General features: G+C 45.8%; 2 long non-coding RNA genes across 4 annotated transcripts; both read left to right on the plus strand.

The window, feature by feature from the left end:
- The first annotated feature begins 28,323 nt into the window (after positions 1-28,323).
- LOC139830469 (uncharacterized) lies at positions 28,324-32,928 on the plus strand. Of its 2 annotated transcripts, XR_011742460.1 has the most exons (4): positions 28,324-29,266; positions 29,495-29,571; positions 30,698-30,809; positions 32,459-32,928. It is a non-coding gene; the product is annotated as an uncharacterized lncRNA (long non-coding RNA). The 2 variants fall into 2 exon arrangements; XR_011742461.1 differs by lacking the exons at positions 30,698-30,809; positions 32,459-32,928 and adding an exon at positions 30,456-30,530.
- A 3,520-nt stretch (positions 32,929-36,448) lies between these two features.
- LOC127302465 (uncharacterized) lies at positions 36,449-40,840 on the plus strand. Of its 2 annotated transcripts, XR_007852895.2 has the most exons (4): positions 36,450-37,391; positions 37,620-37,696; positions 38,823-38,934; positions 40,585-40,840. It is a non-coding gene; the product is annotated as an uncharacterized lncRNA (long non-coding RNA). The 2 variants fall into 2 exon arrangements; XR_007852896.2 differs by lacking the exons at positions 38,823-38,934; positions 40,585-40,840 and adding an exon at positions 38,581-38,655 and having other exon boundaries at positions 36,449-37,391.
- Positions 40,841-72,089: the final 31,249 nt, after the last annotated feature.

The following is a 72,089-nucleotide window of genomic DNA, read 5'->3' on the forward strand; positions in this document are numbered from 1 at the left end:
CTGCAATACTTGTTTTACTGTTTTCTGCAAACAATCATCTTCCACACAATACGGTTAATCCTTTGTTACAGCAAGCCGGTGAGATTGACAACCTCACTGTTTCGTTGGGGCAAAGTACTTTGGTTGTGTTGTGCAGGTTCCACGTTGGCGCCGGAATCCCTGGTGTTGCGCCGCATTACATTCCGCCACCATCAACCTTCAACGTGCTTCTTGACTCCTACTGGTTCGATTAAACCTTGGTTTCTTACTGAGGGAAAACTTACTGCTGTGCGCATCGCACCTTCCTCTTGGGGTTCCCAACGAACGTGTCAATTATACGCGCATCAAGACTGTTTTCTGGCGCCGTTGCCGGGGAGATCAAGACACGCTGCAAGGGGAGTCTCCACTTCCCAATCTCTTTACTTTGTTTTTGTCTTGCTTTATTTTATTTACTACTTTGTTTGCTGCATTATATCAAAACACAAAAAAATTAGTTGCTAGCTTTACTTTATTTACTGTCTTGCACTCTATATCAAAAACACAAAAAAATTTAGTTTACTTGCATTTATTTTATCTAGTTTGCTTTATTTACTACTGCTAAAATGGCCACCCCTGAAAATACTAAGTTGTGTGACTTCACAACCACAAATAATAATGATTTCCTATGCACACCTATTGCTCCACCTGCTACTACAGCAGAATTCTTTGAAATTAAACATGCTTTACTAAATCTTGTTATGCGAGAGCAATTTTCTGGTGTTAGTCCTGATGATGCTGCTGCCCATCTCAATAACTTTGTTGAATTGTGTGAAATGCAAAAATATAAGGATGTAGATGGTGACATTATAAAATTAAAATTGTTTCCTTTCTCATTAAGAGGAAGAGCTAAAGATTGGTTGCTATCTCTGCCTAAGAATAGTATTGATTCCTGGACTAAATGCAAGGATGCTTTTATTGGTAGATATTATCCCCCTGCTAAAATTATATCTTTGAGAAGTAGCATAATGAATTTTAAACAATTGGATAATGAACATGTTGCTCAAGCTTGGGAAAGAATGAAATCTTTGGTTAAAAATTGCCCAACCCATGGACTGACTACTTGGATGATCATCCAAACCTTTTATGCAGGACTAAATTTTTCTTCACGGAATTTATTGGATTCAGCTGCTGGAGGTACCTTTATGTCCATCACTCTTGGTGAAGCAACAAAGCTTCTTGATGATATGATGATAAATTACTCTGAATGGCACACGGAAAGAGCTCCACAAGGTAAGAAGGTAAATTCTGTCGAAGAAACCTCCTCCTTGAGTGTTAAGATTGATGTGATTATGTCTATGCTTGTGAATGATAGGACAAATGTTGATCCTAATAATGTTCCGTTAGCTTCATTGGTTGCTCAAAAAGAACATGTTGATGTAAACTTCATTAAAAATAATAATTTCAACAACAATGCTTATCGGAACAATTCTAGTAATAACTATAGGCCATATCCTTATAATAATGGTAACGGTTATGCTAATTCTTATGGGAATTCTTACAATAATAATAGGAACACACCCCCTGGACTTGAAGCTATGCTTAAAGAATTTATTAGTACACAAACTGCCTTTAACAAATCTGTTGAGGAAAAACTCAATAAAATTGATATTCTCGCTTCTAAGGTTGATAGTCATGCCTCTGATGTTGATCTTTTGAAATCGAAAGTTATGCCTAATAGGGATATTGAAAATAAAATTGTTACTACAGAAAATGCCATCCAAGTTAGAATTAATGAGAATATAAGATTAATGGCTGAATTGCGTGCTAGGTGGGATAGAGAAGAAAATGAAAAACTAGCTAAAGAGAAAAATGTAGCTAAAGTTTGGACTATTACCACCACTAGCAATGCTAATGATTCACATGTTGCTGCACCTCCTACTATTAATGGTAAAATAATTGGTGTTGGCAATGTTTCTACTCCTAGTGCAAAGCGTACAAAACTACCTGAAATTGCTAAAACTGCTGAAATTGCTTGTGATAAAACTGCTGAAATTTTTTCCAACCTTGGGGACAATGATCCCATTGCTGTAGCTCATAATGATTTAGATTTTGATGATTGCCACATCTCTGAAGTTATAAAGTTCTTACAAAAACTTGCTAAGAGTCCCAATGCTAGCGCTGTAAACTTGGCCTTTACAAAACATATTACAAATGCTCTCATAAAAGCTAGAGAAGAGAAACTAAAACTTGAAACTTCTATTCCTAGAAAGCTAGAGGATGGTTGGGAGCCCATCATTAAAATGAGGGTCAATGATTTTGATTGTAATGCTTTATGTGATCTTGGTGCAAGTATTTCTGTTATGCCTAAGAAAGTCTATGATATGCTTGACTTGCCACCATTGAAAAAGTGTTATTTGGATGTTAATCTCGCTGATAATGCTAAAAAGAAACCTTTGGGGAGAGTTGATAATGTTCATATTATGGTTAACAATAACCTTGTCCCCGTTGATTTTGTTGTCTTGGATATTGAATGCAATGCATCTTGCCCCATTATATTGGGAAGACCTTTTCTTCGAACCGTTGGTGCTACTATTGATATGAAGGAAGGTAATATTAAATATCAATTTCCTCTCAAGAAAGGTATGGAACACTTCCCTAGAAAAAGAATGAAGTTACCTTTTGATTCTATTATTAGAACAAATTATGATGTTGATGCTTCGTCTCTCGATAATACTTGATATACACTTTCTGCGCCTAGCTGAAAGGCGTTAAAGAAAAGCGCTTATGGGAGACAACCCATGTTTTTTTACTACAGTATTTTTGTTTTATATTTGAGTCTTGGAAGTTTTTTACTACTGTAGCAACCTCTCCTTATCTTAGTTTTGTGTTTTGTTGTGCCAAGTAAAGTCTTTGATAGTAAGGTTCATACTAGATTTGGATTACTGCGCAGTTACAGATTTCTTTGCTGTCACGAATTTCGACCTGCCTCTCTGTAGGTAGCTCAGAAAAATATGCCAATTTACGTGCGTGATCCTCAGATATGTACGCAACTTTCATTCAATTTGAGCATTTTTATTTGAGCAAGTCTGGTGCCATTTTAAAATTCGTCTTTACGAACTGTTCTGTTTTGACATATTCTGCCTTTTATTTCGCATTGCCTCTTTTGCTATGTTGGATGAATTTCTTTGATCCATTAATGTCCAGTAGCTTTATGCAATGTCCAGAAGTGTTAAGAATGATTGTGTCACCTCTGAACATGTTAATTTTTATAGTCCACTAACCCTCTAATGAGTTGTTTCGAGTTTGGTGTGGAGGAAGTTTTCAAGGATCAAGAGAGGAGTATGATGCAATATGATCAAGGAGAGTGAAAGCTCTAAGCTTGGGGATGCCCCGGTGGTTCACCCCTGCATATTCTAAGAAGACTCAAGCGTCTAAGCTTGGGGATGCCCAAGGCATACCCTTCTTCATCGACAACATTATCAGGTTCCTCCCCTGAAACTATATTTTTATTCCGTCACATCTTATGTGCTTTGCTTGGAGCGTCGGTTTGTTTTTGTTTTTGTTTTTGTTTGAATAAATGGATCCTAGCATTCATTGTGTGGGATAGAGACACGCTCCGCTGTTGCATATGGACAAATATGTCCTTAGGCTTTACTCATAGTATTCATGGTGAAGGTTGAATCTTCCTCGTTAAATTGTTATATGGTTGGAATTGGGAAATGCTACATGTAATTCTAAAATGTCTTGAATAATTTGATACTTGGCAATTGTTGTGCTCATGTTTAAGCTCTTGCATCATATACTTTGCACCCATTAATGAAGAAACACTTAGAGCTTGCTAATTTGGTTTGCATATTTGGTCTCTCTAAAGTCTAGATAATATCTAGTATTGAGTTTTGAACAACAAGGAAGACGGTGTAGAGTCTTATAATGTTTACAATATGTCTTTTATGTGAGTTTTGCTGCACCGGTTCATCCTTGTGTTTGTTTCAAATAACCTTGCTAGCCTAAACCTTGTATCGAGAGGGAATACTTCTCATGCATCAAAAATCCTTGAGCCAACCACTATGCCATTTGTGTCCACCATATCTACCTACTACATGGTATTTCTTCGCCATTCCAAAGTAAATTGCTTGAGTGCTACCTTTAAAATTTCCATCATTCACCTTTGCAATATATAGCTCATGGGACAAATAGCTTAAAAACTATTGTGGTATTGAATATGTACTTATGCACTTTATCTCTTATTAAGTTGCTTGTTGTGCGATAAACATGTTTCTGGGGATGCCATCAACTACTCTTTGTTGAATATCATGTGAGTTGCTATGCATGTCCGTCTTGTCTGAAGTAAGAGAGATCTACCACCTTAATGGTTGGAGCATACATATTGTTAGAGAAGAACATTGGGCCGCTAACTAAAGCCATGAATCATGGTGGAAGTTCCAGTTTTGGACATATATCCTCAATCTCATATGAGAACACTAATTGTTGCCACATGCTTATGCATTAAAGAGGAGTCCATTATCTGTTGTCCATGTTGTCCCGGTATGGATGTCTAAGTTGAGAATAATCAAAAGCGAGAAATCCAAAATGCGAGCTTTCTCCTTAGACTTTTGTACAGGCGGCATGGAGGTACCCCATTGTGACACTTGGTTAAAACATGTGTATTGCGATGATCCGGTAGTCCAAGCTAATTAGGACAAGGTGCGGGCACTATTAGTATACTATGCATGAGGCTTGCAACTTGTAAGATATAATTTACATAACTCATATGCTTTATTACTACCGTTGACAAAATTGTTTCATGTTTTCAAAATAAAAGCTCTAGCACAAATATAGCAATCGATGCTTTCCTCTTTGAAGGACCTTTCTTTTACTTTTAATGTTGAGTTAGTTCACCTATTTCTCTCCACCTCAAGACGCAAACACTTGTGTGAACTGTGCATTGATTCCTACATACTTGCATATTGCACTTGTTATATTACTCTATGTTGACAATTATCCATGAGATATACATGTTATAAGTTGAAAGCAACCGCTGAAACTTAATCTTCCTTTGTGTTGCTTCAATACCTTTACTTTGATTTATTGCTTTATGAGTTAACTCTTATGCAAGACTTATTGATGCTTGTCTTGAAGTACTATTCATGAAAAGTCTTTGCTTTATGATTCAGTTGTTTACTCATGTCATCACCATTGTTTTGATCGCTGCATTCATTACATATGTTTACAATAGTATGATCAAGGTTATGATGGCATGCCACTCCAGAAATTATCTTTGTTATCGTTTACCTGCTCGGGACGAGCAGAACTAAGCTTGGGGATGCTGATACGTCTCCGACGTATCGATAATTTCTTATGTTCCATGCCACATTATTGATGATATCTACATGTTTTGTGCACACTTTATGTCATATTCGTGCATTTTCTGGAACTAACCAATTAATGAGATGCCGAAGAGCCAGTTGCTGTTTTCTGCTATTTTTGTTTTCAGAAATCCTAGTAAAGAAATATTCTCGGAATTGGACGAAATCAACGCCCAGGGTCCTATTTTGCCACGAAGCTTCCAGAAGACCGAAGGAGAGTCGAAGTGGGGCCACGAGGTGGCCAGACACCAGGGCGGCGCGGCCCAGGCCCTGGCCGCGCCGGCCTGTCGTCTGGGCCCCTCGTGCCGCCTCTTTACCTGCCCTTCCGCCTACAAATAGCCTTCGTCGCGAAACCCCCAGTATCGAGAGCCACGATACGGAAAACCTTACTGAGACGCCGCCGCCGCCAATCCCATCTCAGGGGATTCTGGAGATCTCCTCCGGCACCCTGCCGGAGAGGGTATTCATCTCCCGGAGGACTCTTCACCGCCATGGTCGCCTCCGGAGTGATGAGTGAGTAGTTCACCCCTGGACTATGGGTCCATAGCAGTAGCTAGATGGTTGTCTTCTCCTCATTGTGCTTCATTGTTGGATCTTGTGAGCTGCCTAACATGATCAAGATCATCTATCTGTAATTCTATATGTTGTGTTTGTCGGGATCCGATGGATAGAGAATACTATGTTATGTTAATTATCAAGTTATTACCTATGTGTTGTTTATGATCTTGCATGCTCTCCGTTATTAGTAGAGGCTCTGGCCAAGTTTTTGCTCTTAACTCCAAGAGGGAGTATTTATGCTCGATAGTGGGTTCATGCCTCCATTAAATCTGGGACAGTGACAGAAAGTTCTAAGGTTGTGGATGTGCTGTTGCCACTAGGGATAAAACATTGATGCTATGTCTAAGGATGTAGTTATTGATTACATTACGCACCATACTTAATGCAATTGTCTGTTGTTTTGCAACTTAATACTGAAAGGGGTTCGGATGATAACCTGAAGGTGGACTTTTTAGACATAGATGCATGCTGGATAGCGGTCTATGTATTTTGTCGTAATGCCCAATTAAGTCTCACTATATTTATCATGTCATGTATGTGCATTGTTATGCCCTCTCTATTTGTCAATTGCCCGACTGTAATTTGTTCACCCAACATGCTTTTATCTTATGGGAGAGACACCTCTAGTGAACTGTGGACCCCGGTCCTATTCTTTACATCGCATACAATCTACTGCAATACTTGTTTTATCGTTTTACGCAAACAATCATCTTCCACACAATACGGTTAATCCTTTGTTACAGCAAGCCGGTGAGATTGACAACCTCACTGTTTCGTTGGGGCAAAGTACTTTGGTTGTGTTGTGCAGGTTCCACGTTGGCGCCGGAATCCCTGGTGTTGCGCCGCATTACATTCCGCCACCATCAACCTTCAACGTGCTTCTTGACTCCTACTGGTTCGATTAAACCTTGGTTTCTTACTGAGGGAAAACTTACTGCTGTGCGCATCGCACCTTCCTCTTGGGGTTCCCAACGAACGTGTCAATTATACGCGCATCACGTACCAACGCTGTATGCAAAAATGCTTGTTTGATCAAATCGGTAAAAATGTGCAAGTCTATGTGGACGATGTCGTGATAAAAACTAAGGTAAAAGAGACCTTGATCGATGTCTAAGGCAAACATTTGACAACTTGAGAAGGTTCCGGATGAAACTCAATCCGGCAAAATGTACGTTCGGTGTCTCTGCCGGCAAGTTGCTTTGCTTTCTGGTATCAAGCCGCGGTATAGAGGTTAACCCGGTAAAAATCAGGGCCATAGAGAGAATGACTATGCCGCAAGATCTCAAGGACGTGCAAAAGTTTACCGGAAGTTTGGCATCGTTGAGCCGGTTTATCAGCCGGCTAGGAGAAAAAGCCCTGCCGCTATATGCCTTAATGAGAAAATCCGATACTTTCGTCTGGACCCTGCAGGCAGACGTAGCGTTCAAGGAGCTTAAGCAAATGCTGGCAACAGCTCCGATATTAGCTTCGCCCTTGGAAAGAGAACCCATGCTATTATTCATAGCGGCAACAAATCGGGTTGTGAGCGTTGTGGTTGTGGTGGAAAGAGAAGAGGAAGGAAAAACCGTGCAGCTGAATTGCCCATTTTGCGAGGTGCTCTCTGACATAGGCATCCCCAATGGGCTTGCCGAAGATGGTACCCGGGGTTTACTGAAGGACCATAACTCGAAGAATAAGAAGATTCGGAAGCCCAAGTTATTATAAAGGAAAGCTAGAGTTGTATTAGGAAGTACTACTTGTAATCTTGCGGGACGGGTTGGAAACCCTCCCGGACTCTGTAACTTGTGTATTACGAATCCCTCGGCTCCGCCTCCTATATAAGGGGGAGTCGAGGGACAAAGAGAGGATCGAATCTATTGTCAACATAACCCTAGTTTCTTAATCGTCGAGTACTTTTCGGCTGAAACCTTCGAGATCTACTTGCCCTCTACTTCCAACGAAACCCTAGTCTACAATACGTAGGCATTGATAAGTTCATACCTTGTCAATTGGCGCCATCTGTGGGAACTAGAGGCGACAAGGAGCTGATCTCGATGGCACGTTCAAGATCGTCGACTTCATCAACTGCAAGCAACGCTTTGGACAGAGGTAAATAGATCGAAACTGTTCTAGTCGATTTTGTTCCTCACCCGCCCTCCCGTTTGGATGCATATGCGTATCTGGAGGAGCCTATGGAGATGACGTTTGGCGAGCTCCAATTCCGTGTCGAGAAGGAGGGATCATATCGTCTCGAAATTCCGATCTCGTCGGGATTATCGGCGGTCGATCCCGATTTTTCGGACTCAACATCGTCAACCGAGTCAGGCGAAGAAGAGATTTCGTCGCCGCGCTTCATCAGCACTAGGGCAAGTGAAAAACTCGCCAAGATCTTCAGCGACATGTCTTTCGAGTCGTCTGCGGACTCCTATATAAGCGATGACTCAAGCAACGTCGATAGCTTCAGCTCCATCGACAAATCCATTATTGTTGGAGAGGTCTTCACCAATCTCTATGATGGTGTCACCAAACCCGACAAAGTTCATAATCCAAAATATCATCAGATCTATGCAATTGGAGAACCAAGTCGCCCAGCGGAGGAGACGTCAGAAAACTTCGACGAGGCAGGAAATCCGTATGTCGATCCTGCAGATCTCATGCGAGGTTTGGGAACAAAATATATCGGACCAGGAACACGAGAGATGGTGCAATTTCCGCAGGCAGTATGGGATCGAGTCGCAAGAGCTATTGATGGCACAGAACCAATGACCATTACGGCGACACCTGCAGAGTTACAAGCGTATCAATATAGGCTCGCACGTACCAGGAGGGAGCTCGAGAAGCAGAAAATCGAGTTGGACAAGAGGCGGGAAGCCGCTTCCGCGTCAAGCAGGCGAAGGGCAGAGTTAAGCTGAAATTCAAGAACTTCGGGAGATAGTCATAGAGAAGCTCGAAGGAGAGCAAGATCTCGGCTGCAAAATATACCTGAAGCAGAAAGAGAGACTTTAATTCAAAACCTCGATATGTCTTTTATGTCAATCAATACGAGGGGGAATATTATTCCCAAAACACCGAAAGCGGGATACATGGCAACACAAGCTTTCGTCCTAGCGTCCAGGCCACCTCCCGGAGATCCAAGAGAAGCGTTGTCATGGCCATGGCAGGGTGCCGAGCCATGGGAGCGGCTTTCGCAGCCACACCTCCCGAAGGAACTGCAAGGCAAAATAGTCCGCGACCTACCGCAGCAGTGCAAGATCCACCGAGAGCAAGTGGAGTCAGAGATACAGCGACTCAGGCCAGGGTGGATAGAGCGCGACAGGATAGAAGGGAACATCGGCATTCACCAGAAGTTGCTGAAGAAGAAGATATGTGTGGACTCCCATGTTTTACGAGACGAGTTCGAAAAACTCGAGTCCTGTCAGGATTTAAGTTACCCGATAGTTTCAAGAAATTCGATGGCCTGCAAGACCCCGAGGATTGGCTAGTCGATTACCTTGAGACGGTGAAACTGATAGGTGGCACCAGAGCAACAGCCATGCAGAGCATTCAAATAAACCTGAGTGGAGCCGCAAGATCTTGGATAAAAAAGCTTCCCCCAGGTTCCATCGACAACTGGGATAGTTTTGAGGATGTGTTCGTCAAGAACTTCCGATCAACCTGCAAAAAACCTGCATCACTAGAAGAGTTGAGATCGTGTCAACAAAAGCATGATGAATCAATGAGAAAATACATCCAAAGGTGGAACATCATTAAAAACTCGGCAGAGAATATATCTGACGAGAGAGCAATAGATGCATTTGTAGCAGGAATTCGACGAGGAGATTTTGTCGAAGACTTGGGGAGAACCAACCCAAGGACAGTGTCAGCGCTGATGGAGATAGCAAACAGATGGGCAGATGGAGAAGACGTTGTGCACAATAAACGACACAGGTCACCGGAGGAGGACCGTAGTCGAAATTTTCAAAATAGACGACGATTTCCTCGACAATTCTCGAGTTACGATGCTCCCGGCCAAATATCGGCTGGGTTTCGGGGAAACACAGGAGGAAACAATAGAGATGAATATCAAAGGAGTAACGAGTAGCGAGGCGACAATAGAGATGACTCTCGGAATAGCAGGCAAAATAGTGGGTCAAGGTTTCAGAGACCTTTCGTATCTCCCGAAGATATGATGAACGGGCCATATCAGATGCATTTCTATCTCGATAATAATGGGAAGAGGCAGTCAGGACATCTGCAGAAGGACTGTCGCAATTTTCAAGCAATGTTAAGGGTTGCAGGGCTGGCCAATGCTCAAGCAACAAATAGAAACCCCCAAGGGCCCAGGAGTGAGATCCACCTACCACCTCCTCCCGCAATTACGGACGAAAATCGACACCATCTCAGAATAGCGGCATCACCACACCCACCTCCATATGTTGATCCTAACTCAAATGGCGCGGTTTCGATGATTCAGAAAGCTAGGCCGTCTAATAGGGTTGAGAAAGTAATCTCACGACAAGTGTTCATGGCAGAGAAGATGCCCCCACCAACGATTGAGTACCTAAATTGGTTGGGACAGGACATTGGCTTCATAATTGCGGATCACCCGCAGCAAGTTCCTCGACCAGGGCAGTCAGCACTTATTTTACCAGCAGTGATCGCAGGATTCGATGTATCTCGAATATTCATAGATGTAGGCAGAAGTCTAAACCTTATGTATGCGGATACACTAAGGAAGATGAACATATCCCTAGCAAATCTAAAACCAACTGACACACATTTCCATGGAATCACACCAGAGAAGCCGAGTTATCCGTTGGGGAGGATCAATCTCGACGTTCAGTTTGGGACCCGAGAAAATTACATGATAGAAAGGCTGGAGTTCGAAGTTGTGGATTTCCCGTCGCAATATCATGCTTTGTTGGGACGACCAGCATATGCCAGGTTTATGGCGGTACCACACTACACGTACCTATTGTGGAGGTTACCTGGACCTAAGGGACCAATTACAGTCAAAGACAGTTTCGCGTTAGCTGATAAGTGCGACAAGGATTTTCATCGACTGTCAGAAACTTTCGGGATGCAAGCAGAATACATGGCGTCAAGGCTCACAACTGATTATGATGTGCTGCCAGACGTAGGAAGGCCACTCAGGGAGCCAACCTTCAACACTACTAAGGATTCCAAGGAGGTGCAGATTCACCCGACAGATCCAAAGAAAACGACATCCATTGCAACAAATATGGACCTCGCATAGGAAAGCGTGCTCGTCGAGTTCCTCCGTGAGCACTGGAAAATCTTCGCATGGTGTCCAGCCGACATGCCAGGAGTACCCAGGGAACTTGCCGAGCACCACCTAAACTTGGATCCAATAGCGAGACCAACCAAACAACCTTTGCAGCGTTTTTCGGAACCAAACCGCAAAGCCATGCTGTCAGAGATTGATCGACTCAGAGAAGCTGGTTTTATCAAAGAGCTACATACAGAGGCCACGTGGGTAGCTAACCCAGTGCTGGTCCCGAAGAAAAACACGAAAGTCCTTCGCATGTGTGTCGACTTTACGTGTCTCAATAAACACTGTCCAAAGGATCACTTTCCCCTCCCAAGGATCAATCAAATCATCGACTCCACGGCAGGATGTGAACATCTTTCCTTCCTGGACGCATACTCTGGTTATAACCAGATCAGATTAAAAGAAGATGATGAAGTCAAGACAGCGTTCATAACACCTTATGGCGTGTTTTATTACAGAACAATGCCTTTTGGTCTAAAAAACGCGGGAGCAACATATCAACGGATGATGCAAAAGTGCTTGGCAACACAGATTGGAAAAAACGTACAAGTGTACATTGACAATGTCGTCATAACATCAAAAAAGGGGACAACATTGCTCGAGGATTTAAAGGAAACTTTCGACAACCTTGACAAGTTTTGAATCAAACTAAACCCGACGAAGTGTTCTTTCGGCGTCCCTGCAGGAGAACTTCTCGGGTTCCTAGTATCAGCAAGAGGGATCGAAGCCAATCCAGAGAAAATCCAAGCCATCGTAACAATGAGGAAGCCAACAAAGTTGAAAGAAATACAACAGTTGATTGGGCAAGTCGCAGCTTTAAGAAGATTCGTCGCCAGGCTAGGAGAGAAGGCATTGCCGTTCTACGCGTTGATCAAACAAGGAGAGAAGTTTCAATGGAACGAAGAAGCGGACAAGGCTTTCGAAGATCTCAAGCGCACAATATCGACACCACCAATCTTGGTGACGCCTAAGGAGAAGGAACCCCTCCTGCTATACATTGCGGCCACACCTCAGGTGGTCAGCACAGCTCTCGTAGTTGAAAGGGAGGAAGAAGGAAAACTCCATGGAGTACAGAGGCCAGTATACTTCATCAGTGAAGTATTATCGCCTTCAAAACAGCGGTACCCGCAGTACCAGAAGCTAGCATATGGAGTGTTTACAACAGCAAGAAAGTTGCGACACTATTTTTTGGCGCATCCGATAATAGTGGTCAATGCGGCGCCTTTATCCAATATATTAAACAATCCAGAAGCTACGGGCCGTGTCTCCCTTTGGGGAATAGAGCTTTCCCCTCGGGAGATCACGTACGAAAAAAGAAAAGCAATAAAGTCACAAATTCTACCAGACTTCATCGCAGAATGGATGGAGCTACAAAATACGGGACCCCCCAGATCTATCGAGAACCTGGACTATGAATTTCGACGGGTCCAAGAGATTAGAGGGAGCTGGAGCGGGCGTGATACTAATATCACCTGAAGGCGACAAATTAAAGTATGTCTTACGGATGACGTTTCCAAACGCGTCTAACAATGAGGCAGAATACGAAGCTCTCATACATGGGATGAAGATGGCGAAAGCTTGTGGTGCAACCCGACTAAAAATCTTTGGCGACTCACAATTGGTGGCCCAGCAGGTCATGAATCAGTGCGATGCAGTCAACGAAAGTATGATAGCATACAAGGAAGTGTATAACGAGCTGGAGAAACTATTTGATGGATGCGAGATAAATCACATCAGCAGGCTAAGTAATGATGAAGCTGATGTTCTTGCAAACATTGGGTCGCAGTGTCTCGCGATTCCACCAGGCGTGTTCTGGGAGGAGATAACAGAGAGATCTACAAAGCCGAAGAAACCAAAGAAGAAGGAGAAGGATGAGAAACCCTCGAGGGCTACGGAAGTAGCACTGGAAGAAGAAGAGGAACAAGATCTAGTAATGATGGTGCAAATTCCATGGATGCAGGCGTACATATCATACATCCTAAGGAAAACAATACCCGACGATCCAGTTGAAGCAAGGCGAGTTATTAGACGTTCCAAAGCCTTCACTGTGGTCAAAGGGGAGTTGTACAAGCGAAGTATTTCGGGTGTGTTACAAAGGTGCATCACACCCGAAGAAGGAAGGATAATTCTGAAGGACGTACACGAAGGAATATGCGGTCATCATGCAAGCAGTCGAGCTATCGCGGCCAAGGTTTTCAGAGCAGGATTTTATTGGTTGACAGCAATCGAGGATGCGAAGGAGATAGTGCGAACTTGCGACGCGTGCCAGAGATTTGCCGCAAGGCCTCATTCTCCGGCAGCAGAGTTGATGCCAATACCGCTGTCTTGGCCCTTCGCTCAATGGGATCTCGATATGGTGGGAAAATTACACAAGGCCTCGCCAGGAGGATACGAGTATATGCTCGTCGCTGTCGACAAATTCACCAAGTGGATAGAAGCAAAGCCGATAAATTCACCAGACGGAGCGTCGGCAATCAAGTTTGTGAAAAGCATTGTCTTTCGGTTTGAAGTACCTCATAGCATCGTCACGGACAATGGTAGTAACTTCACATCCAAGGAATTCAAGGCATATTGTGCAGAGGTGGGCATCAAATTGCACTTCGCGTCAGTTGCGCACCCGCAGACTAACGGTCAAGTCGAGAAAGCCAATGGTATCATCTGCAATGGTATCAAGAAGCGCTTGTTAGGACCATTGGAAAAAGCTCGACATACTTGGCCAGAGGAGCTGCCGAGTGTGTTATGGAGTATCCGAACAACACCAAATACAGCGACACAGGAGACTCCATTTTTTCTGGTCCATGGAGCTAAGGCAGTACTGCCGATAGAAATAGAGCATGACTCTCCAAGAGTCACGGAATACAACGAAGAAGCTTCCAGAAGAGCATTGGAAGACGATGTCGACGCACTTGATGAGGCTCGAGACGAAGTGTTATCACGGGTCGTTAAGTACCAGCAAGATCTGAAAAACTACCACAGTCGACGTTTGCGACCAAGATCTTTTCAGGTTGGAGACTTGGTTCTACGACTCAATCAAAAAAGCCATGAAAAACTCGAGTCGCCGTGGCTTGGCCCTTACATCGTCACAGAAGTAATCGAAGGAGGAGCATACAGGATAAAGGACAAGAAGTCAGGAGCTGCCGAGCCAAATCCTTGGAACGTGGCACAACTCAGGTGTTTCTACGCCTAGAGTCGAAATATAGTCCTCCTTGTAAAACTACAATGTACTGAAACGCCCGCGAGTTTTCGGACGCACTCTTTTCCTTTTTCAGGGCACCGAGTGGGGCTGGAAAAGGTTTTTAATGAGGCGGACTCGCGGTGCTGCAATATAATAAAGATAATGGAGATATACATCTTTTTCTTTGACGGGCTCGGGGGCTTGAGCCCAGAAGTTACAATATATATATACAATACCGATGAAGACAACTTGCACAAAATATTTCGCCTTGGTGCAAAGTACCTCGCCAAATAAAAAGACGATACAAAATAGTGATTGACAAAAAAGTTCGGGGGCTAATACCCGCAAAAATAGTACACTCAATATAATTTATCTTACCTTGGTTCAACCTCGCATACACAATAGAGAAAATCTCCACCAAAAGAAAAATATCTAGTGGCTTTACAATATAGATTATGTTTACAACATACAAGAGGCAACTCCTGAGAAACTCTCAAGTGCTGCCTAGTATATCATCTATGGTCATCCATTCATTATTTGCAGTACGAGTACTATGTTCAGCATAGCTGCCCTTCACAAAGAACTCAGCGTCCATCCGAAGGAGTTCATCCATCATCTCTTCTGCTACAGGGGTCACAATGTCATCAATTTTGCCAATGTTCCTCTTCCATTTCGCCATCTAGGCCAGGCACTTGGCAACAATTCGACTCATGTCTAGCTTTGGATAGCAGATTTGTATCATCATTATAGCAAATCTTGCGCCGGCAGATAGTTGGGCCCGCACAAATCCATGGATTCGAGGTGCATCCCGAAATTTATCCATCAGCGCAGGAAGGGTTTCTGGCATCTTATTGCGCGGGAACATGGTGTTGTAAACTAAAGACAATGTCCTTGTACAGAAGTCGAGGAAATCATGGACCTGACCCGCACGATCTTGAAATCTAACGATTTGGCGGGTACGTTCAGGCGTAACCCAAAAGTTGGAACCATGTTCTTCGGCAAGTCCGAGAAGCACATTGGATCGAGCTTCAACACGTTGATCCTCGGCAACAGTATCCAAAAATGAACCTGTTTCAGTGGAAACATCAGTAAGGAAGGAAGAATAGCAAGAATAAAATCAAGCACGGTCAAGTGAATGAAGTGTACCTGTCATATCCAAGCTGGAGTCATTCATCAGTTGAAGCATGTAATTTTCTCGCGAAAAAGCTTCGGCAGCCTCAGTAACCGCGGCCTCTTTCTCAGCTATAGCATCCTGAGCCTGCTGAAGCGCAATTTTTTCCCTCTCCAACGATTTTCGAGACTGTTCCATTGTTATAAGTACTTGCTTCTTCATAGACTGAAGTTGTTGGCGAAGTTCTTCCAAGTCTTGTGCCGAACCCTTACTCGAGGAATCTTCAATAAGTTCATCAGCAACAGGTGTTTTCTTCAAACAGGACGAAGCAGGAAAAGCATCGGAAGGACGAGGAGTTGAAGTATAGTTGTCAAATATCAACTGGAAATAAAAGTTTAGACATCAATCATCAAGCAAAGATAGATTTCCATTGATTTTCAATGTATGTACATGGCTATTACAAAAGGAGGGTCCCTAATGAACTACTGAGGCAGTTGTCGCCAAAGCTACTGTGGCGACGGCATCAAAAGAGACAAGTAAAAAAAGAAGACAAGATGGTCTACTTGACCTCCGGCTTCGATGAACTAGGAGCGGGAGTTGGCTTGCATCCAAGGTAGGCGAGGATTTTCTTTGAATTTGGCTTGGCAGCCTTAATCAACGACTGCCACCTCTTGGTTTCCATCTCCTTTGTGTCGCCAACTCTTGCCCAGTCGACATCTTGCTGGCTGTCGGCGACCAAGGCGATAGTGCCTTCAACGCCAACTTTCAAACCTTCTTGGTGAAGTTTGAGCCCAAGATATTCTTGAGACTTGAAGCATTTGGCGAGAGCAGCAAAAGGCGTGGGTTCTTCCTTCTTCGGAAAGAAATAAGGAAACAGCCGCGACAGACCTGTTCTGGCATCGGCAAGACCTTCACGCGCCTCATCTCCGTGGATCTCAAGGAGGGAAAGAGCGTCGAGAAGGCGATCACCTTCAGGGTTCTCCAGATCATAATCCTGCTGCGTTTTCCCTAAGTTAGTCACAAAAAGTTTGTCAGAGAAAAGCAAGACAAGAAGAATTTGATGATCCGAAGAAATAGAAGAGATATGATTACTTACTAACAAAACGTCGACTCTGCGACTCCAAGCGAGCAACAATTTCTGTTTCACGAGCAGACTGCTGAGCTATATTTTCGCTCAAAGAAGTTTCCGCGTCATGAAGTCTTTTTCGAAGATCTTCGATGGCGGCAGCATCTGCTTCAGCTTTCTGGCGAGCTTTTTCGCTCTGCTCTAACTTGATAGCAAGCGCGTCAGCATGTTTTTTGGATTCCGCAAGATTTTCTGGCATAAAAAACGGCAGTAAAATGTTATGACAACATAATGGAGTATATTTAGGGGAGGAAGCAGATAAAAAAAAGTACCTTCAAACTTCTTGGCATGGTCACGGTACCCGACGAATTGGGTACCAAGACGGATAAATTCCTTCATCAAAGGCTGAAGAGAAGACCAAAGGAAAAGAGAAGTCTATATAGGAAGTGAAAGCTCGACAGCAACTAGCAAGAAACAAAGGGGAGTTGAAAGTACTGAAATTCTCGGAACTTACATTATCCAATGAAGGAGTCGTGGAACTACCAGTTAACAGGACAGGCTCCTTGGCTGGTTCTACCCTAGCTCTCTTTGGTGAAGAGGCTCGGGGGCTCGCAACTGGAGTGGGATGCTCTGTGTCTTTTTGAGGAGGCGAAGTTTCGTCCCCATCAGGTTGTGCTTCAGAGACAACTAAAGTACGGGACGTACTCGTTCGAGCAGTCGCGTCAATAGGTGTATTTTCATCCTCGTCGCCGCTACAATAAATAAGGCGACAAGATAAGAAACAATATAGACAAAATATCGAGAACAAACAACAAAGGAGCAGTAAAAACTTACGAGCTGACAAGAGCATCTTCATAAGGATTAAAAGTTTTCCTTTCAACATCAGGAACAACTTCTTCGGCACGAGATGCGCCGGCTTTGGAGGTGCCAGAATCAACAACCTCGTCCCTTTTTCTCTTGTTCTTTGGAGAAGCAGCTGGGGGAGGAGAGTGTGTTGATGCGGTAGCCTCGGATTCAACTTCCTTTTCAGAGGATGTCGCGGATCTTTGAGAACCCGCGATTTCACTCTCAGGGCGAGAAGTACCCTGGTTGTCGTCAGTGACAACAGCCCGTTCTTCGACTTCTCCACCTTCAGGAAGGGGAGGAAGAGAAGCTAGAACTAGATGTTTCTACAAAGTCAAAGAATGTCGACAAGAAGTTATGCAAGGGATGTCAACAAAAATAGTAGTCGACAAAAACTAGTCAAACAAAAATTACCTGAGGGAGTGCGTTGGTGGCGCTATATGGTGTCACACGGCAAGATGACGGGACGGCGTCTTTCTTGCTAAGCGACGAGATTTTTCGGACAAGTTTTTCTAAGTCCTTGACCGACAAATCTACCGACAAGCGATCCACATCTTTGTCGCCAGCATACTTCCAGAGGGGGTTTTTGCGAGCTTGCAGAGGTTGCACTCTAATCCTAAGGAAGTAGGCTGTGATTTGGATACCCGACAATTCCTTGCCACGGGTGTTCTAAAGTTGGTGGATGCGTGTCATCAGCGCCTCTGTCGCCGCTTTTTCTTCGTCGCTAGCCTCTGCATCCCAGGACCGGCGGCGACAGATTTTTTCGTTGCCATCAAAATGGGGAATGTTGTCTTCCACCGAGTTATGGTTTTCCTCGTGGATATAAAACCATTTTTTGCGCCACCCTTGAACTGAGTCAGGGAATTTGACGTCGAAGTATTCGACGTCAGGGCGGACGCAGATAACAATGCCACCTATATTATAGGCGACATTGGGGGAGCCATTGCGGCGGAGAAGAAAGATACGTTTCCAGAGAGCCCAGTTCGGTTGGACCCCGAGGAAAGACTCGCAAAGAGTGATAAAAATAGAGATGTGCAGGATGGAGTTGGGGGTGAGATGGTGAAGTTGCAATCCATATACAAATAGCAACCCACGCAGAAAATCGTGAATGGGGGAGGAAAGACCACGGATGAGGTGGTCAACGAAACTGACCCGGTACTCCATTGGAGGAGATGGATAGCTCTCCTCGCTGGGGAAGCGCAGCGATTCCTTCTTTTTGCTGATCCCAAGTTTCTTCAGCAAGTTGATATCCTGAGTAGAGATTTTGGATCTCTCCCACTCAGTGTTCCCCAGATCCGCGGTCGCCATCTTCGATTCAGGAGTGCTATGCCTGGTGAGTTTGCGAGGTGGCATCAACAATGGTGTAGGAGAAAGGTGTGAGCGTGGTTGAGCTCAAGAAGTGATGGGCGCAAGGGAGGATTTTTCGCAGAGGAAAGCAGAGGTGCGGCGCGAGTGAAAGTGCGAACGGAGGAAGACGATGACCTTAAGTAGGGGAGCAGCGAATCGACGCACCGTTGGATGGAGAAATTGTGAGATGGATGATGTACACGTGGATAAGGGGTAAAAACGTATTTTCACTGTGAAGGAAAGGAACAGGCGTTACAATGCGTGCGCCAGGAAAAGTGGAGGACGTGTGTCCCCCACTTGCACGACGTGTCAACTTGATAAGAAATTTGGGCCCGCAGGACAGAGAGAGAGAAGTTCTCGCGTTTTCCCGATACAGTGATCGTGGCTATCGTCAGCAATGATGTCACCTTGGCAAGAGAAAATTTCGGCTATGAAGCTTCATAAGAATGGCGATAGCAGAAGATTATTGATTATTTCGAGAGCCTTTGGTCAAATACAAGTTTTTGATCAAATGCTCGGGGGCTACTTTGGAAAAAAGAAAAATTCGAGTATGACAAAGTAGAAATGGCGAGAGCCTATGACCAAATGCAAGCATTTGTTCATAGCCTCGGGGGCTACCCCCATCGGGAGCGTTGGTCGCGCACCCGGTAGATATGAGAAGTTCGAGAAAGAATGAAAATAGAGTGACATGAGGCATTAAAGTGTTGAGCCTACAACCAAGCACTAGTCCTTGGCTGTAGACTCGGGGGCTACTCCCATCGGGAACGCTGTTCGCGTGCCCGATGAAATTATAAAAAAAAGAGAGAGAAGAAAAAGGAAGAAGTGAGCATATTTCGAGTTATACAAATAACTCTACATATACTCCCATCGGGAAGGCAAAATAAGTCATCCGTTGACTCAATAAAATGTGCTATTCCAACAGCCGAAAAAGCACTCGATAATATATTCTCAGAGCGCCAAAGTAGCGAATAATCTCTAAATGCCGCAAAACTTTGCGAAGGTAAGACCCCAGATCCGTTCTGAGCAGCGTGGCGCCGTCTCTGACGTCGGTTTGCTACTTTTTTCCGTATCAACAGATACGAAGAAAAATCCTAATGGACGCGTTAGGTACCTGATAAAATATGACTGGGACTCGACAGAATGGTAAGACCTTAAGCGGCACCTGTCGAAGTTTACACCGGTATCCCGATATCATGTCCATGGACGTGATCTTGAAGTAGGTTTTTGCAGATTGCCACTAGAGCAGTTAACTAGTACCTGATCCGTCAGATGAACTAGCCCCAACTACCATCATCCCTGTACAATATATAATTGCATATCCAAAAGATATGTGATAAATTCGGCAAAAGTTATTGAATGATTAAAGTTGGAGATTTTCCTTGATTCTTTGATTCAAGCAAAATCTCGGGGCTACTGACATAGGCATCCCCAATGGGCCTGCCGAAGATGGTACCCGGGGTTTACTGAAGGCTCATAACTCGAAGAATAAGAAGATTCGGAAGCCCAAGTTATTACAAAGGAAAGCTAGAGTTGTATTAGGAAGTACTTCTTATAATCTTGCGGGACGGGTTGGAAACCCTCCCGGACTCTATAACTTGTGTATTACGAATCCCTCGGCTCCGCCTCCTATATAAGGGGGAGTCGAGGGACAAAGAGAGGACCGAATCTATTGTCAACATAACCCTAGTTTCTTAATCGTCGAGTACTTTTCGGCTGAAACCTTCGAGATCTACTTGCGCTCTACTTCCAACGAAACCCTAGTCTACAATACGTAGGCATTGATAAGTTAATACCTTGTCACTCTCCCTCTCAAAACAAAACTACCCTCACTTCCAGAAAATGACTTACGGCGTGTTCATGGCCGCCACAAAGCTCAAACATTACTTCGAGGAGCACCCGATGAAAGTGGTGAGTGAGGCACCGATCTCAGACATCATGTGTAACAAAGATGCTAGTGGAAGGATTGCAAAATGGGCAATTCAGTTGTCACCTTACGTGCCGGTATACGAGAGAAGGGATGCCATAAAATCACAAGCCTTGGCTGATTTCCTGGTCGATTGGGCGGAAATGCAATACAAGCCGCCGGAACAAAAAATAGAATACTGGAAGATGCACTTTGATGGATCCAAACTCAAAGAGGGTCTGGGTGCCGGTGTGGTACTCACCTCACCTAAGGGAGATCACCTCCGGTATGTTCTGCAAGTACATTTCAGGGCATCAAACAATGTCGCTGAGTATGAGGCTCTGATTCATGGGCTCAAGGTCGCAAAAGAAATCGGTGTGCACCGGGTCATTTGCTATGGTGACTCTGATCTGGTGGTGCAGCAATGTTCCGGAGATTGGGACGCAAAATATGCCAACATGGCCTCATACCGGTTTCATGTGCAAAAGATTGTCGGATTCTTCGAGGGGTGCGAGTTTCATCATGTACCTCGGGCGGAAAACAAAGCCGCGGATGCTTTATCCAAGCTGGGCTCGTCCAGGCAGGAAATTTATCCCGGAATAGCCTTGGCTCACTTAAGGATACCATCGATCAAACCGAGTCCGGAATCGGAATCAATTTTCGTACCGGAATCACATGTTGTGCCAATGGATGTTGACGAAGGAAGCACGGGGACTGTTCCGGCAAACCCAACTTGGGTTGAACCTATTAATGAATTCCTGATCAACGGCACCCTGCCGGTTGACGAAACTGAATCAAGGAGGATCCAGAGAAGATCCAAGGCCTATACCATCATCAACGGTGAAGTCTACAAGAGAAGCGTTACCGGTGTCCTCCAAAGGTGTGTGGAACCGGAAGAGGGAAAAGAGATGCTGGTGGAAATTCACCAAGGAGAATGCGGGCACCACGCCTCGTCCAGGGCGCTGGTGGCAAAAGTGTTCCGGCATGGGTTCTATTGGGCCACTACACTGGAAGATGCCGAGGATCTGGTACGGAAATGCAACGGGTGCCAGAGGTATGCCAAGCAAAACCATACCCCGGCATCCGGTTTAAAAACCATACCTTTAACTTGGCCATTCGCTGTTTGGTGCCTTGACATGGTTGGCCCATTCAAAACTGCAAGGGGAAGCATGACGCACATCCTAGTGATGGTGGATATGTTCACCAAGTGGTTGGAAGTAAAACCTATCGCAAAATGTGATGGGCACACGGCGGTGAAATTGTTGAAAGATGTCATCTTGCGGTATGGATACCCGCATAGCATCATTACTGACAATGGCACAAATTTTGCTCGAGGAGAATTCAAGCGATTCTGTGAGGATAACAACATCTGGTTGGATCTGTGTTCAGTGGCACACCCGCAAGGCAATGGCCAAGTGGAAAGAACAAATGCGCTGGTGCTTTCCGGCATAAAACCAAGGCTCATTGAACCACTCGAAAAGACGCCAGGATGCTGGCTTGATGAGCTACCATCAGTGCTATTGAGCACAAGAATGACTCCGAACCGGTCTACCGGATACACTCCATTCTTCATGGTTTATAGGGCAGAGGCCGTGATACCGACTGACATCATTCATGATTCACCAAGGGTTCAGCTCTATACCGAAGAAGAGGTAAAAGAAGCCCGAGAAAATGATGTGGACTTACTCGAGGAAGCAAGAGAGTTGGCTTTGGCAAGAACAGCCATTTACCAGCAAAACCTCAGACGCTATCATAACCGGAAGGTTAATCCGAGAATGTTCCGGGAAGGGGACCTGGTGCTACGCCTAGTGCAGCGCACTGAGGGGCGCCACAAACTCTCACCTCCGTGGGAAGGGCCATTCATTGTGAGCAAGGCTCTGCACAATGATGCCTACTACTTGATCGACGCACAGGAATCAAAGAAAGGAAAGGCGGACAGATCCGGAGATGAAACCAAGCGTCCATGGAACATAGCATTGCTGCGTCCTTTCTATTCCTGAAGATGTGCTGTAAGGAGTTCCTTTTTTGTACGTTATTTGCTATGAATAAAAGATATCGGCACCTCGAGTGAGACTCGGGGACTGCCTCTACCGGAATTGCATGCAATGTGTTTATTTTTTCAGTATACCGGTTTACTTGTTGGACATTATCTTTTCCGATCTAGTAACGTGCTAAACCTACAGGAGCCTTCGACTTGCTGCTGTCCGAAACCCGGCTTCATGGCAAGCAAGATAAACCGGAAGGACCCAAACACGTGAAAAGTCCGAAGGGAAATTGGGAACAAGCAATCCGAGGAAAGTTTAACTAACCCTGGTTGTACCGGTTTTTGGTGAAAAATTTCGAATTTTTTCTAAGTTCAAGAACGTGCTTGCTTGGCAAAAGAACTTTGTGACTCATACGCCACAAAACCCAGAGAGGTAGGCAGAGTCAAAGCAAAAGAACCAAGTGTGCATCAAATTGGATGCGGAAACAATTCCGGAATCTTCACAGTGCAAGATCAAAGCAAAACAGTAAAAGCAAAATTGCTAAAGTGACACACCAACATAACTTAATAATCTACCGGTACAGAAGATACCGGCATACCGGGGGAGAATTTAACCAGTATTGTTTTAAGGCGACAGGCACGGCAGGTAAACAAAGCGAGATTCTTCAGGCGTTAGGAGGCTGGGGGCCAGCTGCAGGGGCTTCCGGAGCTTGCTCTGGAGGGGCGTCACCTTCCTCAGCATCCTCCTCCTCGTCCTCGCCGGCATCCTCTTCCTCCTCATCCTCAGATAATTTGTCTGCTAAGTCAGCAGGAGGAGGGATGAAGGTGCTGGTAGCAGCGGATTGGGCGATCCGGTAGGCGCGATCCTTGCGCTTGGCAGTCTTGGCGGGGTCGATGTCCGTAGGAGCACCGCCGCGCAAGCTGTGGAGAGCGTCGAGATCCAGATCCTCGTACCATGAGCAGGCAACGCGAAGCACTGCGTCGGCTCCGGCACGGGCAGATGAGCGCCGACAGTCGCTGAACCTCTTGCCGGCGTCCTTGAGGCGGTTGGAGAGGAGCATCAGGTTTGCCGGTTGCGCTTCCCCTAGCCATAGGACCTTGAAGAGCTGCATAGCCACATCCAGCAGATCTACCAGATGCCGGTCCACACAACTCATGTGGGAGATCCGGGCGGCCAGCGCGACGAGGTGGTCGTAGGCATCCCAGGGCGCATCAGGGTTGCTCAAAGCTTGCTCGGCCCTGCGCTCCATCACCTTCGCGTGTGCGTGCGGCTGAGACTCCGGGAAGAGGTCTACAAGAAGAGAAAAGGAAAGGAACAAGGAACCGGCATAAGGATGTACTGCCGGAAGATATAAGCTTATAAGCAGAAAGGAAAAGAAAGAAGTCTTACTGAGGGCCAGCGTGTCGGCTTGAACGACCAACCGGTCGTACTCGGCTTGGTCCGTCGTGAGGGTAGCGTTCCGGGCTTGCGCTTCCTTCTGCAACCGGGTCTCCTCGTCCAGCTCCTTCCGCAGCTGTGCGCTCGAATCGGTGAAGTCCTTGAGCGACTCATCCAGCTTGGCTTCCGCGGCAGCCTGGGCCTCCTTGAGCTCCCGCGCGTGATGGAGTTCAGCCTCCACAAGCTTCTCCTTCAGCTCAGCGGAGACCTTCTCCTGAGCGTCCAGGGCCTTGTGGTGCTCAAGGGCAAGCCGCTCTTGTTCAGCTGTGATCCGGAAGAACAAAGGGTTAGCAAAAAAGAAACCGGTAGGTTCAAAAAAGGAAAAATATAATGAGCAAAAAGATTGTACCTTTGAGCGCGGAGAGCTGGGCGTAGAGTTCCTCGGAGGCGGCTTCCGGAAGGGCAGCTGCACAAAGAACTTATGAATATGCATCGTGAAAAGCAACCGATACAAAACGATGCCAGATAATGAAAACTCACCTTGGCACTTGCCGTGGGCCTCGGAAAGGGACCGGTGCTCCCACAGAAGCTCCTCGAAGAGTTGCTTCCGGTTTTCTAGCGTGCCATTGTTATCACCAGAATTTGACCGGATCAGAGGTGGGCCGCGATTAAGATGGGCTTGAAGAATATACACGGAAGATATACATGAATCGGCCTTGTATACAAAGTTTGGGCTAGTTTGCCCGTGTATCTGTAAATAGAGTAGGATACGTGTCGGTTAGATAGAATTTGGCTCGTGCACGGTTGGGATTATTCCCACGTTAGAAAGTCTACGGACTATAAATATGTATCTAGGGTTATTGAGAAAAACAACAATCACGTTCACAACAAATCAATCTAGGCGCACCGCCACCCCTTGTTTCGAGGGTTTCTCCCAGGTAAGCAACATGCTGCCTAGATCGCATCTTGCGATCTAGGCAGTATCAGTTTATTCGTTATTGGTGTTGCTCGTGCTGAAGCCTTTTTGATGGCGAGCAACACCCTTATCTTAGGTGTTTTGGGGTTGATCACAATGCTTTCACGATGCAATTGTTTAGTTACGCTACCCCTTGATATCTAGCTGCCCTTACACCTATCTCAGGTGTAGGGGCAGCATCTTGCTTAATCGATATTTAGTAGATCTGATCCGTTATAGTTGCTCCTTGTTCCTCAAGGATTGGTTTGATATCTGTAAGGTTAGGCCTTATAAACGGGTTGAACGATCCGGTAGTGCGGGAGGTGTGGTTTATTAAGCTCTAGAGGGATTGTTCCGGGGATCAACTTTACGTTGGTTTTTAGGCCTCTTTAGGGCTGGTTTTCCGCTATCTTACGTATCTGCTAGGCTCAACTACGCATAGGATGTTCCGATTATACGGTGAAAACCCTAGACTGTCGTAGATTAGTTTAGCTTGATATTGATAAATCATGATCCCCATGTCCTTATAAATCTAACATGAACCATGGGGCAATCGGCTCTTTGAGCCGATCCACAGAACAAATTAAGAGCCGATTGGGGCTCGTATTTAATGTTTACGTGTTTGCCATGCAGGAAATTAGTCGAAGCAATCCATCACCTTCCTGACCAGGTATAGGTCAGGTGGCACGCCCTCGTAAGCACCAGGACGCGTGTAGCAGAAGGCTTTGCGGGCCGTCGCCTGAGGGACCAGGGTCAGCCGCAATCCTGGGAGCCTCCCGGCTCTACGGTGTTTCCCGTCGCTGCTCGCCGGTGGGTTTCTGACCGCAACACATTCTGGCACGCCTGGTGGGACACTCTACAGCAACCACTACGTCGACATCTGCAGCAACCATGTCAAAAGCCGCGGATGAGGTGGTGGGCGAACCAGTCACGTACGCAGATCTGCCGGAAGAACACAAGAAGAAGTACGATGAGATGAAAACCATCTTAGAAGCCGATCTCATCGGCTCTTTCACGAAGACCCGTTCACATGGCATCAGATGGAAAGGGTTCTCCCCTGAAGGGGCCCTCGATGAAGTGGACCTCTCTACCTCTTCAGAGGAACGCACTAGAGCTCTACGCCAGGAGATTAATTACATGGTAGCTCATTCCCTACACCGCCATTCTGAGAGCTTGGTGAACGCTTTTGAGCGCGTTGCGGTCCGAGTGGTGCAAGAGATCATGAAGCATCAATACTCTCCGTCAGGACCTACCCTGGGAACTCACCAGGGAGAGATACCACTCCAGATTAGACCACCGCTGCCATTCGCGCTCGCAGCACCAGAACCGCCGGGTTCACCGACGTACGTTGTCTACAAGGTTGGAGGCGATCCTAGCGATTGCCAATTCCTATATGAGCCGCCCAAGGAAATCCCACATGGATACGTGTGCACATACGTGCCGGACTGCAATGCCTTGGCGCGCACAAGCCAGATCGCACCAACAGGGATCTCCGGAGTAGATGCTGACAAACAAGCATGGCTGGCTAAATATGCCACTGGAACGAGTCATGAAGGTTCGGTCCCTACGGCTAATACCATGGAGCAGATCAGCACTATCTTGAGAGACCAGTTCGGCATCTTGCTGCCTTGATCTGATCCCGACGAGTACGATCTGATCCCGCTGCCACCCAAATATCGGCTCCCTGAATTCTCAAAATTCAATGGAGCGGAAGGAGCTAGCTCAATAGAGCACGTAAGCCGATATTTGGCACAGCTGGGCTTGATTTCAGTGTCAGACCCGTTACGTGTGAGGTTTTTCGCACAATCTCTTACGGGATCAGCCTTTGGATGGTACACCTCGTTGCCACCAAACTCAGTCCGCACATGGAAGCAGCTAGAGGAACAGTTTCACGTGCAATATCACTCAGAAGCTACCGAGGCTGGCATCGCTGATCTAACACAGGTGCGGCAGAAGCGAGGAGAAACAGTATCTGAATACATCCAACGTTTCAGGTGTAACACCCCAACTTTTGCAACCTTGATTAATTGTCCATATTGCAAAAATTAGGGGGAACAAAAACTTTTTCTATAGACTAATTTAGATGAATTGCCTTGATTTGTTTGTTGTGATGAATTGCTTTGATCTGCCGCTAGATATATTGTCTTGATTTCTTGTTGAGTTCTGTCTTGAGTACCTCAAAGAACAACACCTCTAGTGGTCAGACATACAACTCACCTAATAAAACACATGTGTGACTTAGGTAAAATTGTTTTCCTTTTTACTACATCAAACTCTTCTCCTGATGGCAACATGAGTGTGCCATCTTGATATTCCTATTTGTGTTAGTCCAGCTCAAACCATCCTTGAATCCAAAATTTGGGATCATCTACCCTCATCACATCCTTCTCTTATACCCACTCATCATAGGTTGATTCTAAAGACAAGTCAACAATCTGTTTTGGCAAGCTTATAAGTTCCAGACTTTGGCAGTTGATATCTAAGCAACCACCACTGTTATTGTTGACCTCAATGCATGGATCTCATCTATGCAACATCCTCTTCAACCTCCACGTCTTGCATGTCTCAGTCAATCCTTGCAGCTCATATATTCAACTTGATCTTGTATCCTATTCAATGATTCAACTCTAGATCACTTCCTTCAATTTTACCTCTTGTCTTTATTCAAGTTTAATCTTCACAAAACCAAGAGTGGGAATGATGGGTACATTTTGTAGCCATCATCTACCCTTGAGAACACTTCTCCCTAAGTTAGTTTTCTCTCTCAAAAATCCTATTAATTTTCCTTCTCTAGTTTTGATCACAAAACTACTTCTAGTTTTATTAAATATTTTCAAGATAATTCTTCAAAGAGAACAAGGAACTGAAATGGGTTTTGTTTTCTCATCCCATTTCTACCAAGCACTGATTTCTAAAACATTACTCTCTATGTTGCTTTGTTTTTAACAAAAGGCTTGTTTATGGTACCCATACCATTTCTTGTTTACTTTAAATTTGAGAAAAACTCTACTTTACTTGAGAAAGTAGAATATGTTGAACCCCTATGTTCCAACTAGTTTTCTCTCAACATATTCAAAATTCCATTCCACTTGAGTTCATTCCCAATTGTGTCTAGACAATTGAGGTGTTCCATATACTTTTCAAATGAATCCTTTCTCAAATGGCAAAACTTGCACATCTTATGCACATCTCTGATCTACCACATTGTATCCCCTCCATCCTCCAATTCTTGATCAAATGGATAATCATTTGATACTTTCAAATCACTCCCAATTGACCTCTTATTTGAAGAACAACTTATATTTCATTATGCCTATCTCACTCCTCTATTATTTTCCATCATCACCTTGACCTCATGAATTAATGATGTATGTCAATATATTCATCCTTGTGAGTATATGGTTACTTCACTCACCATCTCTCCTAGCCTTGCTCTACCATTGTCTAAATCACCATCACCACCATCATCTCTTGGACACATCTTTTATCAGGTCAGAATGTCACCACCATCTACTTTAGCACCCTTGTGCATTAGTATCACTTTGCCTAAAATTGTATATCTTTTTAGGCCACCATTTTAGTAATTTGTGAGGCACTCAACCTTGGGTGTCATGCATGTGTAGCAATTATCTCTTGTTGATCACTTGTGCATGGCCAAAAATATGTGGCCGGCCATGCCATGGCACACATGCATCATGCCTCTCCATTTCCCTCTCTCTCACATAATTACTCCACCTTGGGATGCCTCTCCTCCTTTGTCCCTTCCCAATGCCACAAATAAATTCAGCTTGGGTCAAATATCTCTTCCCCAAACCAGCCTCCCAACTAACCCAATCAATGAAGAGGCTACCTCCCAACCAACCCAATCAATGAGGAGGCAGCCCACCCCCTCTCCCTCTATATAAAGGGGCTTGGCAGCCCACCCCCTCCTCACTTGCTCTCACTTTTCCACTCCCCACTCTCTCCTCCACTCCCACACACTCTCCTCCTACCTCTCCCCACGAAATTGCTGCTCCTCCTAGCTTCATGGCCGGCCATGGCCATGGAAAGCTCACCAAGATGCAGCTCCTTCCTCCCTCAAGCTCATCCTCACCATGAGAGCCTCCCCCTCCATCTTCTCCCCAACCTTAGATGGTTTAATCTCCTCTTCTTCTCCCTCCATTGCTAAGATTGGATCTTGATGCAGGTGCATGTTGGTCCAAGCATGGAGAAGGTTGAGCTATCCTCAGATCTGAAGTTCTTGAGCAAAGTTCGTCCAAAACCTTGCAGTAATTTCTGTTTCTTGCTGTTTCAGATTCTGGTACGATCTTGTAAAATCCGCCAAATCTCGTGTGCAGATCCAAATCGAGTGGTTAAAAGTTCTACAGATAGGTATTGAAAATATCTACAACTTGGCGTTAGTCTCATCCTAAAATTCGTTACGGATTTTGCATGATAAATAAAGTTCTGCAAACATGCAGAATCATTGTTTGTTAGATTTCTTCCGTTTTACAAAACCTTTTTGAGCAAACTCAATTTTGAGTGAAAGCCCTCTCCAGTACCTTCATTTTGGCGTTGGGTTCACTTCAAATGACCTAATGGAATTGAAATGGTTCACAGATCAAGATCTGGTCAGATCTGACTTTGTCGAATTAAATCAGGAGCTTGGAAACGAATTTTTGAATGAAACCAGTTGGGTAAGAACCACCTTTACAATACCTTTCAGATGCAGCTGACCTCATATTTTTATGAGTTGTGTACGATTTGTGGTGAATTAAACTTATTCTGTGTGTTCTGCAGACATGGCTGTTAGCTTTTAATTCATCAAAAATCCATTTTTGAACCTAATTGAGTGATTCCACTTCTGTAGGATTGCTGAATGTTTTCTTAATCATCTCAAACAAGTTTCAAACCTTTATCTGTTCTGCAACTCCATAGTTAAAGCAAATGGTGAAAACATGCAGTGAACTTGTAAATCCATTTGTGAGAGTTTCAGAAATATTTTGAACCCAAATCCAATTGCGTGTGAATCTCTGTTTAATTACCTTTCAAATGCCAGTGGCCTCATATTTTTAGGATGTTTCTACGATTTATGGCTTACAGATCTTGTTTTCTGTACAGTCAGATTCAAAAAAATTCCTAAAATTGTAGGTTTAATATTTTTGCGTGATTCCAATTGGGTTAGTCTTGTATTAGTACTGTCTATCTAGGAAAAATATTATTAGTCTCTGTTCATACATATTTGTTGCTGTTAGTAATGTTTATGTGTGACATGCTTTGTTGAAGCAAAACTTTTCGGTTTATTTAAAACCCTTGACCAACTCTTTTTAGTAGAGATGGGCAACCTTTGTTTTATGCTTGCAAACCAAAACCTCTGCAACCTAACATTATCTCTTTTGTTTTGCTTAAGTTTCCAAATGATGTGGAATATGGTTTGCTTCCTATTTTGGATGTAGTGTTATGTGAACAAATTAAATTAGGAAAACTGTTTTCCACTTTTCCAAAAATGTTTGAAAATGTTTTGTGAATGTATTTGATGTCAAACTAATGCTCTTGTCCTCTTTATGATGTTATCTACCAGGGGGTACTTAGCTTGTGCCATGGTGATACCGAGAGAGGCAATTGCTAAGTTATGATGCACTCATGCCTCTACTAGGTAAATAAATGGGGTTTTCTAAATTAAAACTCTTAAAGTTGTTTTGTGGTATCTATAGGTCCTTAGTATGTTATACCTTGGCTGCATGGTTAGTTGTTTATTGTTGTGTGTTTGTTTTGTTGGTGCAATATGTTTGATTGTGTTCCTTTTATATTTTCCGACGATAGATGCGAACAATTCCGGAGAAGAAGAAGAAGTGGTTCGGACAAGGATTTTATTTATATTGACGGGATTCTTATATTGATGAAGTTGAAGAAGTCCAGGGACAAATAAGCCAAGGCAAGCCATCTTTTGATCTCTGTTTTGGTGTCTAGTTGGATGTCATTTGTTGATGTCCAAAGCACCTTGAATTCTATGTGTGTTATTCTCTCTATTTATGTCATCTATGTGTGTTTCCAAGTGGGGTACTCCCTAGTGGTGATACTCCACCTTTGTCTTGTGATTATGGGATACATGGCATCATGGCCGTGCTACTCCCATTGGTTATCATGTATGCCCAACTTGAGCATGCATAATCTCAAGAAAATAACTTACATCACTCCCACCCCCTTTGTAGTATAGAGGTGTCTATGTCATGATCTTGGTGTATTCTCCAATTGAGAGGAGTATGCCGTGCACCCTATTGGAGAGTATGTTGGATAGTAATACTCCACTATCTAAGTTGTATAGTTACCACCACAAATCTGAGAGTATATTCCTCCTTGTGTTGTCATAATACATGCTTACCATAAGCAAGTATGATTCACTCCACTACACCTTTATACCCCTCTATGGCGTGATGACTCTCATCTCGGCCGTAGTGCAATAGTAGTTCAGCTCATGAAACTTTAGGTTGGGAACCCCTCAAGGTTTTACCTTGTTGTAAAAGTTTTTGATAAAACCTTGGGCATGATGTTTTCCCCAAGTGAGAATTTATGAAAGGAAAGGATTTGGTAAAAATGATGAGGATATGAAAAAGGTTGGGTTTTATGAAAACTTTGGCGCCTAAGTACTCACCCATGACAATTAACTAGCGCAACCACAATATCCAAAGTGGGCACGGGCTTAGTCCGTAGTTTGTTGAAGTTGACATGAGATACCTTCACCACTCTCTAGGAGGGTCACGATGACCTCTGACACCGGGTTGCGCTCTAAAGGAGGCAATACACTGCATTAACTTGCAGACGGACGACATCGAGGGTCTTCTATCATGGCGCCGGAGATACGCTCAAAAGGAGGTATGCTGCCGGGGTGCCGGGAAGGGGTAAGCCCGCAGGGAAGGACTCATGACAAGGGAGACAGGCGAAAGGCTATGACTGATTATCCGAGACTCGCATACTTTAGTATGACGAACCGGGGATGATCTCGGCGGATTTATCGGTTCTTGTGGGGAAAGTGCGCACACTCTGCAGAGTTAAATCTATTCGAATAGCCGCGTCCGCGGTCATGGACGGTTGGAATGGCTGTTGCTTAGCCTGATGAGTTTTGGTTTACAAAATGGTTTGGCAAATGAAAGGAAAGAACTTGTTTTGAAGTACCGGAAGGGTACGGGAAAGGTTGTGTCGACCATATGGAGATGGTTGGGAAGGACAAATAAATTGGGTTGCTCCCTTCCTAGTGTTTCATGTAGAGGAACTTTTCTTTAACAAAGATATAGAGATGCCATAGGACTTCCCTAGCAATCCCTTCAAATGAGATGGTGGTATGCTAACTCTTCTTTAACAAAGATATAGAGATGTCATAGAACCACCATAGTGTCCGCATCACTTGAGATGCCGGTATGCTATATCAACAAGAGAATCTATTTCTCTTTCACATGCTTTATCCACGAGAGAAACTATTCTTCCTCTCTTGTCTTCTTTAGTTAGAATTGTTATCACCTTCTTGATGGTTTGCGAGTACAATTCAAATGTACTCACGGCTTTGTCCCTGGCTATTTACTTGGCCAGACTTGGAGGAACACGATGGATGAAGAAGGAGTTGACGACGTCTATGCGAGCTAGGAACATCTTCCCAGTCAGTTGCCTGTAGGGTTTAAGGCGAATGACTTGGGCTCCGCGCTGTTGAAGTGATGATGCTACTCTGATGTTTAGTTAGGCCCTTCGAGGCTATTATGTAAGTAATGGTCATGTGACATTATTGTAATTTTCTTATTCCGCTTTGTAATGGATGGTGTAATTTGATATCAGTTCGGTTATGTGTTCACGGCGCACTGATCATGGGATCGTGAACTATATACATAACAGGGTATTTCGGACAGTTAGTCCGGGGTCCCCACAGAGCTGGTATCAGAGCCATCCTGACTGTAGGAGACCTTAGTTAGCATGGACGTTAGTTAGGAAACAAGTACTTGGACAAAACTATTTACAAAACAAATTGTTTCTTTAGTCGGAAGTATAGCTTCTACTCCTCTTATTTATTCAAAGCTTCTAAAATTCTTACCTCTCCGCTTTATAAAAAGGTTTGAAAATTCTTACTCTATTGTCTCAGCCAATTCAAACCTACATATTGGACGATGTCCCCAACTCAGGATCGGAGACTCGAACTCGAAGATGGCTCAATCCCTCAGGAAGACTCATATATCTCCAACTGCAGCTATTGAAGATTGGATGCCGACGTAGCCGTGTGCTTGTTGGGATGATAACATCATGTCTTTGGTTGTCACCAAAGTCTGTCAAGGAGCTGACCTTCTTCCTCCGTGGACTTGCACTTTTTGCAGTCATCTGGGATCAAGTCCTCAGTTCTTGACTAGTAATTTTTAGGCCAGCTACAAGAAGTTGACGATTTCGGGAGTACCTCAACAACTACCTCTTCGAAGACCTCACGTCCCCGGGATGTTGAGCAAGAAGACTACGCAGTTTTCCTCCGCCTCAACATAGAAGACCGAACACTGTGCTCGCTTCGCAACCAACTGCCCCGAAAATCCATGTTGGAGTCCATAAGAGCAAAATGAAGACGGCAACATATGTGACCAGCCCCCAAACCAATAGGATGGATAGGACAAACTCAATCGCTTTGATTGAGCTACCCCCACGCATTAGGCATTCCATGGGTACTTAGGTTACCATGCCTGGTTTGATGATTGCTTGTAGTTCCCTTGTGTGCTGCCTTGAGTGTCTTTTGTTTGTTTGTTGTGTGTATAATTGTCTTGGCTTTTTGGTCTGAAAAACACCCTTAGTGTGATAAACTAGCTTAGAAAGCCTCCCAAAGATGTTTTCACCCTCACCTACCTCGCCGATGTTTTGCTAACTGCTAGTTAGTTGGATAAGTTAACGAAAAGCTCTAACTCTACCCCCGTTAGCAGTTGTTTTTCAAACATCAGGAAAACTAACCCAAACCCCCATCTACGCTAACTTCCTTCAATATCAGCTAGAGCATCTCGACTACGCCAAGAAAGAAGAAGCCCTACCTTCAAGAATGACTGCACCTCTGCGAGAAGACATACTAATTTGGACTAACCTTGGAGCATAATCGCGCTAACCTCGAGGATATTTTCTTGAAAACTACCCTCTAACACACCGTCTAACAAGTTGAGTGAACAATAGCGTCAAAGCCAAGCTACATCACATGGTTCATCTGGTCCTCATCAAGTGAAGGCTCCTGAAGATACCTCAAGACTCAAGACTTTAGGCGTAGTTTACCCGCTAACTGCTTAGTTGCTACTGAAGTCAGCACCGACCCTCAAGCTGAAGATTGTCTTCGACGACCCCTGTTGCTGCTTCATATGGGTACCAACTAGGCGTTTCATCAACTTATTAACTCACGGCGCGTCCCCTATGGTTTAGTTAACACCGTGAGTGCCTCTTGAAGTTGCGGTCTGCACGTCGCCCCTGAAGATTCTTCAACTGAGTACGGAAGATCGATGACTCCTTCAGAAGCCCCCGCCAGGACCGCAAGGCAGAAGCTCTAAGATTTTCCGAAAGCCCGATGAAAAATCTTAAGGGTGGAAGTCTTCCACTAAAAGTTGGAGCTAACCTTAACATTTTAAACCTTTCTAACACACCGTTGGAAATGTGGGATGCACTAACCCCTCTTGAAGCCGTGGACTACTCAACGCCCGCTGAAGATGTTCAACTCCAAAGATCAATGGCTTCTCCAAAAGGCGCCCGACAAGACCCGTGGCCGAAGCTTACAGTTTTTAACGCCCCCTCCCCGATGAACAATTTTAAGGGTGGAAGACTTCGTCTTCCACTAAATTTAAGCTAACTCTAAAAAGTTTTCAACCCTGCTCAAGCACCATTGGGTGCACTAACTCTCCCACAATCATGAACCCCGCTAGGATCATTAAGAAGGTATAGATCCAACATCTGCACGGAGTCGTCAGCCTCTTCATGAAGCTCGCCATCGTCAGAAATCCATCATGTCTCTCACAAGCTGAAGTTGCGACCCTCTCCACACAAAGGCATGTCTACATAAAAATGGAGTCTAATTTTCGTTAAACTTTACAACCCCTCCAGTTCTACGCTCAGTAATCTCGGGACGAGATTATTTTAAGGGTGGAAGATCTGTAACACCCCAACTTTTGCAACCTTGATTAATTGTCCATATTGCAAAAATTAGGGGGAACAAAAACTTTTTCTATAGACTAATTTAGATGAATTGCCTTGATTTGTTTGTTGTGATGAATTGCTTTGATCTGCCGCTAGATATATTGTCTTGATTTCTTGTTGAGTTCTGTCTTGAGTACCTCAAAGAACAACACCTCTAGTGGTCAGACATACAACTCACCTAATAAAACACATGTGTGACTTAGGTAAAATTGTTTTCCTTTTTACTACATCAAACTCTTCTCCTGATGGCAACATGAGTGTGCCATCTTGATATTCCTATTTGTGTTAGTCCAGCTCAAACCATCCTTGAATCCAAAATTTGGGATCATCTACCCTCATCACATCCTTCTCTTATACCCACTCATCATAGGTTGATTCTAAAGACAAGTCAACAATCTGTTTTGGCAAGCTTATAAGTTCCAGACTTTGGCAGTTGATATCTAAGCAACCACCACTGTTATTGTTGACCTCAATGCATGGATCTCATCTATGCAACATCCTCTTCAACCTCCACGTCTTGCATGTCTCAGTCAATCCTTGCAGCTCATATATTCAACTTGATCTTGTATCCTATTCAATGATTCAACTCTAGATCACTTCCTTCAATTTTACCTCTTGTCTTTATTCAAGTTTAATCTTCACAAAACCAAGAGTGGGAATGATGGGTACATTTTGTAGCCATCATCTACCCTTGAGAACACTTCTCCCTAAGTTAGTTTTCTCTCTCAAAAATCCTATTAATTTTCCTTCTCTAGTTTTGATCACAAAACTACTTCTAGTTTTATTAAATATTTTCAAGATAATTCTTCAAAGAGAACAAGGAACTGAAATGGGTTTTGTTTTCTCATCCCATTTCTACCAAGCACTGATTTCTAAAACATTACTCTCTATGTTGCTTTGTTTTTAACAAAAGGCTTGTTTATGGTACCCATACCATTTCTTGTTTACTTTAAATTTGAGAAAAACTCTACTTTACTTGAGAAAGTAGAATATGTTGAACCCCTATGTTCCAACTAGTTTTCTCTCAACATATTCAAAATTCCATTCCACTTGAGTTCATTCCCAATTGTGTCTAGACAATTGAGGTGTTCCATATACTTTTCAAATGAATCCTTTCTCAAATGGCAAAACTTGCACATCTTATGCACATCTCTGATCTACCACATTGTATCCCCTCCATCCTCCAATTCTTGATCAAATGGATAATCATTTGATACTTTCAAATCACTCCCAATTGACCTCTTATTTGAAGAACAACTTATATTTCATTATGCCTATCTCACTCCTCTATTATTTTCCATCATCACCTTGACCTCATGAATTAATGATGTATGTCAATATATTCATCCTTGTGAGTATATGGTTACTTCACTCACCATCTCTCCTAGCCTTGCTCTACCATTGTCTAAATCACCATCACCACCATCATCTCTTGGACACATCTTTTATCAGGTCAGAATGTCACCACCATCTACTTTAGCACCCTTGTGCATTAGTATCACTTTGCCTAAAATTGTATATCTTTTTAGGCCACCATTTTAGTAATTTGTGAGGCACTCAACCTTGGGTGTCATGCATGTGTAGCAATTATCTCTTGTTGATCACTTGTGCATGGCCAAAAATATGTGGCCGGCCATGCCATGGCACACATGCATCATGCCTCTCCATTTCCCTCTCTCTCACATAATTACTCCACCTTGGGATGCCTCTCCTCCTTTGTCCCTTCCCAATGCCACAAATAAATTCAGCTTGGGTCAAATATCTCTTCCCCAAACCAGCCTCCCAACTAACCCAATCAATGAAGAGGCTACCTCCCAACCAACCCAATCAATGAGGAGGCAGCCCACCCCCTCTCCCTCTATATAAAGGGGCTTGGCAGCCCACCCCCTCCTCACTTGCTCTCACTTTTCCACTCCCCACTCTCTCCTCCACTCCCACACACTCTCCTCCTACCTCTCCCCACGAAATTGCTGCTCCTCCTAGCTTCATGGCCGGCCATGGCCATGGAAAGCTCACCAAGATGCAGCTCCTTCCTCCCTCAAGCTCATCCTCACCATGAGAGCCTCCCCCTCCATCTTCTCCCCAACCTTAGATGGTTTAATCTCCTCTTCTTCTCCCTCCATTGCTAAGATTGGATCTTGATGCAGGTGCATGTTGGTCCAAGCATGGAGAAGGTTGAGCTATCCTCAGATCTGAAGTTCTTGAGCAAAGTTCGTCCAAAACCTTGCAGTAATTTCTGTTTCTTGCTGTTTCAGATTCTGGTACGATCTTGTAAAATCCGCCAAATCTCGTGTGCAGATCCAAATCGAGTGGTTAAAAGTTCTACAGATAGGTATTGAAAATATCTACAACTTGGCGTTAGTCTCATCCTAAAATTCGTTACGGATTTTGCATGATAAATAAAGTTCTGCAAACATGCAGAATCATTGTTTGTTAGATTTCTTCCGTTTTACAAAACCTTTTTGAGCAAACTCAATTTTGAGTGAAAGCCCTCTCCAGTACCTTCATTTTGGCGTTGGGTTCACTTCAAATGACCTAATGGAATTGAAATGGTTCACAGATCAAGATCTGGTCAGATCTGACTTTGTCGAATTAAATCAGGAGCTTGGAAACGAATTTTTGAATGAAACCAGTTGGGTAAGAACCACCTTTACAATACCTTTCAGATGCAGCTGACCTCATATTTTTATGAGTTGTGTACGATTTGTGGTGAATTAAACTTATTCTGTGTGTTCTGCAGACATGGCTGTTAGCTTTTAATTCATCAAAAATCCATTTTTGAACCTAATTGAGTGATTCCACTTCTGTAGGATTGCTGAATGTTTTCTTAATCATCTCAAACAAGTTTCAAACCTTTATCTGTTCTGCAACTCCATAGTTAAAGCAAATGGTGAAAACATGCAGTGAACTTGTAAATCCATTTGTGAGAGTTTCAGAAATATTTTGAACCCAAATCCAATTGCGTGTGAATCTCTGTTTAATTACCTTTCAAATGCCAGTGGCCTCATATTTTTAGGATGTTTCTACGATTTATGGCTTACAGATCTTGTTTTCTGTACAGTCAGATTCAAAGAAATTCCTAAAATTGTAGGTTTAATATTTTTGCGTGATTCCAATTGGGTTAGTCTTGTATTAGTACTGTCTATCTAGGAAAAATATTATTAGTCTCTATTCATACATATTTGTTGCTGTTAGTAATGTTTATGTGTGACATGCTTTGTTGAAGCAAAACTTTTCGGTTTATTTAAAACCCTTGACCAACTCTTTTTAGTAGAGATGGGCAACCTTTGTTTTATGCTTGCAAACCAAAACCTCTGCAACCTAACATTATCTCTTTTGTTTTGCTTAAGTTTCCAAATGATGTGTAATATGGTTTGCTTCCTATTTTGGATGTAGTGTTATGTGAACAAATTAAATTAGGAAAACTGTTTTCCACTTTTCCAAAAATGTTTGAAAATGTTTTGTGAATGTATTTGATGTCAAACTAATGCTCTTGTCCTCTTTATGATGTTATCTACCAGGGGGTACTTAGCTTGTGCCATGGTGATACCGAGAGAGGCAATTGCTAAGTTATGATGCACTCATGCCTCTACTAGGTAAATAAATGGGGTTTTCTAAATTAAAACTCTTAAAGTTGTTTTGTGGTATCTATAGGTCCTTAGTATGTTATACCTTGGCTGCATGGTTAGTTGTTTATTGTTGTGTGTTTGTTTTGTTGGTGCAATATGTTTGATTGTGTTCCTTTTATATTTTCCGACGATAGATGCGAACAATTCCGGAGAAGAAGAAGAAGTGGTTCGGACAAGGATTTTATTTATATTGACGGGATTCTTATATTGATGAAGTTGAAGAAGTCCAGGGACAAATAAGCCAAGGCAAGCCATCTTTTGATCTCTGTTTTGGTGTCTAGTTGGATGTCATTTGTTGATGTCCAAAGCACCTTGAATTCTATGTGTGTTATTCTCTCTATTTATGTCATCTATGTGTGTTTCCAAGTGGGGTACTCCCTAGTGGTGATACTCCACCTTTGTCTTGTGATTATGGGATACATGGCATCATGGCCGTGCTACTCCCATTGGTTATCATGTATGCCCAACTTGAGCATGCATAATCTCAAGAAAATAACTTACATCACTCCCACCCCCTTTGTAGTATAGAGGTGTCTATGTCATGATCTTGGTGTATTCTCCAATTGAGAGGAGTATGCCGTGCACCCTATTGGAGAGTATGTTGGATAGTAATACTCCACTATCTAAGTTGTATAGTTACCACCACAAATCTGAGAGTATATTCCTCCTTGTGTTGTCATAATACATGCTTACCATAAGCAAGTATGATTCACTCCACTACACCTTTATACCCCTCTATGGCGTGATGACTCTCATCTCGGCCGTAGTGCAATAGTAGTTCAGCTCATGAAACTTTAGGTTGGGAACCCCTCAAGGTTTTACCTTGTTGTAAAAGTTTTTGATAAAACCTTGGGCATGATGTTTTCCCCAAGTGAGAATTTATGAAAGGAAAGGATTTGGTAAAAATGATGAGGATATGAAAAAGGTTGGGTTTTATGAAAACTTTGGCGCCTAAGTACTCACCCATGACAATTAACTAGCGCAACCACAATATCCAAAGTGGGCACGGGCTTAGTCCGTAGTTTGTTGAAGTTGACATGAGATACCTTCACCACTCTCTAGGAGGGTCACGATGACCTCTGACACCGGGTTGCGCTCTAAAGGAGGCAATACACTGCATTAACTTGCAGCCGGACGATTACTGAGGGTCTTCTATCATGGCGCCGGAGATACGCTCAAAAGGAGGTATGCTGCCGGGGTGCCGGGAAGGGGTAAGCCCGCAGGGAAGGACTCATGACAAGGGAGACAGGCGAAAGGCTATGACTGATTATCCGAGACTCGCATACTTTAGTATGACGAACCGGGGATGATCTCGGCGGATTTATCGGTTCTTGTGGGGAAAGTGCGCACACTCTGCAGAGTTAAATCTATTCGAATAGCCGCGTCCGTGGTCATGGACGGTTGGAATGGCTGTTGCTTAGCCTGATGAGTTTTGGTTTACAAAATGGTTTGGCAAATGAAAGGAAAGAACTTGTTTTGAAGTACCGGAAGGGTACGGGAAAGGTTGTGTCGACCATATGGAGATGGTCGGGAAGGACAAATAAATTGGGTTGCTCCCTTCCTAGTGTTTCATGTAGAGGAACTTTTCTTTAACAAAGATATAGAGATGCCATAGGACTCCCCTAGCAATCCCTTCAAATGAGATGGTGGTATGCTAACTCTTCTTTAACAAAGATATAGAGATGTCATAGAACCACCATAGTGTCCGCATCACTTGAGATGCCGGTATGCTATATCAACAAGAGAATCTATTTCTCTTTCACATGCTTTATCCACGAGAGAAACTATTCTTCCTCTCTTGTCTTCTTTAGTTAGAATTGTTATCACCTTCTTGATGGTTTGCGAGTACAATTCAAATGTACTCACGGCTTTGTCCCTGGCTATTTACTTGGCCAGACTTGGAGGAACACGATGGATGAAGAAGGAGTTGACGACGTCTATGCGAGCTAGGAACGTCTTCCCAGTCAGTTGCCTGTAGGGTTTAAGGCGAATGACTTGGGCTCCGCGCTGTTGAAGTGATGATGCTACTCTGATGTTTAGTTAGGCCCTTCGAGGCTATTATGTAAGTAATGGTCATGTGACATTATTGTAATTTTCTTATTCCGCTTTGTAATGGATGGTGTAATTTGATATCAGTTCGGTTATGTGTTCACGGCGCACTGATCATGGGATCGTGAACTATATACATAACAGGGTATTTCGGACAGTTAGTCCGGGGTCCCCACATCAGGACTGTCAGGAACCGATGTTATTCGGTTCGATTATCTGAGAAGGAAGCGATCGATCTGGCAGTACTGGGTCTCGCGACACCGATCAAGGACCTGACTTCCCAAGCAGAGTACAGTTCATTGTCGCACATGGTGCAGAAACTCACATCATATGAGCAGCGACACCCTGAATTGTACCAAGACAAGTTCAAGCGTCCGATAGGCCTGGTTGAGATGGAAGAATCTGAAGATCCTACACCAGACCTAGAAGTAGCTGTAGCTGAATGGGCTCGGAGGGCAAACCCCGTGTCTTGCAAATGGGTGAAACAACCAGGGCCTCCAAAAGGGTTTGACTTTGATTTAAGCAAAACTGAGCAGATTTTTGATTTGCTGCTGAAAGAGAAATAGTTGAAGTTACCCGAAGGCCACAAGATCCCTACGTCACAAGAGATGAATGGTAGGCCATACTGCAAATGGCATCACACGTTCACCCACGCCACCAACGACTGCAAAGTATTGCGCGCACAAATTCAAATGGCAATAGAATCAGGCCGATTAATCTTCGGACAATTTGCCATGAAAGTAGACACACATCCGTTTCCTGGCGTCAACATGGTGGATCTCAGTCACCCCATAAGATGCGAGCCAGGTTTATCTTTTGATGTCAACATGGCCGGGCTGGTGAACCGCCATGGAAAGGATAAAGCAGAAAGCAGTCACTCCCGTGGCAAGGATAAAGAGGAGGCCGATCCACGCGACCGGCCCCGATATGATGACAGACGATACTTGACCGAGGAAGAAGTGAGAAGCGTGCGGTATCAACGACCACTCTCCGCGCATCTCCTTAACAAATATGAGCAGCAGTATGACCGACGTCGGCGCTACGGCGTAGATGATGAGAGATATCGTCGGTCTGATACAGATGACAGGAAGTATCGTCGATATGATAGAGACAACGACGGGTATGAGCGTCACGCTAGAGGGAGGTCAAGAGAGCGAGAAGACATGGATAGGCATTGGAACTGTCCTTTCTTTAAACACTGCTGGGACTCAGGAATGAGCCGATTACCTACAATCAAGAACTGCCCAGAGTGTAGACAGCAGAGGAAGGGAACAAATGAAGTTTCAGTGTTCAAGCTTCTAGGGCCTCTCCCACCTCAGAACAAACGAGCTGAGTCATCTCAAGATGAAGACTTTGAGGAGTCAGATGAAGAAGAAGATAGGTACCACCGGCCAAGGTGGTGCTCTGATGGACTCAGCCATTCTCAGAAGCGTAGGGTGCTGCGGCTACGAAATCTGGAGGAAGCCGAGGCGCAGTACCTGTACACGTTGAGGAAGGCACGGCCCGATCTGGCCGTGAAAATTCAGCAAACGTTGGAGACGTAGACGCGCCCGCCAAAGAAAATGTGGCACCCCAAACAGACAAAAGCCGATGCAGAGGCATCGGCTGATACAAACATGGTGTTCATACTCCCGTCAGAGTTTTGTGCCCCAAACGACGAGGAAGTATCGGTGGCTCAATTCGACTGCGGTCCACGGCCAGTGATCTTTGAGAAGCCACGAGAGAGGAGCTACAGGCATTTGAAAGCTCTATACCTAAAAGGTTATATCGATGGGCAGCCTGTCAGCAAGATGTTGGTTGACACGGGAGCGGCAATCAACATAATGCCGTATTCCATGCTACGACGTTTGGGACGTTCCAACGACGATCTGATCAAGACCAACGTCACATTAAGCGATTTCAACGGCCAAGCATCAGAAGCAAAAGGTGTTCTGAATGTAGATCTTACCGTAGGTCGAAAAACCATCCCTACCTCGTTCTTCATCGTCGACAGCAAAAGCACCTACGCTGTCCTGTTAGGAAGGGATTGGATTCACGCTAACTGTTGCATTCCATCCACAATGCACCAATGCATCATACAGTGGGATGGAGATGAAGTGGAGGTTGTTCAGGCAGATGACTCAATCACGATCTCACTAGCTGCCATGAATATTTGGGATGCAGACGACCAAGAGCCGCTCTCTGGAATCAGTTTGGACGGCTGTGAACGCATCGAAGCTTCAAAAAACGGAGTGAGGCTGGTCTTATCCACCGGCCTGACAGAGTAGCAAGATCTAAGGCACTAGACGTACGTGGCAAGGCCGATCCCCGCGATCGGCCCCAAAATATGAAAAGTAGTAATCTTACCTCAAGCGCGTCACGTAGCCATAGTGAAGCACCAAGAAGTTGTAAACCCTCATTGAGCATTGCAATGAAAAAGGAGGCCGATTCTAGCGATCGGCCAAAATTATCCTCAACATGCATTTTACCTATGTTCAGCATTGATCTAGCAGGCGATGGAAAGCTGGGGTATGGGTTTACATCAGCTGATGAGCTGGAAGAGATTGACATTGGTCCTGGGGATAAGCCACGACCAACATTTATCAGCAAAAAGTTGGATCCGCATCTGAGGGGCCTGATGATAGCCTTGTTGAAAGAGTACCCAGATTGTTTTGCATGGGATTATACGGAGATGCCTGGGTTAGACAGGAGCATCATTGAGCATCGACTCCCTCTGAAGAAAGGATTTCGGCCGTTCCAGCAGCGAGCACGACAGATGAAGGCCGAAATCTTGGTGGAAGTCAAGAAAGAGATCCAGAAGATATTGGACGCCGGGTTCATCAGGCCATGCAGGTACGCTGAATGGATTTCCAATGTCGTACCTGTGGAGAAGAAGGACGGCCGATGGCGCGTCGCCATAGATTTTCGGAACCTCAACAGTGCCACTCCAAAGGATGAATATCCAATGCCAGTAGCAGAGACATTGATCAATGCAGCTGCTGATCATAAAATTTTAAGTTTCATGGATGGCAATGCCGGCTACAACCAAATTTTTATGGCTCCAGAAGATATACACAAGACTGCATTGAGAGTGCCAGGCTCGGTGGGCTTGTTTGAATATGTAGTCATGACGTTTGGACTGAAGAATGCCGGTGCAACATACCAAAGAGCCATGAATTACATCTTTCATGATTTAATCGGCAAATTGGTGGAAATTTACATCGATGACGTGGTGGTCAAGTCTGTTTCGATGGACGGACACTTGGAGGATTTGCGACACGTCCTGGACCGAACTAGGAAGTTCGGACTAAGAATGAATCCAAAGAAGTGTGCCTTTGGTGTGACGGCCGGTCAGTTCCTGGGTTTCTTGGTTCATGAACGCGGAATTGAGATCGGCCTGAAAAGTCAAGAGGCAGTGTGATCGATGAAGCCACCCACCACGAAGAAGGAGCTCCAATGTCTCATCTGCAAAATTAATTTCGTCAGAAGGTTTATCTCCAACTTGTCAGGACGAATCGAGCCGTTCATGGGATTGGTCAAAATCAAGTCTGATGAGGAGTTTCGCTGGGGGGCAGAGCAACAACGAGCATTTGACGAGATTAAGGAGTACCTAACGAAGCCACCTGTGTTAGTTCCGCCACAGCAAGACAGACCATTCTACATTTACTTGTCAGTAGCTGATACCTCCATCGCATCAGTGGTGGTGCAGGTTTATGATGGTCTGGAAAAAGTGGTTTTCTACCTCAGCAGAAGGATGTTGGATGCAGAAACAAGGTACCCCGAAATTGAGAAGTTGTGCCTCTGTCTATTTTTCACCTGCACCAAGATTCAGCCCATCTTGCTGTCGGCAGAAATCATCGTCATATGAAAATCGGATGTCATCAAGCACATGCTGTCGGCCCCTGTGTTGAAAGGCCGACTCGGCAAATGGATGTTTGCGTTATCGGAATTTAATATCCGGTATCAACCTGCGAAAGCAGTTAAGGGACAAGCGATGGCCGATCTTATTGCTGAACGAATAAACACGGACGTGGCAGCACTATCTGTGCGTGCATGGGCCATGTTCTTCGATGGATCGGTCTGTGAGGATGGTTGCGGCATCGGCGTGCTACTCGTGTCGCCTCGGGGGGCAACATTTTCCTTCTCCATCAGGATATCTACCCCTTGCACCAACAATGTTGCTGAGTATGAAGCGATATGCAAGGGAATGGAGTTGCTATTGGACGCTGGGGCAGAAGCGGTTGAGATCTTTGGAGACTCCAAATTGGTGATTTCTCAACTCACGGAAGAGTACAAGTGTGAGAGCGAGTCGCTCTTCCCATTGTGGATGCAATGCCGTGAGCTGATGGCACAGTTCAGCTATATAAACTTCAGTTGGATCCCAAGGTCGCAAAATACCGAGGCAAACGATCTCGCACAGACAGCGTCAGGTTACAAGGACGTAGCAGACGGAGCCGATTTTCAGGTGCAGTTCATGGAACCAGATGATTGGAGAGCCGATATCTTCAATTACTTGAAAGATCCGGCTCGGGGGGGCACCTAAACGGATAAGATACAGGGCCATGAAGTACGTCCTGATTGGCGATGACATGTTCTACAGGACTTTGGAAGGGGTACTTCTCAAATGTCTGGGACCAGCCGAGTCCAATTGGCTCTTACATGAGGTGCATGAGGGTGCCTGTGGAACTCACCAATCGGCTCATAAGATGAAGTGGCTGATCAGGCGATCGGGATTTTATTGGCCCACCATGCTTGAAGATTGTTTCAAGTATTATAAAGGGTGTCAAGCATGCCAGAGGTTTGGGAGCATTCAGATGGTACCCGCGTCAGCAATGAATCCTATCATCAAACCTTGGCCATTCCGAGGTTGGGGCATGGATATGATCGGCAAAATTCATCCTCCATCGAGCAAAAACCATGAATGGGTTCTGGCCATCACAGATTACTTCACTAAATGGGTGGAGGCCGTCCCTATGAAGTCAGTAGCATTGAAGGATGTCATCAGTTTCGTGTTGGAACATGTCATTCATAGATTCGGGATTCCCCAGACTATCACGACCGATGGAGGTTCGGTCTTCGTTTCTAAGGAGTTTAGAAAATTCTGCGAGGATATGAGAATCAAGCTGATCTGATCGTCTCCATACTATGCTCAAGCAAATGGGCAGGCTGAAGCATCCAACAAGAGCCTGATCAAGCTGATTAAGAGGAAAATTGACGAGCACCCTAGACGATGGCATGAGGTATTGTCAGAAGCTTTGTGGGCTTATCGCATGTCGTGTCATGGAGCAATAAAAACCTCGCCATACCAGCTGGTCTATGGACAAGAAGCTGTGTTACCCTGGGAAATCAAGGCTGGGTCGAGACGGATAACATTTCAGAATGATTTAACTGCTGAAGAATATGCAGCCCTAATGAGCGACAGCATTGAGGATGCAACGGAACTCAGACTATGGTCACTTGAGAAAATCAAGGAGAATAAAGCCAAGGTGGCTCGCGCGTATAATAAGAAGGTGAAGCCAAAGGAGTTCCATGTTGGTGATCTGGTATGGGAAGCTGTATTGCCCTTGGGGACTAAGGACAAGGCATATGGTAAATGGTCTCCAAATTGGCATGGCCCGTACAAAGTTGACCAAGTTTTGAAGGGTAATGCATACATGCTCGAGCAGTTGGATGGCGTGAAGTTCCCAGTAGCTGTCAATGGTCAACATCTCAAGAAATATTTCCCAAGCATGTGGGATGACGAACAGTGAAATGTGGGGGCCGATTCATGAAATCGGCCAGTAAAAAAAAAATTATACAAGGCACAGCCGATGCACAGACATCGACTTCAGAATAATAAAAAAGCCGATGCATTGCCATCGACTCTAGAGGAACAAGCTCAATTGAGCAGGTTAACAGATCGGTTTCAGGCCAGAGATCATGACATCTGAGACGAATCTCCCAGTGGATTTGCTGAGGAGTTGAATCTACGCGTTTGAGGTTGGAGGATGGTTTGGACATGGACTGGATCTGTTTGACCGTGTGAATAGGCAATTGTTTGGCCTCAAATCGTGTTTATAGTGCAGGCCGATGCCCTGCCATCGGCTCTTTGTGCAGCGACTTCGTTTGAGAATCGGCAAAATTGACGAGAAAGCAAAATTAATAGGGGAATATTTTCTTCATTAATAATAGGATTTCTTACAAAGAAAGAACCGATTGCTCAAGGGAGGAAGAACAAAAGAAAGGTCTATTGACCAATCTGCTACTACTACTACTAGGCATGTACTAGTAGATCCTAGTCTACGGGCCGTCGCTGCCCTCGTCGTCATCGGAGCTCTCGTCGGCGCTGCTGCCGGCGGGCTCCTCGTCGCTGCTCCAGTGGCCCTCATTGGGGGCCTCCTCATCTTCATCATCGTCGTCGTCGTCGTCGGACCCGGCGTGGAAGCGCTTCGCCGGTGGGTAATCCTCGAGGGAGTCGTCATCGTCGTCTTCCTCCTCCTCTTCCTCGGAGGAGGTGTAATCGTCCCAGGAGAACGAATCGTCCTCGCTCTCCGATTCCAGTTCCCCATCAGCGAGGAACTGGAGGTCTTCATCTCCGCTGGTCAAGGACTTGTCGTCCTCGGACCAGACAGAGGAGGCGTGGTCCTCCTGGTCCCACTCCTCTGGGGCGCGCTCGTCGTGCGCCGCCATCAGAGCCGCCATCGGATCCCACTCTGGCGTGGGTTCGCGGGAGGAGGAGGAGGAGGAGAAGGACTGGGAGGAGAGATCCGACGAGGCGGAGGAGGAAGAGGAGGAAGACATTGCTCTGAGATTGGGATTTCTTGGTGCCGATGGCCAGAACAGAGCAAGGGGATGAAGTGGCAAACTGTTCGACGCGGTTAAATAATGGGATATGGGGGAGTTAATGTTGCAGCAGTTTCCGAGGAAGTGGTGCCAAAGAACTGTCAAATCGTGCAGAGAAGTTGAGAAGGCAAGGCGTCATGATGAAGGATACTGCGACGGTTCTGCTCTGCCACGACATGACCCGACGAAGAAAAAGCAGAGTGATTTTGGAATTATCATTTCCAAAACCAGGGGGGCATGTGTTATCACCAGAATTTGACCGGATCAGAGGTGGGCCGCGATTAAGATGGGCTTGAAGAATATACACGGAAGATATACATGAATCGGCCTTGTATACAAAGTTTGTTCTAGTTTGCCCGTGTATCTGTAAATAGAGTAGGATACGTGTCGGTTAGATAGAATTTGGCTCGTGCACGGTTGGGATTATTCCCACGTTAGAAAGTCTATGGACTATAAATATGTATCTAGGGTTATTGAGAAAAACAACAATCACTTTCACAACAAATCAATCTAGGCGCATCGCCACCCCTTGTTTCGAGGGTTTCTCCCGGGTAAGCAACATGCTGCCTAGATCGCATCTTGCGATCTAGGCAGTATCAGTTTATTCGTTATTGGTGTTGCTCGTGCTGAAGCCTTTTTGATGGCGAGCAACACCCTTATCTTAGGTGTTTTGGGGTTGATCACAATGCTTTCACGATGCAATTGTTTAGTTACGCTACCCCTTGATATCTAGCTAATCTTACACCTATCTCAGGTGTAGGGGCAGCATCTTGCTTAATCGATATTTAGTAGATCTGATCCGTTATAGTTGCTCCTTGTTCCTCAAGGATTGGTTTGATATCTGTATGGTTAGGCCTTATAAACGGGTTGAACGATCCGGTAGTGCGTGAGGTGTGGTTTATTAAGCTCTAGAGGGATTGTTCCGGGGATCAACTTTACGTTGGTTTTTAGGCCTCTTTAGGGCTGGTTTTCCGCTATCTTACGTATCTGCTAGGCTCAACTACGCATAGGATGTTCCGATTATACGGTGAAAACCCTAGACTATCGTAGATTAGTTTAGCTTGATATTGATAAAGCATGATCCCCATGTCCTTATAAATCTAACATGAACCATGGGGCAATCGGCTCTTTGAGCCGATCCACAGAAAAATTTAAGAGCCGATCGGGGCTCGTATTTAATGTTTACATGTTTGCCATGCAGGAAATTAGTTGAAGCAAGCCATCACCTTCCTGACCAGGTATAGGTCAGGTGGCACGCCCTCGTAAGCACCAGGACGCGTGTACCAGAAGGCTTTGCGGGCCGTCGCCTGAGGGACCAGGGTCAGCCGCAATCCTGGGAGCCTCCCGGCTCTACGGTGTTGCCCGTCGCTGCTCGCCGGTGGGTTTCTGACCGCAACACATTCTGGCAAGATGCTGCCCCTACACCTGAGATAGGTGTAAGGGCAGGTAGATATCAAGGGGTAGCGTAACAATTACATCGTGAAAGCATTGTGATCAACCCCAAAACACCTAAGATAAGGGTGTTGCTCGCCATCAAAAAGGCTTCAGCACGAGCAACACCAATAACGAATAAACTGATACTGCCTAGATCGCAAGATACGATCTAGGCAGCATGTTGCTTACCCGGGAGAAACCCTCGAAACAAGGGGTGGCGATGCGCCTAGATTGATTTGTCGCTGCTCGCCGGTGGGTTTCTGACCGCAACACATTCTCGAAACAAGGGGTGGCGATGCGCCTAGATTGATTTGTTGTGAACGTGTTTGCGTTATCAGAATTTGATATCCGGTATCAACCTGCGAAAGCAGTTAAGGGACAAGCGTTGGCCGATCTTATTGCTGAACGAATAAACACGGACGTGGCAGCACTATCTGTGCGTGCATGGGCCATGTTCTTCGATGGATCGGTCTGTGAGGATGGTTGCGGCATCGGCGTGCTACTCGTGTCGCCTCGGGGGGCAACATTTTCCTTCTCCATCAGGATATCTACCCCTTGCACCAACAATGTTGCTGAGTACGAAGCGATATGCAAGGGAATGGAGTTGCTATTGGACGCTGGGGCAGAAGCGGTTGAGATCTTTGGAGACTCCAAATTGGTGATTTCTCAACTCACGGAAGAGTACAAGTGTGAGAGCGAGTCGCTCTTCCCATTGTGGATGCAATGCCGTGAGCTGATGGCACAGTTCAGGTATATAAACTTCAGTTGGATCCCAAGGTCGCAAAATACCGAGGCAAACGATCTCGCACAGACAGCGTCAGGTTACAAGGACGTAGCAGACGGAGCCGATTTTCAGGTGCAGTTCATGGAACCAGATGATTGGAGAGCCGATATCTTCAATTACTTGAAAGATCCGGCTCGGGGGGCACCTAAACGGATAAGATACAGGGCCATGAAGTACGTCCTGATTGGCGATGACATGTTCTACAGGACTTTGGAAGGGGTACTTCTCAAATGTCTGGGACCAGCCGAGTCCAATCGGCTCTTACATGAGGTGCATGAGGGTGCCTGTGGAACTCACCAATCGGCTCATAAGATGAAGTGGCTGATCAGGCGATCGGGATTTTATTGGCCCACCATGCTTGAAGATTGTTTCAAGTATTATAAAGGGTGTCAAGCATGCCAGAGGTTTGGGAGCATTCAGATGGTACCCGCGTCAGCAATGAATCCTATCATCAAACCTTGGCCATTCCGAGGGTGGGGCATGGATATGATCGGCAAAATTCATCCTCCATCGAGCAAAAACCATGAATGGGTTCTGACCATCATAGATTACTTCACTAAATGGGTGGAGGCCGTCCCTATGAAGTCAGTAGCATCGAAGGATGTCATCAGTTTCGTGTTGGAACATGTCATTCATAGATTCGGGATTCCCCAGACTATCACGACCGATGGAGGTTCGGTCTTCGTTTCTAAGGAGTTTAGAAAATTCTGCGAGGATATGGGAATCAAGCTGATCCGATCGTCTCCATACTATGCTCAAGCAAATGGGCAGGCTGAAGCGTCCAACAAGAGCCTGATCAAGCTGATTAAGAGGAAAATCGACGAGCACCCTAGACGATGGCATGAGGTATTGTCAGAAGCTTTGTGGGCTTATCGCATGTCGTGTCATGGAGCAATAAAAACCTCGCCATACTAGCTGGTCTATGGACAAGAAGATGTGTTACCCTGGGAAATCAAGGCTGGGTCGAGACGGATAACATTTCAAAATGATTTAACTGCTGAAGAATATGCAGCCCTAATGAGCGACATCATTGAGGATGCAACGGAACTCAGACTATGGTTACTTGAGAAAATCAAGGAGAATAAAGCCAAGGTGGCTCGCGCATATAATAAGAAGGTGAAGCCAAAGGAGTTCCATGTTGGTGATCTGGTATGGGAAGCTGTATTGCCCTTGGGGACTAAGGACAAGGCATATGGTAAATGGTCTCCAAATTGGCATGGCCCGTACAAAGTTGACCAAGTTTTGAAGGGTAATGCATACATGCTCGAGCAGTTGGATGGCGTGAAGTTCCCAGTGGCTGTCAATGGCCAGCATCTCAAGAAGTATTTCCCAAGTATGTGGGATGATGGGCAGTGAGATACGGGGGCCGATTTTTAAATCGGCCAGTAAAAAACTTTTTTAGCCGATGCACGGTCATCGACTTAAGAATAAAACAGCCGATGCACGGACATCGACTTGAGAACAAAACAGCCGATGTACAGCCATCGATTTTAGAGTTGCAAAATGTTGTGGTCAGATATCAAGTTACAGTCTGAATTCGAGGAGTGTTTGCTTGGATATCTGTCTGATTTAGGATTTGAGCTCGGCCTTATGGGCGTTTGAGGGTGAAAGGCCGATATGTTGCTATCGGTCCTTGGTGCGTTGACCTACTTTGGCAATCGGAATGATTAAAATTGGAGGACCAAATCGGTGGAGTATTTTTCATTGATTAACAGAAAGATTTTACAAGAAAGAGCTGATGGCTCTCAAAAGGATCATCCGATGTCTAATGCACTACTACTACTGGTCCTGCACTACTTCCTAAATCTACGGGCCGTTGCTGCCCTCGTCGTCGTCATCGCTGCCGCCGGCGCAGCTACTGGCGGGTTCTTTGTCGCTGCTCCCGTAGCCCTCTACTGGAGCCTCGTCTTCCTCGTCATCGTCGTCGTCGTCCCACCAGGCGCGGAAGCGCTTTGCCGGCGGATATTCATCGGAGGAGGTGTCGTCCTCCTCTTCCTCCTCCTCGTCGGAGGAGGTGAAGTCGTCCCAGGAGAAGCGGTCATCCTCGCTCTCCGCCTCCTCCTCCCCGTCGACGAGGAATTGGAGGTCGTCCTCTCCGTCGGTCAAGGACTTGTCATCCTTGGACCAGACGGAGGAATCGTGGTCCTCTTTGTCCCACGTCGTTGGGGCGAGGATGTCGTGTGCCGCCAACGAGCCCCACTCTGGCGTCGCCTCACGAGAGGGAGACGATACGTAGGAGATACCTGATGTGGCCGAGGAGGAGGAGGAGGAAGAAGACATGGCTACAGAGGAAGGGGTTTTTTTGCCGATGGCTAGTACTGAGCAAGAGGATGAAGAGGCGAACTGTTCGACGCGGTTAAATAATGGGATATGGGGGAGTTAATGTTGCAGCAGTTTCTGAGGAAGTGGTGCCAAAGAACTGTCAAATCTTGCAGAGAAGTTGAGAAGGCAAGGCGTCATGATGGAGGATACTGCGACGGTTCTGCTCTGCCACGACATGACCTGACGAAGAAAAAGCAGAGTGATTTTGGAATTATCATTTCCAAAACCAGGGGGGCATGTGTTATCACCAGAATTTGACCGGATCAGAGGTGGGCCGCGATTAAGATGAGCTTGAAGAATATACACGGAAGATATACATGAATCGGCCTTGTATACAAAGTTTGGGCTAGTTTGCCCGTGTATCTGTAAATATAGTAGGATACGTGTCGGTTAGATAGAATTTGGCTCGTGCACGGTTGGGATTATTCCCACGTTAGAAAGTCTACGGACTATAAATATGTATCTAGGGTTATTGAGAAAAATAACAATCACGTTCACAACAAATCAATCTAGGCGCATCGCCACCCCTTGTTTCGAGGGTTTCTCCCGGGTAAGCAACATGCTGCTTGCGATCTAGGCAGTATCAGTTTATTCGTTATTGGTGTTGCTCGTGCTGAAGCCTTTTTGATGGCGAGCAACACCCTTATCTTAGGTATTTTGGGGTTGATCACAATGCTTTCACGATGCAATTGTTTAGTTACGCTACCCCTTGATATCTAACTGCCCTTACACCTATCTCAGGTGTAGGGGCAGCATCTTGCTTAATTGTTATTTAGTAGATCTGATCCGTTATAGTTGCTCCTTGTTCCTCAAGGATTGGTTTGATATCTGTATGGTTAGGCCTTATAAACGGGTTGAACGATCCGGTAGTGCGTGAGGTGTGGTTTATTAAGCTCTAGAGGGATTGTTCCGGGGATCAACTTTACGTTGGTTTTTAGGCCTCTTTAGGGCTGGTTTTCCGCTATCTTATGTATCTGCTAGGCTCAACTACGCATAGGATGTTCCGATTATACGGTGAAAACCCTAGACTATCGTAGATTAGTTTAGCTTGATATTGATAAAGCATGATCCCCATGTCCTTATAAATCTAACATGAACCATGGGGCAATCGGCTCTTTGAGCCGATCCACAGAACAATTTAAGAGCCGATCGGGGCTCGTATTTAATGTTTACGTGTTTGCCATGCAGGAAATTAGTCGAAGCAATCCATCACCTTCCTGACCAGGTATAGGTCAGGTGGCACGCCCTCGTAAGCACCAGGACGCGTGTACCAGAAGGCTTTGCAGGCCGTCGCCTGAGGGACCAGGGTCAGCCGCAATCCTGGGAGCCTCCCGGCTCTACGGTGTTGCCCGTCGCTGCTCGCCGGTGGGTTTCTGACCGCAACACATTCTGGCAAGATGCTGCCCCTACACCTGAGATAGGTGTAAGGGCAGCTAGATATCAAGGGGTAGCGTAACTAAACAATTACATCGTGAAAGCATTGTGATCAACCCCAAAACACCTAAGATAAGGGTGTTGCTCGCCATCAAAAAGGCTTTAGCACGAGCAACACCAATAACGAATAAACTGATACTGCCTAGATCGCAAGATGCGATCTAGGCAGCATGTTGCTTACCCGGGAGAAACCCTCGAAACAAGGGGTGGCGATGCGCCTAGATTGATTTGTTGTGAACGTGATTGTTGTTTTTCTCCATAACCCTAGATACATATTTATAGTCCGTAGACTTTCTAATGTGGGAATAATCCCAACCGTGCACGAGCCAAATTCTATCTAACCGACACGTATCCTATTATATTTACAGATACACGGGCAAACTAGCCCAAACTTTGTATACAAGGCCGATTCATGTATATCTTCCGTGTATATTCTTCAAGCCCATCTTAATCGCGACCCACCTCTGATCCGGTCAAATTCTGGTGGTAACACATGCCCCCTGGTTTTGGAAATGATAATTCCAAAATCACTCTGCTTTTCCTTCGTCGGGTCATGTCGTGGCAGAGCAGAACCGTCGCAGTATCCTTCATCATGACGCCTTGCCTTCTCAACTTCTCTGCATGATTTGACAGTTCTTTGGCACCACTTCCTCGGAAACTGCTGCAACATTAACTCCCCCATATCCCATTATTTAACCGCTCCAAACAGTTTGCCACTTCATCCCCTTGCTCTGTTCTGGCCATCGGCACCAAGAAACCCCAATCTCAGAGCAATGTCTTCCTCCTCTTCCTCCTCCGCCTCGTCGGATCTCTCCTCCCAGTCCTTCTCCTCCTCCTCCTCCCGCGAACCCACGCCAGAGTGGGATCCGATGGCGGCTCTGATGTCGGCGCACGACGAGCGCGCCCCAGAGGAGTGGGACCAGGAGGACCACGCCTCCTCCGTCTGGTCCGAGGACGACAAGACCTTGACCAGCGGAGATGAAGACCTCCAGTTCCTCGCTAATGGGGAACTGGAATCGGAGAGCGAGGACGACTCGTTCTCTTGGGACGATTACACCTCCTCCGAGGAAGAGGAGGAGGAAGACGACGACGACGACTCCCTCGAGGATTACCCGCCGGCGAAGTGCTTCCGCGCCGGGTCCGACGACGACGACGACGACGACGATGATGAAGATGAGGAGGCTCCCAATGAGGGCCACTGGAGCAGCGACGAGGAGCCCGCCGGCAGCAGCACCGACGAGAGCTCCGATGACGACGACGAGGGCAGCGACGGCCCGTAGACTAGGATCTACTAGTACAGGCCTAGTAGTAGTAGTAGCAGATTGGTCAATAGACCTTTCTTTTGTTCTTCCTCCCTTGAGCAATCGGCTCTTTCTTTGTAAGAAATCCTATTATTAATGAAGAAAATATTCCCCTATTAATTTTGCTTTCTCATCAATTTTGCCGATTGTCAAACGAAGTCACTGCACAAAGAGCCGATGGCAGGGCATCGGCCTGCACTATAAACACGATTTGAGGCCAAACAGTTGCCTATTCACACGGTCAAACAGATCCAGTCCATGTCCAAACCATCCTCCAACCTCAAACGCGCAGATTCAACTCCTCAGCAAATCCACTGGGAGATTCGTCTCAGATGTCATGATCTCTGGCCTGAAACCGATCTGTTAACCTGCTCAATTGAGCTTGTTCCTCTAGAGTCGATGGCAATGCATCGGCTTTTTTATTATTCTGAAGTCGATGTCCGTGCATCGGCTGTGACTTGTATAAATTTTTTTTTTACTGGCCGATTTCATGAATCGGCCCCCACATTTCACTGTTCGTCATCCCACATGCTTGGGAAATATTTCTTGAGATGTTGACCATTGACAGCTACTGGGAACTTCACGCCATCCAACTGCTCGAGCATGTATGCATTACCCTTCAAAACTTGGTCAACTTTGTACGGGCCATGCCAATTTGGAGACCATTTACCATATGCCTTGTCCTTAGTCCCCAACGGCAATAAAGCTTCCCATACCAGATCACCAACATAGAACTCCTTTGGCTTCACCTTCTTATTATATGCGCGAGCCACCTTGGCTTTATTCTCCTTGATTTTCTCAAGTGACCATAGTCTGAGTTCCGTTGCATCCTCAGTGCTGTCGCTCATTAGGGCTGCATATTCTTCAGCAGTTAAATCATTCTGAAATGTTATCCGTCTCGACCCAGCCTTGATTTCCCAGGGTAACACAGCTTCTTGTCCATAGACCAGCTGGTATGGCGAGGTTTTTATTGCTCCATGACACGACATGCGATAAGCCCACAAAGCTTCTGACAATACCTCATGACATCGTCTAGGGTGCTCGTCGATTTTCCTCTTAATCAGCTTGATCAGGCTCTTGTTGGACGCTTCAGCCTGCCCATTTGCTTGAGCATAGTATGGAGACGATCGGATCAGCTTGATTCCCATATCCTCGCAGAATTTTCTAAACTCCTTAGAAACGAAGACCGAACCTCCATCGGTCGTGATAGTCTGGGGAATCCCGAATCTATGAATGACATGTTCCAACACGAAACTGATGACATCCTTCGATGCTACTGACTTCATAGGGACGGCCTCCACCCATTTAGTGAAGTAATCTGTGATGGCCAGAACCCATTCATGGTTTTTGCTCGATCCGTTATAAGTTTTGCCGATCATATCCATGCCCCAACCTCGGAATGGCCAAGGTTTGATGATAGGATTCATTGCTGACGCGGGTACCATCTGAATGCTCCCAAACCTGCTTGACACCCTTTATAATACTTGAAACAATCTTCAAGCATGGTGGGCCAATAAAATCCCGATCGCCTGATCAGCCACTTCATCTTATGAGCCGATTGGTGAGTTCCACAGGCACCCTCATGCACCTCATGTAAGAGCCGATTGGACTCGGCTGGTCCCAGACATTTGAGAAGTACCCCTTCCAAAGTCCTGTAGAACATGTCATCGCCAATCAGGACGTACTTCATGGCCCTGTATCTTATCCATTTAGGTGCCCCCCGAGCCGGATCTTTCAATTAATTGAAGATATCGGCTCTCCAATCATCTGGTTCCATGAACTGCACCTGAAAATCGGCTCCGTCTGCTACGTCCTTGTATCCTGACGCTGTCTGTGCGAGATCGTTTGCCTCGGTATTTTGCGACCTTGGGATCCAACTGAAGTTTATATACCTGAACTGTGCCATCAGCTCACGGCATTGCATCCACAATGGGAAGAGCGACTCGCTCTCACACTTGTACTCTTCCGTGAGTTGAGAAATCACCAATTTGGAGTCTCCAAAGATCTCAACCGCTTCTGCCCCAGCGTCCCATAGCAACTCCATTCCCTTGCATATCGCTTCATACTCAGCAACATTGTTGGTGCAAGGGGTAGATATCCTGATGGAGAAGGAAAATGTTGCCCCCCGAGGCAACACGAGTAGCACGCCGATGCCGCAACCATCCTCACAGACCGATCCATCGAAGAACATGGCCCATGCACGCATAGATAGTGTTGCCACGTCCGTGTTTATTCGTTCAGCAATAAGATCAGCCAACGCTTGTCCCTTAACTGCTTTCGCAGGTTGATACCGAATATCAAATTCCGATAACGCAAACATCCATTTGCCGAGTCGGCCTTTCAACACAGGGGCCGACAGCATGTGCTTGATGACATCCGATTTGCATATGACGATGATTTCTGCCGACAGCAAGATGTGCTGAATCTTGGTGCAGGTGAAAAATAGACAGAGGCACAACTTCTCAATTTCGGGGTACCTTGTTTCTGCATCCAACATCCTTCTGCTGAGGTAGAAAACCACTTTTTCCAGACCATCATAAACCTGCACCACCACTGATGCGATGGAGGTATCAGCTACTGACAAGTAAATGTAGAATGGTCTGTCTTGCTGTGGCGGAACTAACACAGGTGGCTCCGTTAGGTACTCCTTAATCTCGTCAAATGATCGTTGTTGCTCTGCCCCCCAGCGAAACTCCTCATCAGACTTGATTTTGACCAATCCCATGAACGGCTCGATTCGTCCTGACAAGTTGGAGATAAACCTTCTGACGAAATTAATTTTGCCGATGAGACATTGGAGCTCCTTCTTCGTGGTGGGTGGCTTCATCGATCGCACTGCCTCTTGACTTTTCAGGCCGATCTCAATTCCGCGTTCATGAACCAAGAAACCCAGGAACTGACCGGCCGTCACACCAAAGGCACACTTCTTTGGATTCATTCTTAGTCCGAACTTCCTAGTTCGGTCCAGGACGTGTCGCAAATCCTCCAAGTGTCCGTCCATCGAAACAGACTTGACCACCACGTCATCGATGTAAATTTCCACCAATTTGCCGATTAAATCATGAAAGATGCAATTCATGGCTCTTTGGTATGTTGTGCCGGCATTCTTCAGTCCAAACGTCATGACTACATATTCAAACAAGCCCACCGAGCCTGGCACTCTGAATGCAGTCTTGTGTATATCTTCTGGAGCCATAAAAATTTGGTTGTAGCCGGCATTGCCATCCATGAAACTTAAAATTTTATGACCAGCAGCTGCATTGATCAATGTCTCTGCTACTGGCATTGGATATTCATCCTTTGGAGTGGCACTGTTGAGGTTCCGAAAATCTATGGCGACGCGCCATCGGCCGTCCTTCTTCTCCACAGGTACGACATTGGAAATCCATTCAGCGTACCTGCATGGCCTGATGAACCCGGCGTCCAACAACTTCTGGATCTCTTTCTTGACTTCCACCAAGATTTCGGCCTTCATCTGTCGTGCTCGCTGCTGGAACGGCCAAAATCCTTTCTTCAGAGGGAGCCGATGCTCAATGATGCTCCTGTCTAACCCAGGCATCTCCGTATAATCCCATGCAAAACAATCTGGGTACTCTTTCAACAAGGCTATCATCAGGCCCCTCAGATGTGGATCCAACTTTTTGCTGATAAATGTTGGTCGTGGCTTATCCCCAGGACCAATGTCAATCTCTTCCAGCTCATCAGCTGATGTAAACCCATACCCCAGCTTTCCATCGCCTGCTAGATCAATGCTGAACACAGGTAAAATGCATGTTGAGGATAATTTTGGCCGATCGCTAGAATCGGCCTCCTTTTTCATTGCAATGCTCAATGAGGGTTTACAACTTCTTGGTGCTTCACTATGGCTACGTGACGCGCTTGAGGTAAGATTACTACTTTTCATATTTTGGGGCCGATCATGGGGATCGGCCTTGCCACGTACGTCTAGTGCCTTAGATCTTGCTACTCTGTCAGGCCGGTGGATAAGACCAGCCTCACTCCGTTTTTGAAGCTTCGATGCGTTCACAGCCGTCCAAACTGATTCCAGAGAGCGGCTCTTGGTCGTCTGCATCCCAAATATTCATGGCAGCTAGTGAGATCGTGATTGAGTCATCTGCCTGAACAACCTCCACTTCATCTCCATCCCACTGTATGATGCATTGGTGCATTGTGGATGGAATGCAACAATTAGCGTGAATCCAATCCCTTCCTAGCAGGACAGCGTAGGTGCTTTTGCTGTCGACGATGAAGAACGAGGTAGGGATGGTTTTTTGACCTACGGTCAGATCTACATTCAGAACACCTTTTGCTTCTGATGTTTGGCCGTTGAAATCGCTTAATGTGACGTTGGTCTTGATCAGATTGTCGTTGGAACGTCCCAAACGTCGTAGCATGGAATACGGCATTATGTTGACTGCCACTCCCGTGTTAACCAACATCTTGCTGACAGGCTACCCATCGATATAACCTTTTAGGTATAGAGCTTTCAAATGCCTGTAGCTCCTCTCTCGTGGCTTGTCAAAGATCACTGGCCGTGGACCGCAGTCGAATTGAGCCACCGATACTTCCTCGTCGTTTGGGGCACAAAACTCTGATGGGAGTATGAACACCATGTTTGTATCAGGCGATGCCTCTGCATCGGCTTTTGTCTGTTTGGGGCGCCACACTTTCTTTGGCGGGCGCGTCTCCGTCTCCAATGTTTGCTGAATTTTCACGGCCAGATCGGGCCATGCCTTCCTCAACGTGTATAGGTACTGCACCTCGGCTTCCTCCAGATTTCGTAGCCGCTGCACCCTACGCTTCTGAGAATGGCTGAGTCCATCAGGGCACCACCTTGGCCGGTGGTACCTATCTTCTTCTTCATCTGACTCCTCAAAGTCTTCGTCTTGAGATGACTCAGCTCGTTTGTTCTGAGGTGGGAGAGGCCCTAGACGCTTGAACACTGAAACTTCATTTGTTCCCTTCCTCTGCTGTCTACACTCTGGGCAGTTCTCGATTGTAGGTAATCGGCTCATTCTTGAGTCCCAGCAGCGTTTAAAGAAAGGACAGTTCCAATGCCTATCCATGTCTTCTCGCTCTCTTGACCTCCCTCTAGCGTGACGCTCATACCCGTCGTTGTCTCTATCATATCGACGATACTTCCTGTCATCTGTATCAGACCGACGATATCTCTCATCATCTACGCCGTAGCGCCGACGTCGGTCATACTGCTGCTCATATTTGTTAAGGAGATGCGCGGAGAGTGGTCGTTGATATCGCACGCTTCTCACTTCTTCCTCGGTCAAGTATCGTCTGTCATCATATCGGGGCCGGTCGCGTGGATCGGCCTCCTCTTTATCCTTGCCACAGGAGTGACTGCTTTCTGCTTTATCCTTTCCATGGCGGTTCACCAGCCCGGCCATGTTGACATCAAAAGAGAAACCTGGCTCGCATCTTATGGGGTGACTGAGATCCACCATGTTGACGCCAGGAAACGGATGTGTGTCTACTTTCATGGCAAATTGTCCGAAGATTAATCGGCCTGATTCTATTGCCATTTGAATTTGTGCGCGCAATACTTTGCAGTCGTTGGTGGTGTGGGTGAACGTGTGATGCCATTTGCAGTATGGCCTGCCATTCATCTCTTGTGACGTAGGGATCTTGTGGCCTTCGGGTAACTTCAGCTGTTTCTCTTTCAGCAGCAAATCAAAAATCTGCTCAGTTTTGCTTAAATCAAAGTCAAACCCTTTCGGAGGCCCTGGTTGTTTCACCCATTTGCAAGACACGGGGTTTGCCCCCCGAACCCATTCAGCTACAGCTACTTCTAGGTCTGGTGTAGGATCTTCAGTTTCTTCCATCTCAACCAGGCCTATCGGACGCTTGAACTTGTCTTGGTACAATTCAGGGTGTCGCTGCTCATATGATGTGAGTTTCTGCACCATGTGCGACAATGAACTGTGCTGCCTTGGGAAGTCAGGTCCTTGATCGGCGTGCCGCGAGACAAGATCGCCAGATCGATCGCTTCCTTCTCAGATAATCGAACCGAATAACATCGGTTCCTGACAGTCCTGAAACATTGGATGTATTCATATACTGTTTCTCCTCGCTTCTGCCGCACCTGTGTTAGATCGGCGATGCCAGCCTCGGTAGCTTCTGAGTGATATTGCACGTGAAACTGTCCCTCTAGCTGCTTCCCTGTGCGGACTGAGTTTGGTGGCAACGAGGTGTACCATCCAAAGGCTGATCCCGTAAGAGATTGTGCGAAAAACCTCACACGTAACGGGTCTGACACTGAAATCAAGCCCAGCTGTGCCAAATATCGGCTTACGTGCTCTATTGAGCTAGCTCCTTCCGCTCCATTGAATTTTGAGAATTCAGGGAGCCGATATTTGGGTGGCAGCGGGATCAGATCGTACTCGTCGGGGTACGGCTTGGAATAGCCGATTGCTTTCCTCTTCGGCAAGATGCCGAACTGGTCTCTCAAGATAGTGCTGATCTGCTCCATGGTATTAGCCGTAGGGACCGAACCTTCATGACTCGTTCCAGTGGCATATTTAGCCAGCCATGCTTGTTTGTCAGCATCTACTCCAGAGATCCCTGTTGGTGCGATCTGGCTTGTGCGCGCCAAGGCATTGCAGTCCGGCACGTATGTGCACACGTATCCATGTGGAATTTCCTTGGGCGGCTCATATAGGAATTGGCAATCGCTAGGATCGCCTCCAACCTTGTAGACAACGTACGCCGGTGAACCCGGCGGTTCTGGTGCTGCGAGCGCGAATGGCAGCGGTGGTCTAATCTGGAGTGGTATCTCTTCCTGGTGAGTTCCCAGGGTAGGTCCTGACGGAGAGTATTGATGCTTCATGATCTCTTGCACCACTCGGACCGCAACGCGCTCAAAAGCGTTCACCAAGCTCTCAGAATGGCGGTGTAGGGAATGAGCTACCATGTAATTAATCTCCTGGCGTAGAGCTCTGGTGCGTTCCTCTGAAGAGGTAGGGAGGTCAACTTCATCGAGGGCCCCTTCAGGGGAGAACCCTTTCCATCTGATGCCATGTGAACGGGTCTTCGTGAAAGAGCCGATGAGATCGGCTTCTAAGATGGTTTTCATCTCATCGTACTTCTTCTTGTGTTCTTCCGGCAGATCTGCGTACGTGACTGGTTCGCCCACCACCTCATCCGCGGCTTTTGACATGGTTGCTGCAGATGTCGACGTAGTGGTTGCTGTAGAGGGTCCTACCGGGCGTGCCAGAATGTGTTGCGGTCAGAAACCCACCGGCGAGCAGCGACGGGCAACACCGTAGAGCCGGGAGGCTCCCAGGATTGCGGCTGGCCCTGGTCCCTCAGGCGACGGCCCGCAAAGCCTTCTGGGACACGCGTCCTGGTGCTTACGAGGGCGTGCCACCTGACCTATACCTGGTCAGGAAGGTGATGGATTGCTTCGACTAATTTCCTGCATGGCAAACACGTAAACATTAAATACGAGCCCCGATCGGCTCTTAAATTGTTCTGTGGATCGGCTCAAAGAGCCGATTGCCCCATGGTTCATGTTAGATTTATAAGGACATGGGGATCATGCTTTATCAATATCAAGCTAAACTAATCTACGATAGTCTAGGGTTTTCACCGTATAATCGGAACATCCTATGCGTAGTTGAGCCTAGCAGATACGTAAGATAGCGGAAAACCAGCCCTAAAGAGGCCTAAAAACCAACGTAAAGTTGATCCCCGGAACAATCCCTCTAGAGCTTAATAAACCACACCTCACGCACTACCGAATCGTTCAACCCGTTTATAAGGCCTAACCATACAGATATCAAACCAATCCTTGAGGAACAAGGAGCAACTATAACGGATCAGATCTACTAAATATCGATTAAGCAAGATGCTGCCCCTACACCTGAGATAGGTGTAAGGGCAGCTAGATATCAAGGGGTAGCGTAACTAAACAATTGCATCGTGAAAGCATTGTGATCAACCCCAAAACACCTAAGATAAGAGTGTTGCTCGCCATCAAAAAGGCTTCAGCACGAGCAACACCAATAACGAATAAACTAATACTGCCTAGATCGCAAGATGCGATCTAGGCAGCATGTTGCTTACCCGGGAGAAACCCTCGAAACAAGGGGTGGCGATGCGCCTAGATTGATTTGTTGTGAACGTGATTGTTGTTTTTCTTCATAACCCTAGATACATATTTATAGTCCGTAGACTTTCTAACGTGGGAATAATCCCAACCGTGCACGAGCCAAATTCTATCTAACCGACACGTATCCTATTATATTTACAGATACACGGGCAAACTAGCCCAAACTTTGTATACAAGGCCGATTCATGTATATCTTCCGTGTATATTCTTCAAGCCATCTTAATCGCGGCCCACCTCTGATCCGGTCACGTGTATCTGTAAATATAGTAGGATACGTGTCGGTTAGATAGAATTTGGCTCGTGCACGGTTGGGATTATTCCCACGTTAGAAAGTCTACGGACTATAAATATGTATCTTGGGTTATTGAGAAAAACAACAATCACGTTCACAACAAATCAATCTAGGCGCATCGCCACCCCTTGTTTCGAGGGTTTCTCCTGGGTAAGCAACATGCTGCTTGCGATCTAGGCAGTATCAGTTTATTCGTTATTGGTGTTGCTCGTGCTGATGCCTTTTTGATGGCGAGCAACACCCTTATCTTAGGTGTTTTGGGGTTGATCACAATGCTTTCACGATGCAATTGTTTAGTTACGCTACCCCTTGATATCTAGCTGCCCTTACACCTATCTCAGGTGTAGGGGCAGCATCTTGCTTAATCGATATTTAGTAGATCTGATCCGTTATAGTTGCTCCTTGTTCCTCAAGGATTGGTTTGATATCTGTATGGTTAGGCCTTATAAACGGGTTGAACGATCCGGTAGTGCGTGAGGTGTGGTTTATTAAGCTCTAGAGGGATTGTTCCGGGGATCAACTTTACGTTTGTTTTTAGGCCTCTTTAGGGCTGGTTTTCCGCTATCTTACGTATCTGCTAGGCTCAACTACGCATAGGATGTTCCGATTATACGGTGAAAACCCTAGACTATCATAGATTAGTTTAGCTTGATATTGATAAAGCATGATCCCCATGTCCTTATAAATCTAACATGAACCATGGGGCAATCGGCTCTTTGAGCCGATCCACGTATCAATTTAAGAGCCGATCGGCTCGTATTTAATGTTTACGTGTTTGCCATGCAGGAAATTAGTCGAAGCAATCCATCACCTTCCTGACCAGGTATAGGTCAGGTGGCACGCCCTCGTAAGCACCAGGACGCGTGTACCAGAAGGCTTTGCGGGCCGTCGCCTGAGGGACCAGGGTCAGCCGCAATCCTGGGAGCCTCCCGGCTCTACGGTGTTGCCCGTCGCTGCTCACCGGTGGGTTTCTGACCGCAACACATTCTGGCACGCCCGGTGGGACACTCTACAGCAACCACTACGTCGACATCTGCAGCAACCATGTCAAAAGCCGCGGATGAGGTGGTGGGCGAACCAGTCACGTACGCAGATCTGCCGGAAGAACACAAGAAGAAGTACGATGAGATGAAAACCATCTTAGAAGCCGATCTCATCGGCTCTTTCACGAAGACCCGTTCACATGGCATCAGATGGAAAGGATTCTCCCCTGAAGGGGCCCTCGATGAAGTGGACCTCTCTACCTCTTCAGAGGAACGCACCAGAGCTCTACGCCAGGAGATTAATTACATGGTAGCTCATTCCCTACACCGCCATTCTGAGAGCTTGGTGAACGCTTTTGAGCGCGTTGCTGTTCGAGTGGTGCAAGAGATCATGAAGCATCAATACTCTCCATCAGGACCTACCCTGGGAACTCACCAGGGAGAGATAGCACTCCAGATTAGACCACCGCTGCCATTCGCGCTCGCAGCACCAGAACCGCCGGGTTCACCGGCGTACGTTGTCTACAAGGTTGGAGGTGATCCTAGCGATTGCCAATTCCTATATGAGCCGCCCAAGGAAATCCCACATGGATACGTGTGCACATACGTGCCGGACTGCAATGCCTTGGCGCGCACAAGCCAGATCGCACCAACAGGGATCTCCGGAGTAGATGCTGACAAACAAGCATGGCTCGCTAAATATGTCACTCGAACGAGTCATGAAGGTTCGGTCCCTACGGCTAATACCATGGAGCAGATCAGCACTATCTTGAGAGACCAGTTCGGCATCTTGCCGAAGAGGAAAGCAATCGGCTATTCCAAGCCGTACCCCGACGAGTACGATCTGATCCCGCTGCCACCCAAATATCGGCTCCCTGAATTCTCAAAATTCAATGGAGCGGAAGGAGCTAGCTCAATAGAGCACGTAAGCCGATATTTGGCACAGCTGGGCTTGATTTCAGTGTCAGACCCGTTACGTGTGAGGTTTTTCGCACAATCTCTTACGGGATCAGCCTTTGGATGGTACACCTCGTTGCCACCAAACTCAGTCCGCACATGGAAGCAGCTAGAGGAACAGTTTCACGTGCAATATCACTCAGAAGCTACCGAGGCTGGCATCGCCGATCTAACACAGGTGCGGCAGAAGCGAGGAGAAACAGTATCTGAATACATCCAACGTTTCAGGACTGTCAGGAACCGATGTTATTCGGTTCGATTATCTGAGAAGGAAGCGATCAATCTGGCAGTACTGGGTCTCGCGACGCCGATCAAGGACCTGACTTCCCAAGCAGAGTATAGTTCATTGTCGCACATGGTGCAGAAACTCACATCATATGAGCAGCGACACCCTGAATTGTACCAAGACAAGTTCAAGCGTCCGATAGGCCTGGTTGAGATGGAAGAAACTGAAGATCCTACACCAGACCTAGAAGTAGCTGTAGCTGAATGGGCTCGGGGGGCAAACCCCGTGTCTTGCAAATGGGTGAAACAACCAGGGCCTCCAAAAGGGTTTGACTTTGATTTAAGCAAAACTGAGTAGATTTTTGATTTGCTGCTGAAAGAGAAACAGCTGAAGTTACCCGAAGGCCACAAGATCCCTACGTCACAAGAGATGAATGACAGGCCATACTGCAAATGGCATCACACGTTCACCCACGCCACCAACGACTGCAAAGTATTGCGCGCACAAATTCAAATGGCAATAGAATCAGGCCGATTAATCTTCGGACAATTTGCCATGAAAGTAGACACACATCCGTTTCCTGGCGTCAACATGGTGGATCTTAGTCACCCCATAAGATGCGAGCCAGGTTTCTCTTTTGATGTCAACATGGCCGGGCTGGTGAACCGCCATGGAAAGGATAAAGCAGAAAGCAGTCACTCCCGTGGCAAGGATAAAGAGGAGGCCGATCCACGCGACCGGCCCCGATATGATGACAGACGATACTTGACCGAGGAAGAAGTGAGAAGCGTGCGGTATCAACGACCACTCTCCGCGCATCTCCTTAACAAATATGAGCAGCAGTATGACCAACGTCGGCGCTACGGCGTAGATGATGAGAGATATCGTCGGTCTGATACAGATGACAGGAAGTATCGTCGATATGATAGAGACAACGACGGGTATGAGCGTCACGCTAGAGGGAGGTTGTCAACACCCGGATTTTTAAGTCCGAATGCCTATTATGTCATACATCGCAATCCCAGGAATATTGTTGTTGCGAGGCATAATAGTTAAGTATCACAGTCATCATTCATTACAAACCATAAGTCTTACAAATTGGAATCACCTGATCCATATTACACGAATAGTTGATCTATTGATCAACGAACAAACACAAGTTCATAGTTCAACGTAGCGGAAGCGTAAGATACAAGGACTCTCTAGTCCACAGGCCAACGCTTGACGTCGGAAGGCGCTTAGTTGTCGTAGGCGTCCTGCTGGTCATCTCCTTGGTCGTCTTCATACTCTGGCCATTTGAATAGCCAGGGACAAAGCCGTGAGTACGTTGAGTACTCGCAAAGTAATACTAATGTAAGTGCTAGACATTCTAGTAGGGTTTGCTAAGCTCTAGTTTATTTGCATAAAGCTAGTTTTAGTTCACAAAGTTTTGAGAAAAAGCTTACTCCAGTGCTAACTAACTCAAGTGGGAACATTAGTGTCATTCCCACCATTCAAGTGGTGATTTCAAATCAATCCACCACAAGTCATTTCACCATCACCTTTCAACATCATTTTCAAAGATATGACATCGGAAACTGTATGGCCTTTCCAACTGTCCGTAACCGTGGACGCGGCTATTCGAATAGGTCTACACTCTGCAGAGGTTGCACACTTGTGCCACAACATTTGATTTCATCCGTCGGGATTTCCCCGAATAATCGTAACACAGTACGCGGATCATCAACCATAACCTTTCACTTACGAATCCTAGTATGAGCACCTCTCCCCATGAGCTTGGCCTCCCAGTGAAGACAATACCAGCACAGGAATCGCACAGGCTTGGGCCGGACATTCACCTCATTTCGCATCATATCGTATCGTTTCTTTTGTGGTAGAGGCAGCTTTCGGCATAACCCCAATGACGCTTGTTTAGAGGGAACCCATACTAAGACGCATAAACTTCCAGTTAAGCCCTACCCATAATCAGGTATTGTGGGGGTACTTAATAATTGGAAAGGTATCGCATTCAAACCAACATCATGTTTTATCAAAAATCACCATCTTCTCTTGGTCATATTCACCTTCAAAAATCATTCAATGGAATGCATCTTCATTCCAAGGTTTCAAAATCCTTTCAAAATCACAAGATTCCCATCTAGAGTAGTCAAGTTTTAGTTCATTAGCACTAGCTCTAATTCATGAGGGGTGCTACCTTGCTTTGCTTGGAAGAGACTAACTCACTACTCTAATAACTAACTTGTATTTTGACCAAAGTTAACTATAAAAGTAAATCATTTAGAAAACAAGTAAAAACTTGGGATGGGTTCACATAAGAAAAGATAAGAAACATGGTGCCTTGCCCCAAGGGGCTTTGCACTTGGCAAGAATAAAAGCTTGCATAGTATTTTAGCTTGCCTTGGTAGTTCTCAAACTGTTCCTCCTCCTCCTCTTGGTAGCAACCTTCTTCTTCGGCGTACTCTCCGGTGCTACCGTCTAAATGTGAATACGAGTATAATTACTCACTAATTCAATGGCTATTCCACACATCACAAATAAACACACAAACTACCCTATGCACACACATAAATAAACTAGGGTGCATGGGTTGTGGGATTTAAATAGGATTTGTATTCCACATGTAAATGATAGTTTCCATAGGGTTCTTGAGAAATAATTTCCTCTCATTGAAATCTTCTTAAGATTTAATTTCCCCACAATCATGGATGAACTCATCTTGACCTAAGTCAAATGTTCATCATCATCATCATTTGGGAAAATGATTTAAATGAGGTGAAACACCTCATACCATTTAATTTACACTACATTTGATTTAAATCTCAAGAAATTCATATAGGAGATTTTGGAACCAGGGGTCCAAACATCCCATGAATTCATGTGAGACAAGTTTAAATGAAGTATAAGACTTCACACAATTTAACTTTAATAGTTTTGGACAATATCAACTAGTTAAACTAGTCAAAATATCCATTCATTAAACCATGGCATGATCATGCAAAGTGACCCCACCATTTTATTGCATAAACAATTAGTGTAAGTCAAATGTGAGCTACTAGAGTTGGAATTAACTTAATATCTATTTTGGTTGATTTTTAAGAATTATTTGAATAGGGAAAAGTCCCTGGCTTGTTATTTTTGTCACATTAATTCTGCAAAGAATTTGACCATGAGGCCATTGGCATGTTGTAGAGAATTTCAGTGGCTTTCCAACAATATCAAAATCACTAAATTTGGTTTAGCCAATTTGAAACTATTTAATTTCAAAGTTTGGGCAGTATTGGAAAAGGGATGTAATTGTTTAAATCAAATTTGAATAAAAGGGCCGGCGGGAAAACGAAGCTGGGCCGAAAAGGTTTAAACAGGCCCAAGGCCAGCCCAGCCACGGTCCAGTGCCGCGTGGGCTGCCTGACAGAGGGTCCCGCATGTCAGCGGCGTTTAAAACCCGAAACGGTACGAGCGACGTGGCGCGTTGGATTAGAAGGCGATCCAACGGCGCACGGTCGTCGTCTTCTCCGGCGAGAAGCAGAGGTTCTGGCGGCGAGCCTAGGGGGTGGGAGAGCTAACCAGGGCTCCCGCGGTGGCTGGCAGTGTGCGTGATGTAGATGTGGACGACGGCGAAGCTCCTGGCACCGGCGGCAACTCCTGGATTGGCTCCAATCGACGGCGGCGAGGTGCGGTACTGGCGGGCTCCAATCTTCAAATTGGAGCAGCTCCGGCGACAATCGAGCGAGTGGTTGGGTGGGGGAGAAGCAGTGGAGGATGGTGAACGAGATGGTGTGCTCAGCTTCGTCCAAGGAACTCCGTATTTATAGATGGCCAAGGGTGCTGCGTGGCCGTGAGGAAGTCGACCGAGGTGCGGCGGTTCCGGCGTGGTGTTGGGCTAGGCAAGGGTGCTACGACGTTCTCCTCATCCAGGCGAATCTGTAGGTGGCAATGGCGCGGTCGGGCGGTGTCTGTGGGCGAAGCATTGCATCCGTGTCTGCCGCGTTGGTCGCGGGATCGCGTCGTCGTCTACGGCGACGGCGGGCACGGGTCGTGGTCTTGGCCGTGTCTGGCGATGTCCAGGTGGCGAGTGCATGCTCAACGGCTGATCAGCGAGGCCAGGGCGAGCGTGAGGTGATGGCGCGGCGCGTGGCCAGTGCGTGTCCGCGGTGTGCACACGCGCGACGCGCGCGGCGTCCAGGGCGAGTTTGGGCGCGCGTGTTCCGGGTGTTGTCGACGTCTTCGTCGACCAGGGCGGAGCTGGGCGAGGCTAGGCGGTGTGGTGGCGTGCTGTGGCGAGGGGGCCAGGGTTGGCGAGCAAGGGAGAGAGGGGGAGGTGGTCGAGCTCGGCGACATGGCCGGCATGGCCATGTCCTAGCTTCTCTCCTCCTCTCCTTGGCTCCACTATGTTGCCTTGAGGGTTTAAGGGGACCAGGGAACAATGTAGTATAGCTTTGGTTTAGATTAGGTGATGTAGATCACTATTTGCAATAGTTGCAAATAGTGCCCAATTTTGGAAATTCACAAAAATGTCCAAATTTGAAATAATTCAAATGGTGAACCTTTGTGAAATGTGAGTGTTGGGATAAGTTGTAATTGACCAGAGATGAATTGAGGTGGTGGTGGGAAAATTAGATTTCAAAATTTGGCCAAAATGGCTAAGTGGAGATTGTTGATCTTATTATAAAGTTGCAACTTTGGATGAGCATAGCTAGTGATCAAAGATGAATTTGGCAGGGTGGTCTTCATCAAAGTTGTTCACCTTGATGTTGACTTTGAAAAGGTGCAAGGAGTTAGCAAGAATGGATTTGAGAAAATTGAGTTGCAGGGGCTCAAAGTGGGGATCAGACTAAAATTGGCAGATTTGGCCATCATCACATGTGAGTGGGAAAAGTGTTGGAAATCATTTGAATAGTGAACCCTTGATTCCAAAAGTTGTAATAAGTGTTTAACAACATTATTCAACTAATGGTGAAGACCAAATAGGTCTAGGGTCAAAATTTATAAAAAGGCCATAGGGCATATGTGAGGGTTTTTAGGGTTTTTCAAATATTGGAATTTCTTCCTCTTTGATTTATTTGGTTGGTGATCCTCATATGATCACTCTAGGGTTTTAGAGCATAAAAAAAAAACAAGTACTAACAATCATCATGGCATATCACTCAAATGCACAAGTCCTATGCATGGTACTATATGCAAAAGAAAAGTTTTTGTTGGTTTGAAATTTTGTTCTCTGGAATTCTCTAACTTTCTTTTCCTTGAAATTTGGGGTGTTACAAACCCTTCCCCCTTACAAAAGATCTCGTCCCGAGATCAAAAGAAAGTTAGGTACTAAAGAGATCTGGGTACTCCTTCTTCATGAAGTCTTCGCGTTCCCAGGTGGCTTCATCCTCGGTATGATTGCTCCATTGGATCTTCAGAAACTTGATGCTTCGGGTGCGGGTGGTTCTGTAAGCTTCTTCTAGGATGCGAATCGGCACTTCGCGGTAAGTCAGATCCTGGTTGATATCCACCGATCGGTGATCGATGTTCTTGAACACTTCGGTCTTCTCAGGGACTTCAAGACATTTTCGGAGAAGTGAGATGTGAAAAATGTCGTGCACAGCCGACATTTCTTCAGGCAACTCCAGTTGATAAGATACTTCACCTCGGCGGCTGAGGACTTGGAAAGGTCCCACATAGCGAGGTGCAAGCTTTCCTTTCAGCTGAAACCTTTGCATCCCTTTTAAGGGAGATACTTTGAGATAGACGAAATCTCCGATCTCCAAGGTCATCTCCCGACGTCTCTTGTCGGTGTAGCTCTTCTGTCTGGATTGCGCAGTCTTGAGATACTCGCGGATCTTGTGAACCCTCTCTTCTGCTTCACGAAGAACGTCTGGGCCGAAAACTTGACTCTCTCCGACTTCTGACCAGTTCAGGGGGGTACGGCACTTCCTTCCGTACAAGGCTTCAAAGGGGGCCATCTGTAGGCTGGCTTGATAACTATTGTTGTATGAGAATTCTGCGTAAGGTAGGCAGTCTTCCCACTTGGATCCGTATTCCAGTACGCATGCTCTAAGCATGTCTTCCAGTATCTGGTTTACTCTCTCAGTCTGTCCGTCGGTCTGAGGGTGATAGGCGGTGCTGAAATTTAGGCGAGTGCCTAGTCCTTCATGCACCTTCTGCCAGAACCTTGAGGTGAACTGTGATCCTCTATCAGACACTATCGATTTGGGGGTTCCGTGCAAGGCGACTATTCTGGAGATGTAAAGTTCAGCCAACTTGGGGCCTTGGTAGGTGGTTTTGACGGCGATGAAATGGGCGACTTTGGTCAATCTATCGACCACTACCCATATGGAATCATTGCCTTTGCTGGATTTGGGCAGTCCGGTGATAAAGTCCATTCCTACGGAGTCCCATTTCCATTCTGGAATCTGAAGGGGTTGCAACAGTCCGGCGGGTCTTTGGTGTTCTGCCTTGACTCTCTGACAGATGTCACACTTAGCGATATAGCTACCGATCTCTCTCTTCATTCCGTGCCACCAAAATTGTTCCTTTAGGTCCTGGTACATCTTGGTACCTCCGGGGTGGATTGAGTAAAGGGTGTCATGGGCTTCTTGCAAGATGACTTGTTTCAAGTCAGAGTCCGATGGTACGCAGAGACGTTCTTTGTACCACAGCACTCCGGCTTCGTCTACGGTGAATCCGGGGGCTTTTCCTTCGGCTATCTGT

Source organism: Lolium perenne, chromosome 1 (assembly GCF_019359855.2).
Source record: "Lolium perenne isolate Kyuss_39 chromosome 1, Kyuss_2.0, whole genome shotgun sequence".
Classification (NCBI taxonomy): domain Eukaryota; kingdom Viridiplantae; phylum Streptophyta; class Magnoliopsida; order Poales; family Poaceae; genus Lolium; species Lolium perenne.